The sequence below is a fragment of the Nicotiana attenuata genome, chromosome 11 (genome assembly GCF_001879085.1).
Source record: "Nicotiana attenuata strain UT chromosome 11, NIATTr2, whole genome shotgun sequence".
Lineage (NCBI taxonomy): Eukaryota > Viridiplantae > Streptophyta > Magnoliopsida > Solanales > Solanaceae > Nicotiana > Nicotiana attenuata.
Window position 1 is genome coordinate 6,666,680 of NC_031999.1, and position 72,089 is coordinate 6,738,768.

Genomic DNA, 72,089 nt, shown 5'->3' on the forward strand with positions numbered 1-72,089 from the left:
AATCGATGGGCAGGCCCCTATTGGGCAACCTCTGATCAGATGGTAAGTTAAATACCGAGCCTACTGTGGCCGAGCGCCTATGAGCGAGCCCAATTGGCCGAGATATAGAGCCTAGTATGGAAGAGCGCCTATGAGCGAGCCTACTATGGCAGAGCAGTTATCTATGTACCGAGCCTTATAGGGACGGGCAACTATTTTACTTACTATATTGAGAGAGTTGAGTTAGTATCAACAGGTAAGCATATGTTCAGATTAGCAGTTCAGTTTCAGCTTTCAGTATATTGCCTTACATACTCGGTACATTATTTTGTACTGACGTCCCTTTCTGGGAGCACTGCATTTCATGCGTGCAGGTTCAGACAGGCAGACGGGTAGACCTCCTTAGTAGGTGTTTCCCGAATTTAGCTTTATCGATACGCTCCCCGTCCTTCGGAGTTGTCGGGTCTAGAAATTTTGTGTACATCTTGTGTATAAATGTAGATAGGTTATGGGAAAGTCGGGGCCCTGTTCTGATCATAGTACATCTTTGTAGACATATTCTTTAAGTTAGTGCAGTATGTTGGGCTTGTAGGCCCTGTACGTATATTTCGTTGGCTTGTCAGTTATAGTTGTTATGACGGCCTTGCCGGCCCAACTTTATATTGACATTTAGTCAGCGTTAGTCTCTATTCAGTTTTATATTTTGCTTCGCAACATTATCTTGTAATGTGGCCCATGGCCAGAGTATGACATTACATTTTTGGAGCCTCTTAGTCGCAAGTGGTACGCAAGGATAGGTAAGGCACCGGGTTTCGGTTTCACCCACAGGCTCGGAGCGTGACAAACTATTAACGAAAATAACCAGCTAAATCCACAGGAGGCAGGAACTCCACCTATCCCTTCACCATAAAAATCTCTTCGACAGTCCTGAGAAGGGACACATGAAAGATCAACATCACACACGAACGATCATCAAGGGGACGAGCAAACTGTCGAACAGGATGAGTTAAAACAATTTATCGTAGAACACGTGAACAGCGCTCCCCAAGCCTTTGTTAGGGGATTGCCAACTGCTCCGCCAACTCCTCCTCCAAACAATACCGCAACCATAGAAAACCCACGCTCGGGGCTTGCCACTTCAGGAAGCGGATGAACTCCCAATAAATCTCGTGATGAAAGGTCAGGTACACCAAATAATTCTAATTTACAAATTTTGGTACTAAATTTGTAGATACAGCTGAAAGAGAAAAATGATCGCATAAAACAAACACCTGGCATACCACCCATGATTAAAGGAGTAGATATTGATAAATATTCACAACAGCCTTGGAAGCCGAGTGCAGCACCTTCGCCGATTCCTAAGAAGTTTAAAATGCCTAATATTCCGAAATATGATGGAACAACTAACCCGCGAGATCATGTAACAACGTTTACAACTAATGTGAAGGCAACGATTTAACCAAGCAAGAAATCGAAGCAAGTTTGGTCAAAAAATTTGGTGAAATGCTCACGAAAGGAGCATTAACGTGGTATTCTCTCCTACCTAAAAGCTCTATTGATTCTTTTGCTGATCCTGTAGATTCATTTATAAAAGCACATTCGGGGGCTTAAAAAGTTAAAAAAACGATGGAAGATATCTTTAAGGTAAAACAAGGAAACACAGAACTACTCATAGAGTTTGTGGATAGATTCCAACGGGAGATGATGATGTTACCACGAGTACCTGAGAATTGGTGGCCATGGCGTTTGCAAGCAATCTAAATGAGAAAAGTTCAGAAGCTACGAGGAGACTGAAGGAAAGTTTGCGAGAATTTCCAGCAACAACTTGGAATGACGTGTATAGCAGATACAGCATGAAGTTACGGATAGAGGAAGACACAGTTGCACAGCCAAGGGTTGATGAAAGAGTAGGGTCAAGACGCTTAAAATCAGAAAAAAGACCGAGAAAAATAAGGACGAGCCTTATATGGGTCCTGCAGGTCGGTATTCTCGGTCCAAACAAGAAAACTTACGATACGAATCGAGGTTAAGGCAAAAAGATGCAGGTTCTTCATCCAGATTCAAAAAGGAACGGGATGCGCAAGGAGACAATTCCAACACACATGCGAGAATCGGAGACTACAGTTTTAATGTCAGTACCTCCGAGTTGGTGGTTGTTTTAAGAGGTATGGGAGATAAGGTACGGTGGCCTAAAGAAATGAGGTCAGACTCGAGCAAAAGAAATCTAGATTATTGGTGTGAATTTCACAATGATCATGGCCATAGAATAGCATATTGCAGGTTACTACAAGGAGAGGTTGAGCATTTATTGAAGCAAGGTTATCTAACTGACCTCTTCAGCGAGAAAGGTAGCAATCATATATGAAGAATAGACAAGAACCCTCAAAACTCCCATCTCCAGAAAGAACGGTCAACATAATAACCGGGGGAGACGAGGTCAATGATGTGACTTATATAGTGGAAAAGAAGATATCAAAAGTTACACTCACTCATGGGAAGCGAATACGTCAAACCTTTGAAGGAAACAGTATAACATTTGACGATGAAGATGCGGACGGCTTGATGATTCCTCACAATGACGCACTGGTAATATCCTTATTTGTATATGATACTAAGGTAAAACGAGTTTTGATTGACCTAGGTAGCTCCGTGAATATCATTTTACTAAGAGTGGTAGATGAATAGCAAGCTAACGTCAAGGTGATACCAAAGGCACGGACTTTGTATGGGTTTGATAATTCAAGTGTTATCACAAAAGAAGAGGTAGTGCTAGCTCTGTTTGCAGAAGGGGTTATCAAGGATACAAAGTTTCAAGTGATAAATGCAGACATGGCTTATAATATAATCCTGGGAAGACTATGAATTCATGATATGGATGTTGTACCGTCCACATTACATCAAGTTATCAAATTTCCTTCACAGTGGGGGATTCATCAAATCCGTGGAGATCAACAAGCTTCGAGGAGTATCAATTTGGTAGTTGCTACCAGCACGGTAAACAAAGTGAAAGGCAAGAAATAGCAGTTACAGAATTCAGTTGAGGATGTTGCAATACAAACCTCAACTTAAGGCAATCCGGTACAAGCTGGCATTGATTCGAGACCCGATGTTATTCAAGAGCCAGAAGAAAATAAAAATATTAAGACAACTACCGAAGAACTCGAAGAGGTGGTGCTATTTAAGCACTGGCTGAACAGAAAAGTTTACATCGGTGTAAACTTGAGCACAGAAATGAAAGGTAAAATTGAATTTTTAAAAGATAACTCAGATTGCTTTGCTTGGTCGCATTCAGATATGACAGGTATACCGCCAAAGATGATGACTCACAAACTGAACAAAGACCCATCATATCCACCTGTCAAGCAGAAGAAAAGGAAGCAAGGATCCTTCAAAAATCAGGTGATCCAGGATGAGGTAAAAAAACATTTAAAAATTGGGTCAATACAAGAGGTAAAATATCCTAACTGGCTAGCTAATACTATGGTCGTACCAAAAAAGAATGGGAAATGGCGAGTTTGTGTAGATTATACTGACTTAAATAAAGCTTGTCCTAAAGATTCATTCCCTTTGCCGCACATAGATCAACTAATTGATTATACCGCATGACATGAGTTGTTAAGCTTATTAGAAGCATATTCAGGATATAACTAGATAAATATGGACCCTATAGATGAAGAAAAAACTTCCTTTATCACAGACAGGGGGGACTTACTATTACAAAGTAATGCCTTTTGGTCTAAAAAATGCTGGAGCCACATACCAAAGATTGGTAACTAAAATGTTTCAAGAACATCTGGGAAAGACTATGGATGTCTACATTGATGATATGCTAGACAAATCGGCACAGGCGGGAGATCATTTCCAGCATTTGTCGGACACTTTTCAGATTCTCCGCACGTACAATATGAAGCTAAATCCAGAAAAATATTCTTTTGTCGTATATTCATGTAAGTTTTTAGGTTTTCTTGTTTCTAACAGGGAAATTGAAGTAAATCCTACACAAATCAAAGCTATTGAGGACATACCGGATGTGCTCACAAGCAAAAAGGAAGTGCGGAGGTTAATAGGAAGAATACCAACACTAGGGAGATTTATTTCAAAATCATCAGAAAAGAGTTTTAAATACTTTTTAGTATTGAAAAGAAGAATCAATTTGAATGGACTGATGAATGTCAACAAGCCCTCGAGGACTTAAAATATGTCAAATTCGTCTTTGCTAGCCAAATCGAAAAATGGGGAAATGCTGCTTATCTACCTTGCCGTGTCAGAAGTGGCGGTAAGGGCGGTACTTGTACGAGAAGATAAAGGTAAACAATCTCCAATATATTATGTTAGTAAATCTTTGTAAGCTGCTGAGACACGATACCCTCATCTAGAAAAACTTGCTTTAGCACTAATTATGGCATCTAGATAATTGAGACCTTATTTTTAATATCCTCCTATCTCTGTAATAACAACTTCCCCCCTGAGGAATATATTGCATAAGCAGGAACTATTTTGTAGGTTAGCTAAGTGGGAAATAAAACTTAGTGAGTATATATCATATACCAGCCCAGACCTGCTATAATCACAGGTTTTAGTAGATTTCATAGCATATTTTAGCACGAATTTAATTCCTGAAGTAGAAAAGGAATTACAGGTATTTACTAGATCTAATATGGGGATTTGGACTTTATATACTGACGGTTCCTCGAATGTAAAAGGAGCAGGTTTAGGTATTGTCCTAATTACACCATTAAGAGAAATCATAAGACAAGCAATACAATGTTATCCTATCACTAATAATGAAGCAGGGTACGAAGCTGTGATTCCAGGTCTGGAATTAACACGAGAACTTGGCATAGAACATACTGTAATCAAAAGTGATTCGCAGCTTGTAGTTAACCAAATGCAGGGGACTTACATAGCAAGAGAGGCATGAATGCAACAATACCTCGAAAAGGTATGGGAACTAGTTAGACAATTTCAATCGTGGAAGGTTGTTCAAATACCTAGGGAAGAGAACGCAGAGGCAGATGCGTTGGCCAATCTCGCATTTGTTACGGAAGTAACAAACGCAAAAAATGCTATTGTAATACATTTGTTTCATTCGGCACTCGATCAAGACAAGAAGGAGGTAAATTCTAATAATTTAACTTTGGATTGGAGGAAAAAGTTTGTCAATTTTTTGTAGTACGGAATCTTTCCCGAAGACAAGAAGAAGTCACAGGTACTTCGCCAAAAAGTTGCCCGGTATTTCCTAATTCATGAGAACTTATACCGAAAGATGTTCGGCGGACCTTTTGCACGGTGCCTTGGTCCTTCACAAACAGAATATGTAATGAGGGAAGTACACGAAGGGTACTATGGCAATCATGCTGGGGGAAGATCATTGGTGAAGACTTTAATAAGAGCGGGATACTATTGGCCAAAAATCAAAGAAGAAGAAGAAAATTTTGTAGCCAAGTGCGATAAATGTCAACGATATGCCAATAACATGCATCGCCCAACAGAATTGTTACATTCAGTTATCCCGCCATGGCCTTTCGTGAAGTGGGACATGGATATTGTAGGTCTGTTACCTCAAGCCAAAGGAAAGGTACAATATCTATTAGTTTTAACAGATTATTTTTCAAAATGGGTAGAAGCAGGAGCTTTCAAATAGGTGCGAGAAAAAGAAGTAAGGAACTTTAATTGGCGAAACAGTATTTGTCATTTTGGAGTACCAAAGGAAATCGTGTGTGACAATGGCCCACAATTCATAGGCACAAAAATCACAGAGTTCATTCAGAGTTGGTAGATTAAACGGATTACATCCTCGCCTAACCATCCCGTAGCTAATGGGCAAGTTGAATCAAAAAATAAAGTTATTATTAATAGATTGACGAAAAGATTAGAGGGTCAAAGGGAAATTGGCCAGAAGTGTTACCGTGAGTATTATGGGCTTATCGAACAACAGCAAAAACAAGTACGGGCGAGGCTCCATTTTCACTCGTCTATGGCACTAAAGACCTAATTCCAGTTGAAATAGGTGAACCAAGCATGAGATACACACATGCTACTAAGGAAGAAAATGAAGAAGAAATGCAGACAAGTCTGGATTTATTAGAGGAAAAGAGGGAAGCTGCGCTAATAAGGATGGCGACTCAAAAGCAGATGATTAAACGATATTACAACATGAAAGCAAATATGAGGTACTTCAAGATTGGGGACTTCGTCCTCAAAAAGGTGTTTCGGTCGACGAAAACGGCTAATGCGGGTAAGTTAAATCCAAATTGGGAAGGCCATTATAGGGTTCGAGGCATCACTGGAAAAGGGGCGTATGAGCTGGAAACCATGGATGGCAGCATACTACCATCACATTGGAACGTTGTTCATTTGAAGAAGTATTCTAGGCAAAGGAAGTACCCACGGTCAGGTATCACTCAGATATAATTTCATTTCGTGCTTTTGAATTTTACTAACAATTTTAGATGATAGGCAAAAAACTAGCCCGTACTAAATGATTATATTAGACCCGAAAGACACGCGGAATACTGAATTATTCTCGGTCTAGGTTACAACCTTTCTAACGGAAAAAGGGGTTAAGCAGTCATCATCTAAACATATACCTCCGAGTCCCGTGTGTATTCTCCTTTTCAGGGAATGCACCAAAAGGAAAGAACAATCCAGTGTTCAAGATCTCATACTTCAAAGCTCTAACACTGGGTGGACTATACATATAGGCAAAGAAGCTAAGAGTCAGGGAATGTTTTCTCGGTGCACGTTAAGCGAGTATTGCTAACGTGCACGAGCATCATGACAATTCCGCCACCAGTACTCTACCGTCGCCAGCGAGCTCAGTAACACCGGTCAATGCTATACCGGCACATGCAAAACCGCTCACGTTTGGAAGTTTTCTACCAGTACAATTTCAAACTATACGTGAAGAACCAGAAGAGGGAGAGAGAAATGAGAATCAACTCAACTTAGCTGGGAAACGAGCTGCGCGAAGAACAGGGGAAAAGGTTCCCCGCCGGCTTCAATTTTCTGATCTAGCTAAATCCACATCAAATATTCCAGTTGTACCATAAAAACTGGTGATAATGGAACAGGAAACCCAATCGATGGAGGAGAAAACTTACAAGAGGAATCGAAGTTCACAAATGGGTAAGGAGCTTACATACATACCTCCAGATCTGCATGGAGATACATTTGTAGTGACGATTGTTAATGAGGACATTAAGGAACAGTAGGAATATTGGGGCAGTTCACTCATAGGATATGTTCTGGGGGGATAATCCTTATTTCAAATCCATGGAGAATTATGTTGATAATGTTTGGGATTTTGTTAATAAACAAAAAGTTCTATATCATGATGATGGCTACTATATTTTCAGATTTGATTCAGTGGATGATAGGGATCGAGTCATGCAATTAGGTCCCTATACTTTCCATAATAAGCCATTCATATTGAAGAATTGGTCGACTGATTTTGTGTTTGATCCTGAGTGCCTAACTGTAATCCCACTGTGGGTAAGATTCCCAAGTTTACCAGTTGGATATTGGTCTACTGAAGTACTAAGAAAATTGGCTAGTATAGTGGGCAAGCCTATGTACACTGATTTGTTTACAACTGAGATGGATCGTATTTCCTATGCTAGAGTACTAGTAGAAGAAGATATCTCTCATCCCTTGCCAAGTGAAATTGAAATCCATACTTTAGCAGGGGTTATCCAACAAGGTATTGAGTATGACTGGAAACCAAAATATTGCACAGACTGTGCTAAGGTTGGGCATACTACTGAGGAATCCACACAGAGGAAGGCTCAATAGACAAATGAAGAGTTTGTTGAGCAGAAAAGGAAGAATAGAATGGGTAGAAGGAAAAGAAAGGTGGGGACTAAATGGGTGGCAAAAGATAAGAATAGCAATATAAATGAACCAACCATTATTTCTACACATACTTCTGAAGAAAGGGACAATGTAATAGACTCACAGGGGACAGAGGCTGCTTTGGATGAGAGTGAATTTATAGAATTAGCAGTAACAATAAGTAAAGATGGATGGCAAGGTAAAAGAGTGGCTGAGGGAGGATTGGAAGAGCAGGCACAAGCTAGTTGTTCTACTAGTCATATTGGTGTTGCTAACAGATTTGAGGTACTCACTCAAGGTTGTATCTCATCTGTTGCTGGGCAGGGTGGGCATGACCATCCCATACCCCCATGATTATAGGCACCTGGAACATTAGAGGGCTCAATAGGCCCTTTAAACAAAAGGAGATGACTCTCTTTCTGAAAAAGTATAAAGTAGAAATAATGGGGATAGTTGAGACACGAGTTAAAGAGAATAAATTTAGAAGAATTACATAAAAAATAGCGAAGGACTGGAGAGCACACTATAATTATGAACATTCTTATAATGGTCGTATTTGGCTATTGTGGAAACCTCATATTCAGCTCCAAAAACTGGAAGTAGATGCTCAATTCATTCACTGTGAAGTGGAAGACCCAAACAGTCATAAAAGATTGATGCTCACTGTGATTTATGCATATAATGAACTGATGCCAAGACAACAGTTATGGGATAAGCTTGCTGTCTTACGAGCTAACATTACAACTGAGTGGCTTATTAATGGTGACTTCAACAATGTATTGCATGCAGATGATAGGATTGGAGCCCCTATAACACATGCAAAGCTACAAGGCTTTAAGGACTTAATAGATCGACTACAATTTACTCCCTTGAAGAGCACAGGGTGGTATTATACTTGGTGTAATAAGAGAGATTAAAATGCAAGAGTTTAAAGTAAGATAGACTAGGCATTTGGGAATTATAGTTGGCTGATGAGCTATGGCCCTATTGAAGAAGAGTTCTTGAATCCTGGAGTTTCTTACCACTCACCTATACTGCTGAATTGTAACTTTGGAATGACACAACAACACCTGCATCCTAGACCATTCAAATTGTATCATACAGTACTTCACCACCCTGACTTTCCAAGGATAGTGAAAGAAGTATGGAAACAGGGTTTTGGAGATATAGGGCAGTCAAGAACTTGGAAAAAACTCAAGAGGCTAAAGGAGGCATTGAGGGAGTTAAATGCTTACATGGCATCTTACCAACAAAAATTGAACCAAGCCAAGCAGAAATTGGAATTAGCTCAACATCAACTTTCCCTTCAACCACTAAGCCAAGAGCATATAGAGTAGGAGAGAGGAGCTTTGCTGGAAGTGGAAAAGTGGAGTAATGTAGAGGAACAAGTTCTAAGGCAGAAGTCCAAAGCTACTTGGATACAATATGGAGATGCAAATACAAAGTACTTCCATGCCCAATGGATGATGCGCACAACTGCTAACATAATTATTTCTGTTCAAAATGATGCAGGTATCAGAATCATAGAACCTAAACAAGTGGAAGATCAATTTCTTGAATTTTTCAAGAAGTTGATGGGGGATTCATCACATATTCTTCCTTGTCCAAATGCTGAGGTGATCAAGAGAGGAGCCTGTCTCTCAAGACAACAACAGTTGGAGCTGATCAAAACTATCACAGTGGAGGAAATAGTTAAGGCTATCAAGAGTATGCCAACTGATAAAGCACCAGGGGTTAATGGAGCCCAATTGAATTTTTCAATCAACAATGGGAGGAGGTAAAAGAGGATGTGATTAATGATGTGCTGGACTTCTTCCAAATAGGAAAGTTACATAAGGCTATCAATTGTACTGCTATCACTCTAATTCTAAAAGTCACTAACCCCACCCAGGTTAAGGACTTCAGACCTATAGTATGTTGTACAACACTTTATAAGATCATCACTAAAGTTATCACTGGTAGTGGTACATGTGTGTTTTGCTGATGATTTACTGATGTTTTGCAGAGTAGATTTGCCTCCTATCAGGCTGCTTCAACAAGCTTTTATGAAGTTTTCAAAAGCCTCAGGTCTTCAAGCTAATCCAGACAAGAGCTCCATTTATCTTGCTGGTATTTCTGATAGTACGAAAGAGGATATTTTGCAGGAATTGGGATACAATGAAGGCACACTATCATTCAAGTATCTGGGAGTGCCATTAGCATCAAGGAAGCTGACAAATCAACAATGTTGGCCACTGGTAGAGAGAATTATTGCAAGGATCAAGTGCTGGACATCAAAACTGTTGTCATATTCTGGAAGGCTTCATATTATTAAATCAGTAATCTTTGGAGTACAGTCTTAAAGGGCACAAGTGTTATTATTGCCAAAGAAGATAGTAAAAATGATTGAAGCCATATGCAGAACTTACTTATGGATAGGTCAGGCAGAAATCTCTAGGAGAGCATTGGTAGCTTAGGACAGAATTTGTTTGCCACAAACAATGATGGGTATAAATGTTATAAATCTGTGTAACTGGAACAAAGCAGCAGTGGATGTGAGCAAATGATTTTTGTCCGACCCAAAATACTCCTACAGAATCTCACAGTAGGTTTTTGTAGGTCATTTCAATTTTATAAAATTTTTAGGAATATTAGTTCAAGTGTTTGCATTTTTTATTTGCATTTTTGCATGTATTAAAGCATAGAAAATACCCCAAAAAATATCAAAATTCCCTGCATTGCATATTAGGTTGTGTGTTCGTATTTTAGGATTAATTTGGTTAACTAATTATTGTTAAAATAAAAATCACAAAAAATATCATTCATTTACATTTTTAGCTTTAAAATGTTAAGTTAGTAATTTTCTCTTCTTTAATTTAGGATTAGCTAATTTTCTAAATTTTATAAATAGATAATTAGTTTAATTTTGCAAATTAGATGAATTTAGGATTTTATTTAGGATTTTAATTGATTAAAGAAAAAGAAAAACAACAAAGAGAAAAAAAATTGGAAAAAAAAAGGGTTAACTTGGTCTTGAAATTGAGCAAAATCTATGCCCAACCCCATACCCAATACCCAAGTATACCCGGTCCAGCCCCCTTTGTTTAAAACGACGCCGTTTAGTCACACTCCATCTCATCCGTTCATTCAATCTAATCTAACGGTCTGCAACTTAACACCCCCATCCCTTATAACTGTCCAAACGCCCCCCCAAACCCCTCAGACCCCCCACATTCCTCTTCATCGTCCCTAACCTAAACCTAGCCACCCTCAAACGCTCCCAATCCCACACGGCCTAAACCCTGGCCGCCGCCCGCCGCCCGCCGAAAATCGTTTCACGGCGGCGGCCGGTCTCCAAACCACTCCAAAATTATACCCTACAATCCTCATCCCCCCTTCTTCCCAAATATCCATCATTGGTTTTCACTAAATCCTACCCAAATTCCACCTCTTTAAGATCTGGTGACATGCAAAAATCTAAGTCCCACGCCTTCAAGTTTCCAAAGACGATTTGGCCTGAAAATGGTGTTAATTGTTTGTTCTCAACAAGAACATTCGATTAACACTTATTTCGGTTTAAATCGGCGAAGGCTGGAGTTCTGCATGAGCCAACTGCCCGTCCGCCTAGTATATGTATCTCTGCTCCTCTTTTCCTCTTTCTATTCCCTTGTTCTTTTTCTTCTTCTTTTCCTTCCTCATCCTCTCTCCTTCTTTACTCTGTTTTATTTTACTTTCCTTTTCTTTGACCAAAAAATGAAGAAGTTTAGGTAGCCTTAATCTATGGATTGTTAGGTTTTTCCCATGCTTAGTCAGTATGTTTTAGGGTTCATTAATCTATGTATTTTGCCTCAAAATCATCAATTTGCCAATTGTTCGATTAGGTTGTTAATTTGGTTTAGCTCATGTTTAATTCGTAAAGTAGTTTAGTTTATTATTACTTTTAGTTATCTTTGCTATTTTGATTTGTTAGTATGCTTAAAATTGCTTAATCAGTTAAACTTTTAAATAGTTTGGTTTAATTAATGCCTAATTAGCCTAGGTTTAGTTTTTATTCAGTCGTCTTGTGTTGTCATCATCTAAACTGTTAATCTGAAGAGCCTTGTGGAGTTCATCATGAACTAGGCTCGTTTTAGGGTTTAGGTTTATTTTTGATGTTTAGATGTTTAAAATTCAACCACTGTCTAGCTTTGATTTGTCCATTAACATTGTCCTGCTTGTTTTTGTTTGCCTTAGTTTGTAAATCAGTAGACATTTCTAGGGGTCAATTGAACAAAAGGAAAACTTAAGAGGTTTGTTTGAAGGGTGGGTAAATATAAATAGGATAAAGACTATGTTGGAAGGTTCTAGAATAGGGGGCACCTGGCCTCATTTGGTCAGCACAAAATGCTGAAGCCAATGAGGGACAGCCAGTTGTCCAAGTTTGTTAAAAGATGCCTTTGTGGCTGAAGGGAATAATTCCCTGATTCTTTTTCAGCACATGGCATTTTGAATGCCTATAAATAGAGTCTCTCTTCACTCATTTTAGGCTCAGAGATTTCGAAACCTTAAAAAACACTAAGAGAATATTAGCTACTCTATTTTCTTCTGATCTTCTGATCTTTTTGAGCAAAAACTTAGAAATTTTCTCTAGGATTTTTTTGGGTTCTAGAGCTGAGTATGGGTTGGCAGTGAAGCTGTTGATTACTGCTGCTTTCCCTCATTGCTGTAACCAGTAGTTGGTTTCACCCTTGTGTTTTACACCCTTGTTTGGGTTTTTTTGCTGTTATTTCTGCTTATAGGTATGTAAACCCCCACCTACTCTATGCTATTTTGACTTAATGCAATGAAAAGATGATCTTCTTTCTGTTATACTTGTGTTTTATTACTAAATATTAGCATGTTTAGTTTCTGGTTCAGTTATGCTATTCTTGAGTGAAGTTTGTAGTAGTTTGAATGGTAGAAAGAGCTTGATTTATGTTAGTAATATGAACTTGTAAGCATGACTTAATTTCTGGGGTTTTGAATGGTTGTTGGCTCTTGTTGTTTGTCACTGTAAATTCGTGAATCAACTCTTTGAAATAGCATTGAAAGAAGTTATTGGCATGTCTTTCCTCTGAGTTTTCCTTGTGTTGAAATAATGAAAGTTATAGTCACTTGAATCCTAACTGTTGTTTCATTTGTTTTCAATTGTGATAAGTTTGATGCAGATTCGCAATCTAGCTCTGTAGCTACCCTTCCAAATGCAAGTACTATTTTTCTTTGAACTACAAAATCACATGGGCTGGAGCAAATTGCCTAGAAGATCAGAAGATAATTAGGACTGCTGAGTTATTATTAGGGCCGTGTAAATTTATTATCCATTTTGTATAACTTGATTTAATTACTCTTGGGTATGATTAGTCAGTATTTGATGTCCAGGATTTATGTAATTGTTATCAAGTATATTAAATAGGGTCAGTCGGCCATAATAGCAAATTGGGCCAAGTGTGGGCCTAAATGGGTGGCCTAGTCAGGAACACCTCTAGTGTGGTTCTGGACTCTTTCCTCGTGTGCTGGGCTCAATTTCAGGGCCCAAACAGTGCCAGCATTTTTGTTTCTTTAAGATTGTGATCAAATGGTTTATTGGGCCTTCTGCGGGCCCAGTTCACCCTAGAATAATCGGAATCGCCATGCCTACCTAATTTGCTTCAGCAATTTCATCTATTAAACTTTCTGCTTAGTGTAATAAAAATGAACTTCTAGTACTGAAGGTATAGTTGTGCAATGCTGGGCCTAGTATTTGGCCCACTCGAAATTGTGTGGCCGTTTGCCTTTGTCCTCGCTCCTGGGCTCGATTTTGAGCCCAGTTTTCTTCTTTCCCTTTAAAAAAAAGTCTTTAGATAATATTGGGCTTAATGCTGTCCCAGATTTCTCTTAAATAATTAAAGGCTCAGCATATTATTTTTATTTACTTACAATTAGTAGTTTTAGATTGAACTTTAACTTAGTTTAAAACATGAATATCTGTAGCTTGCTTTAGGCACGTTTAATATACCATCGTGGTTGTGTACACGTTCGTGTGACATAATCATGATCTCAAAAATAAAATCGAAGTATGTGTTCACGCAACTTCGACTAAACTTTCTTAATAATAATGAAGCGTTTAATTTTGGACACGTACGCGTGACATGATTTTTGACGCGCCAAACAAATGGGTACACGTACACGTGACCTGTTTTAAGATAATTTCTAAATTAAAAGAGGTAAATGCACATAGATTCTAAAATAAGTACTTAGACAATTTAATTAAGTCAAGCATGATTAAAACGACCGTGCTAAAACCACGAAACCCGGGAATGCCTAACACCTTCTCCCGGGTTAATAGAATTCCTTACCCGGATTTCTGTATTTTGCAGACTGTATAATAGAGTCAAACTTCCTCGACTCGGGATTTTAAACTGGTGACTTGGGATGTCATAAATTATCCCAAGTGGCGACTCTGAATTTAATATAAATAATCCTGTTTCGATTGTCACTTAAATTGGAAAAACTCCTTATACCCCTTTTCGGGTAGAAAAAGGAGGTGTGACAGCTCTGGCGACTCTGCTGGGGATCGAACCCAGAATCTCTGGTTCAGGGTTCAAGAATTCGAGCTTTTAATATGATTTTAATTGGCTTTATTTATTGTTAATATTACTGTATTTTCTGAACCTAATGTGCTAATTGTTGTTTACCTGCCATTTCAATATTGCTTGAATTTTATTAAAATGCCTTCTTACGCCACCCTTCTGAGTCTTATAAAATATGGTGCACACGTACGCGTGGCCCACTTTCTGTTAGATGTCATGCCAATTAGAATGGGGCTTGGGTCAGCAATAAGGCCAGGTAGACTTTCGTGCTCCCGGTACGTTGCCCCCACCTCGGCTCGAGCTGTCTGCTCGGGTAAGCCAGGTCTAGAACACAGCCCCAGGTTTAAACCTAGAATAACATAACCTCATGCCGGATCCCTAGTAGGAACGCTTGTTTGCATCACGTGCATTTGACTTAGGGGACTCAACACAGGGGTTGGGTCCATCTAGGACAGGTGTACCCAAAATAACAGACCATCCTGATGCATCTTACATGCTATGTGAAACATTCATTTGTTTCGGCATGCATGCTGACCTGCTACGAAAAGAAAATTAGGGGAAAAACCAAGAGTGATGTAGGACAGAAATAAAACCCGGTTCTGAAAACCCCGATATTTGAAAATATCCGAAACTCTGCCGAAATGTTTTTAAAAAAAAATTGGTTTTAAAAAAAAAAGAAGAAAAGAAAAAGGAAAAAAAGAGTCATTTCAAAACAAGTCATTCATGTTTTTTTTAATTATGTCAGAATAGACCGAACTACGCAAGTCTGATTCTCACCGGAAGTGAGATACGTAGGCCACCTACATAGGGTTCGGCCTCTTTTTTTTTGCAAAATTAACCAAATAAAATAAAGTGTAGTCAGGGCTCTAGTCAAAAGAATAAGCCGACCAAGCTTCGGTTATGACTTAAGACGTTCTTCCCGAGATAGCCTTAGAATATTTTTCAATTGTCGAAGGGCTATTTTCGTAGAGAACGAGTAAGTCTGCCAGTGAGGGGTCATTTTCTAAAGTTTCTTCCCCCGGCCTCAAAATTTACTTGGAATTGTGAAGGGACCACATTTACAAAAAAAATCGCTTTTATGTAGAGGGGAAAGGGCCATTTTTCCTTTGATTTTTTTTATTTATTCCTTTGGGAGTTAAGAACTGTTTTCGCAAAAAGGGTCCACCAGAGTCAACCCTAACCTTAACCATCCGCAGGTACCAAGATGAAAATTGTCCAGAACCCGGCACTATTGGTCATAGAACAGGCTCAGTTGCAGTTGCGTATGTGGTGGTATGATTTGGATGAAGATGGTCAGGATTGGGTGAAAGAACAGTTGGTTGCCTTTACAGATATTATGGAATTCAAACCACGGGAGGATTTAATCAAGGCCTTGGTAACCTTTTGGGATCCTGTGCACAATGTTTTTTGTTTCTCGGATTTTAAGCTCACCCCTACTCTGGAGGAAATAGCTGGATACATTCACTTTGGCCGAGATTTAAGAAAAAAATAGCTTATATTCCCGAGGGCTCCCTCTGTGCACAAATTCTTTGATCTTCTTAATATCAGCAAACAAATAAAGAAGGCTCATGTGAACAAAGGATGTTGTTCCTTTCAATTTTTGTATTCCAGATTTAGGCATTCAGTCGGGTTCGAAACACACGAAAAAGGATTGAACAACAAACAAGACAAGAGCATTTGGCAAATTCATCGTAGGTTCGCTTTTAGAGTGGCGTTCTTGGGAATCATAGTCTTTCCGAATGTAAAGGGGATGATAGATACCCACATGGCCAGAGTTGCCACTAATTACTAATTATTCAGCATCTTTAAGAATTAATTAGGAATTAGTGGTTTTATAAAAATGGGAAAAGCACAAAAAAAATAATTTATTTTCACACTTTTAATTTTAGCTTTGAGATTTGGTAGTTTTCTTGTAAATTTGGTACTTAATTAGTTAGGGTAAATGTTATTTTGAGTTTTTAAAATAATTTAGTAGGCTAATTTTTAAAAATTAGTTTCAGATTTTTTTTTTTGAGAAAAAGAGAAAAGAAAGAAAATTGGAAAAAATGAAAAGCAAAAGAATAAGAAGTCAGTTTGGGCCAAATTTAATTAAAATTCCCAGGACCAAGCGTTTTACCTAGTACCCGCCCAAGCCTAGCCCAAAATTCGGTTCGTCTCCACTCGACTCCCAAACGACCCCGTTTAGTTAGCTGAATGATCTGGGCCATCGAGGCTACTTGATATAACGGCTGGGAAGTGGGGGTGGGTTTGATATAAAGATGTCGGAACCTCCCCTAACTCCCCCAAACTCATCTCTCTCATTCATCCTCACTTCAGAGACACCCATGAAACCCTAGCAGCCGCCCCCCTTTTCCACCGCTTTAGGGTGGCGGTGCCTACTCTAATCCCACCCAAATTAACACCAATCAACCACCACACTCTCCTCTTTCCAAATCCCAGACCAGTTTCCCTAAAACATGCCTCGAGCTCGTTGAATCTTAAGTTGAAGATAAGACCTAAAAGATGTCAAACTCCAAAATCGGTAGATTTGGTGACGATTAAGACCAAAACGGACCTTGGTCATGTGTTTTCATCTGAGAACACATGATTGAGGTCCCTTTCGGTCAAAATCGAGAGTTTGAGGAAGAACTCCAAGGCTTGGCCAGTCCGTTTAGGTATCTTTGCATTTTTGTTGGTTCTTTTCTTGTATTTTTCTGTTTTTTTAAAGTCATCCTTCTTCATCTCGTTTCTGTGTTTGTGTTTCTGCTTCTTCATGCTCTGCCTGTTGTCAACGTTATTCATGCACGATTTGTTTGATAATCAGCATAATTGTGTTGTTGTTTATTTGGAATTAGTTAAATCATTCTCATTTTCTGTTTTTTTAGTTTTGGTCTTTGGTTTAAAGTTCCCGTGTTTCTTTCTCTGGGTTAATTTTAGGTCTGTTTTTTTTAAGAATGGTGAGTCCTTGATTGATTTCAATTGATGCCTAAAATCAGAAGGCCCAAGTGGGATTTATTCGAATGGGTTTCGAGCCCAGGGTTGTGCCAATCTACTGGGTCAAAATTGACCCGTATGTGGTTGGAGGGGTAATAATAGGGTTCTAAAAGGGTAACTTGGGTAATTCATCTAGGGAATCTGAGTGTAACAGCTTGAGGAAGCTTCTAGGAAGCTGGGAGTAGGGGCTAACGTGAATTTCTGAGTTTTAAGCTAAGGTTGTCTAAGCAAAAATGAAAATTTAAAGAGTGTCTAAGTGCAAATCTGTTTCTCATTAGGTTTCCCTAAGTGCCTTGCCTATAAAGGCATCAAGGCTTTCCATTCAAGGGAGATTTCAAGAGATAGAAAATACAGAAAAACTTAAACGACTGCTTTTTCTCTAAAAAATTTCTGAAACAACCTTGAATTCCTGCTATTTTTAGAAAAATTACTAAAAGTTATGCTCATATTTTTGTTCTTCCGGTCCTGAATATATAGCTCAAACCATTGAAAGTTCATGGTTTGCATTTTTGGGTTAAAATGGCTGGAGTTTTGGTACTATAGAGTCTGGTTTGGATTTTCTGCGGTTCCTACTGTTCCATTGCTGATTTAAGGATTGATTTTGAATCATTCGGGTCCTGGTTATTGAAGTCTGGGCTTTGGTTGCTGTTACTGTTGAACTGCTAATTTCTGCTACTGTTGTTTCCTTCTAGTTTCAGACTAGATTTCTGAGCTCTTTTGCTTTCATTCAGGTACACTTCTGTATTCTACCCCCATCTGAAGCTTGAATTGACGAGTGAAATAAAAAAACAGAGTTCAAAACTTTTTTTTTCTAGTTACTTTTATGAGTTCAGTTCTATATCTTCGGTTGTATGGTGTTTCACAGCTCTAGTCCATTGCTTTCTTAGTTAATTTCTGCTTTGACTTTTGAGATTTGTTTTGTTTCTTGTATTAATTTGGGACTGTATAAGACTTGAGGAACAACTTGTTAATTGAATTAGGTATCAGGTCATATATTCAAACATGACGAAACTTGTAATGAGAATGGTATCGGGTCCTGTCAGTTATGTAGTTCATTTAAGTTTTGGTGGAATATTAGTTGTGTCGGGTTGATTATGTACTCATATGATGGTTTGGCTGGATGTTGAATTTCGTGGGTGTTGAAATTGTGTTTAAGGGGAAAGAAATGATCCAAAGTATTCAAATGCTAGAAGCAAGTATCAGTTTGTTTTGGTGCTGATTGTGAGCATGTTTGATTTAGATTGGTTGGGTTCAATTCAGAATGTTCAATTAATGGGTTAAAATCCAAAAGCATCAGTTTATTTTGGTATTAATTATGAGCGTGTTTAAGTCAGATTTGTTGTTTGCAAACTCATGATAATTAGTTGATAGTTAAAATTCAGAAAGAAGAATCAGTTTCATTTCATGTTACACATAGTTCTTAATTGAATTGCAATGAGGGTTGTTTCTTAGATTTGGGCTTAGTATTAGCCCAATTAATGAAATCAAGGCTGGCCAGGTTTACTTTGTGACATTCACTTTGCTAACAAAATTGGGATCACATTGGCTCTTGCGTAATTTGATGTTCTGCGTGCTTGGAGACTCGATCTCGAGTCCAGCACTTGCTGATGCTCATTCTTCAAAACTTGGGCTCACGTTGGGCCTGAGTTAAAGACCAGCCGCTTTTTATATATAGGGCCATGTATTCTAGCCCAATATTCTATTCTCATTATTTTATGGATTCGCCCGTTATTCGGCATTGGTTGATAGGTTTTAACTTGGGTCAAACGTTTAGCCTAAAAATTAGTGACAATTTTTCTTGTTCTTTTAATTAATTAGTGGAGGTGAGCCAGATTAGACAATACAAATAGCTTATGGCCCTCCAAAGTTTAATTTTGAATTTCCCTTAAAATTGGATTTGAGGTGCGCCGTGCCAAACATAATCTTAAAATGAATGGCCCTCACTTAATTAGTATTTTAATCCTTAGAATTCGAGGCGCGCCATTTAGCGAATTTTCTATGGCCCTCGCAAAGTTAAAAACGCGTAGTTGCTTTAGGCCCGTAATCTTAAATTTACCTTCCTAAACTCGGGTGTGCATTTCATGGGACCCAAATCCAAATCTCAACAATGTTGAATAAAATGTTTTTCGAATTGCGGGTGCATTTCATGTGGCGTAGTCCAAAGACATGTTTTAGACGACGTTGAAATCATCCTTAAAATAATTAAAAGCGGTTTAAAGTTAAAATACACATAGGTTTAAAAATGTTCTAAAATCAGATAATTGGGCCAATTATAACAGTTGAGTGACCGTGCTAGAACCACGGAACTCGGGAATGCCTAACACCTTCTCCCGGGTTAACAGAATTTCTTACTCGGATTTCTGTGTTCGTGGACTGTAAACAGAGTCAATCTTTCTTCGATTCGGGATTTGAACCGTGACTTGGGACACCGTAAAATTATCCCAAGTGGCGACTCGGAATTGTTTAATAAAATGATCCTGTTTCGATTATCACTTTAAGTTGGAAAAAACTCCCTTATACCCTTTTGCGGGGGTGTAGGTAAAAAGGAGGTGTGACAGCACAAATCCTCACTACAAAGAAGGATCACACACTTGCTCCTTTAGTGTTGGAAGACATTTGTCGGGCATTGACATTGTGTAGATCCGGGGCTCAATTTTTCGAAGGCTGTAATGTTCTTCTACAAATGTGGTTGATCGAGCATCTCCGCCATCATCCCAAATTCATGAGCTATGGTTCAAGCAAAGATAACTTCATCAAGAGTTATGAGGAAAGGGTGAAAGACTATAATGCTTCAGAAGGGTTTGGAGCCTGGATCTCCCACTTGAGAACTCTAAAAGCAAGTCAGGTCGAGTGGACTATAGGATGGCTTCCGGTGACGGAAATCATACACATGACGGCCACAAAGGGCTACCTAATGTTGATGGGTTTGAGGAGCGTCCAGCCATACGCCTCGCAGAGGGTTTTAAGAAAGTTGGGGAAATATCAGGTGGTGCTCGAAGATGGAGACCTAACCACCCAGGTCATTGAGCTACATCTAGAAGCTACATTGCCCTAAGCTTTAGTCCAGCAGGATTGGAATGGTTGCCGATATCTGAAAAGTGGCACCTAGGTACCAGATGTTGCAAAGGGGGAAGTGGATCCAGATTATGCAGTGTGGTTTGAGAAAAAGTCTTGTGCAAGTAATGAGTCAGAACCCAAACTAGAGCCCGAGAGACCCGCAAAGATACCGTATGACCAGGCTTTTGATGACAAAGTCCGGGAAAGGTTGGCCTGGGGTGAGAAGGAGAAAAAGTATCAAACCGCCATTCACACTCTGGAAGAGAAATTAAGAAACGTTGAGTTCAATAATGATCTACAAGTGCAAGAAGCTGAAGGAGAAAGGAGGAGGTTGGTCCAAGAAAATGAAGCCCTCCGAGCTCAAATTCAGAGGATGAAGATCGCCGCTGAAAATCCGGCCAGAAGTAGACAAGATGAGAAACTCATAAATAGTCTTAGATGGAAGGTGTGTGATTACGGGGCTGACTTAGAAAAGGCCGAAGAGGAATTGGCTAAAACCCGAGCAAGGTTAGCACAGAATGCAGAAGGGCGGGCAAAGTTTGTTCAACGACTAAAGGAAAGATATGACAAAGAGGTTACGTTGCTGAAGAAGAAGCTGACTACCCTAGAAAATGAGATAGCCCAGCAAACGAAGAATTTCAAATCAGAAAGGGAGCATTGCTATGCACTGATTAGCCAACTGGAGGAAAGTATGCAACACTTACAGGACCAAAACAATGCAGATACCCAAGTGTTGGAAGCTCGGGTACAGCAAATAGGGCGTTTGCTTCAGGAGAAAGGTGTCATCAGAACGAGGGTTAAAGAAATAGTCGACTATGTCGCGATGAAGTGTCACGAATGTGAGGACATGACTAGGTCGATGTTTGTTTTCTTCCGTGATGACATTCGTTCGCCAGGTAATGGCCGACTTGGACCGTCTTCCGCAGGATATTACACAAAGGCCTGTGCAAAGACCGGATGATGTTCCACAGGCTCCCAGGGCACCGGTGAAAGCTCTTATGTACTCATGACTTTCTGTTGGTTTCAAGTCTATAGTTCATTAGTTGAGTCTGTTAGTTTTTAATGTCTAGTCTATTTTTCCTATTTAGAGTCTGTATGTCAGAGTCATTGTAACAGAAAATCCAAAAAGTTTTTATTTTAATGGAATATTGAAAACCCCAAAATTTTTCTTTTTTCTTCTATTTCACGCTCATCCCCTGAACTACGTAATGATCTGATTCATGCGGCGTCATGATACGTAGGCAATCCCTATATGATTCGATCATAACCCTAAAATGGAAGGAGAGGAAAGAAACTGAGTGAGAAGTGAGAGTGGCAAAACAAGAGAGGAAAAAAAGTGCAAAAATAAAAAGAGGAGCAATAAGAACCAAGTAAAGAAAGGCAGGAATGAAAAGGAAAGTGAAAAGAGTTAGTTAAATCCGGGATGAAGCATGCAACTGTTCAAATGCATAATAGAAGCGGTTAACTGTTTAGGTGCATTTCATCCCAAACGTGCGGTTTCCTATCCGTTAAACTCTTAAACACTAACAAGTTTGCAGTTATTGTTGAGAACGGGAAGGTGGTTAGTTTGTTTGGAATTCTGGTAAGTCACCCGTATAACACCAAGTCTAAACACAAGGCAATTATGGCTAGACAAGAATTGGACGCAAGTGTTATTGACTCTCCAAAAGAGATGGAGAAATCTGCGTCTGGTTTGAAAGAAGAGGTATATAAGTTGAAGCACCAAATGGCCGAAATGTACCAGGCATGGATAAAGGGGCATCCTCCACCGTCATACCCCGCCAACCCTGCTTTCATCCAACAACTAGCTCAGTCTCAAGAGCCCACCATTGTTGATTTATCCCCACAACACGCACCAAGCTTCACCCCTTACCATTACTATCCTGGCACCTCTTCCCAAACCATCCAAGCTCCACCAGCCAAAGCAACCACCCACCCTGCTCCGCCGGCTGCCCTTATCTTTGTAGCACCTCCACCAGCTACCCTCCGTCGATCTTCCAGTGAGTCGGCATTCTAAGCCCAAGATAACAAATACTATGCCCCAGAGCCTACCTTCAAAGTCCCAGATCATTACTCTTACACTCCTCACTTTGAACTTCCTGCCAAAACTGAGAAGCCACCCAAAAACACATAGCAAGAGGAGATATTTAGGAAGGTAAAGAGTTTGGAGCAATCACTGAGAAATATGCAAGGGTTAGGTGGCCAGGTGAGTGTGGCATATAAAGATCTGTGTTTGTTTCCTGATGTCCAGCTACCTGCCGGATTCAAAATGCCCATGTTTGACTTATACGACGGGCATGGAGACCCCGTAGCCCACTTAAGAGGATTTTGCAGCAAAATGAGGGGTGTTGGCAGGAAGGATAAACTGTTAATGGCATATTTTAGTCAGTGTTTGAGTGGTGCATCATTGGAGTGGTACAATCGCCAGGACAACAACAGGTGGTACACCTGGGATAACTTGGCTCAGGCTTTCGCTCGACATTTCCAATGCAACGTAGAGATTGTCCCAGATCGCCTGTCCTTGACTAAGATAGAGAAAAATCCCAGTGAGAGTTTCAGGGAGTATAGTTTTCGTTGGAGAGAACAGGAAGCACAAGTCAACCCTCCAATGGAGGAAGCTGAAATGGTGGTGTATTTTCTTCAAGCTTGGAGCCTACTTATTTTGGTCATCTGATCTCGGCCATAGACAAGTCTTTTAATGAAGTGGTGAAAATGGGAGGAATGGTAGAGGAAGGGCTCAAATCCAGCAAGATCATGAGTTACTCTGCCATCAAAGCAACTACACAAGCAATCCAGAATAGTACCGGGGGTGTGTTAGGGAAGAAGAAGAAAGAAGATGTTGCTATGGTCGCCTCAAGCTCGTGGCATGGCCTAAGGGGTTCACCACACCATTATTCCCAGCCTTGACCCCAACCTCAAACTGACACCCAAACCCCATATAATCCACCCCAATACTATTACCCACCACAAAACCCTCAATATTGCGTCAGACCACCCCAATACCACGTCCACCACGCACAGTCATATGCTCAACCCCCTCCTTACCCGCAATGGCGTGCACCAGTTCCACAAAATCCTTATCCTCCTCCACAAACATATCGAAACCCTACTGGTCTAAGCTTTCAACCCAGGCCGGAGTACCAAAATAAAAGGCAGCAGCAGAAAAAAACTTTCACCCCGCTTGGGGAGTCTTATACCAGTCTGTTTCAGAGGTTGAGGCAGTTGGATGTTCTGAGGCCAATTGAGTCAAAATTACCAAACCCCCCTCCAAAGAACCTGGATTATTCCCTCAGATGTGCATCTTGTTCTGACGCTCCGGGGCACCATATAGAAAAATGTTGGCATTTGAAGAACGCCATTTAGGAGCTCATCGATACAAATCAAATTGTGGTCCAAAGTCCGGAAACTCCGAACATCAATCAAAATCCATTACCGGCCCATGCTGAAACGCACATGATTGAGATAGTGTATAAGGATGAGGAGCCCGAGAAGCCTTCGAAGTCTGTCATGATGATCTATGCCAGTGAAAGTAGTTGAGTCAAAACTCTAGTTGTTACAAATGCAACATCTCCAACAGTTGAGGGGCTGACAGACAAGTTGAGCCTGCCCAATGTTAATCCGCCTGTATTAGTTGTGAAAGGGTCCCTAGAGGATGTTGAAGCAAAGCAAGGAAAGCCGAAGGTGGTAGTGTCGGGGGCAGCAGGCAAGCCTGTCATAATCATAGAAGGAGCTCGTACCGACCCTATAGTTATCAAACTTATGACTCAGCTGCCAATAAATAACACCAAGGCTGTTCCATGGAATTAAAAGCAAGTGATAGTAATCTATAAAGGAAAAGAAGTGGAAGAGGAAATCAATGAAACCCGGGAGTTGACTCGTTCGGGGAGATGCTTTATCCCAGAATTAAGAAAAGTTAAGACACTCAAAGATAATCCCATTCTAGTAAAGAAGCCAGTCACCGAAGAGGAGGCGGAAGAATTCTTGAGAAAAATGAAAGTGCAGGATTACTCCATCGTAGAACAGTTGAGGAAGACACCCGCTCAGATTTCTCTTCTATCATTATTGATACATTCGGATGAGCACTGTCGGGCCCTCATGAAGATCCTGAATGAAGCCCATGTCCCTGACAAGATTACAGTGAACCATTTGGAGAAGATTGCCAACAAGATATTCAAGACAAACAGAATCACCTTCTCAGATGATGAGTTGCCTTTAGAGGGTACATAACATAATCGAGCTCTTTATCTCACAGTGAAATGCGAAGATTCTGTGGTCACAAGGGTGCTAGTTGACAATGGTTCCAGTGCAAACATTTGCCCTCTCTCCACTCTGCACAAGTTGAACATTGATACTGAAAGGATCCACAAGAACATTATATGTGTCCGAGGTTTCGATTGAGGAGGTAAAGATTCTGTTGGCAATATCGTGCTCGAACGGACAATAGGACCAGTTGAATTTGCCATGGAATTCCAAGTACTAGATGTGGCCGTTTCTTACAATCTACTGTTGGGCAGGCCCTGGATACATGTTGCCAAAGCAGTACCTTCTTCCCTGCACCAGATGGTAAAGTTCGAGTGGGACAGACAGGAGATCGTCGTGCATGGTGATGAGAACCTGGGTGCTTACAATGATACTTCCGTCCCATTTATTGAAGCCGAAGATGATAAGGGGCCTTAGGTATACCAAGTTTCCAAAACAGTGCCAGTTGAGAAGGTTCCAGAGGGGGAATGTATTCCAGGTCAAAAGTTAACCTCTGCATCTGTCATGGTGGCATCTGAAATGCTGAAGAATGGTTTTGTACCGGGCAAAGGTCTGGGCGCATCCTTACAAGGTATCGTGCAGCCAGTGTCTCTACCTGAAAATTTGGGTACGTTTGGTCTAGGATTCAAGCCCACAGGGGACGATGTGAAAAGAGCTAAAAGGTCGAGAAAGAAGGCATGGTCACTGCCGAAGCCTATCCCACGCCTCTCCAGGTCCTTCGTCAAGCCAGGGGTCGTGAAGCGCCCAGTGTCAGCAATCCCAAAGCTTGCGGTCAACGCTGATGAAGAATTAATTGAAAGGTTCCAAAGGTTATTTTATGAGGTGAACATGGTGGAAATTGGAGAAGGTTCTAGCAAAGTGGATGTGCAGTTCGTCGGGCCAAAAATGAAGATTAACAATTGGAAGGCTACTCCTCTCCCTACTCGGAAGGAGTTTTGGTAGTTTGCTTTGTTTTCCTTTCTGTTATCTGGGTTATTCCAGGGTTGTAATCCAGATTTTTATTTTTCTCTTGTGATGTACAAACCCTTCTATCCTTTATTTTCAATGAAATGCAATTTCCCTTTTCCATTACTCCTGATAGTGTCATTTTTGTTTTTCTTTGTACAGTTCTTTTTATGATGGTTTCAATGACATGACATGCATGAGGAATTTTTGGTCAAGTCTTAAAAGTCAATCTAACTCTGAAATAATAATCCAAGAAGTAGAGTGTGATGATGAAACAAAATACGATGAGGAGGAGGCATCTGAGGAAATTAGTAAAGAACTAAATGACTTTGAAGAGAAACCGAAGCCTAATTTGAATGAAACTGAAGCAATCAATTTAGGAGATCCAGATAATGTCATAGAAACCAAGATAAGTGTACACCTGGAACCACAAATCAAGGAAGAAATAATCAAAGCACTATTTGAATATAAAGATATTTTTGTGTGGTCATATGATGACATGCCGGATTTGAGTACTGACCTGGTAGTTCACAAATTTCCAATTGATCCACCATTCCCTCCCGTCAAGCAGAAGTTAAGGAAGTTAAAAACTGACATGAGTGTGAAGATCAAAGAAGAAGTCACAAAGCAGCTTGATGTGAAGGTCATTCGAGTCACGCGGTATCCCACATGGTTAGCTAATGTTGTGCATGTGCCAAAGAAAGATGGTAAGACCAGGGTGTGTGTTGATTATCGCGATCTCAACAAAGCAAGTCTGAAGGATAACTTCCCGTTGCCAAATATCCGTATTTTGATTGATAACTGTGCCAAGCATGAGATTGGGTCTTTTGTGGATTGCAATGCGAGGTATCATCAGATCTTAATGGATGAGGAAGATGCTGAAAAAAAAACATTCATCACGCCATGGGGAACATATTGTTACCGGGTAATGCATTTGGTTTGAAAAATGCTTGGGCAACTTACATGAGGGCAATGACTACTATATTTCATGACATGATACATAAGGAGATTGAGGTCTACGTAGATGATGTGATCATAAAATCCAGGAGGCAGTCAGACCATGTCGGAGACTTGAGAAAGTTTTTCCAGAGGCTCCGCAGGTACAATCTTAAGCTCAACCATACAAAGTGTGCATTTGGTGTGCCATCTGGGAAATTGTTGGGATTAATAGTCAGTCGGCGAGGTATTGAGTTGGATCCGTAGATTAAGGCCATCCAGGAATTGCCACTGCCAAAGAACAAGACTGAGGTGATGAGTTTTAAACTACATCAGCAGGTTTATCGCTCAACTCACGACAACCTGTGAGCCCATCTTTAAGCATCTAAAGAAAGATGTCGCAGTCAAATGGACCGACGAGTGTTAGGAAGCATTCGACAAGATCAAGAGGTACTTGTCAAACCCACCTGTGCTAGTCCCGCCGGAACCCGGGAGGCCTTTAATTCTTTATTTGACAGTCCTGGATAATTCGTTTGGTTGTGTGTTGGGACAACATGATATCACTGGCAAGAAGGAGCAGGCCATTTATTATCTCAGCAAGAAGTTCACTTATTATGAGGTCAAGTATACTCTCCTTAAAAGGACGTGTTGCGCCTTCACGTGGGTGGCACAAAAGTTGAAGCATTATTTGTCGTCCTACACTACTTATCTCATTTCTCGCATGGATCCTCCAAAGTATATCTTTCAGAAGCCTATGCGCACAGGAAGACTTGCAAAGTGGCAGATTAAGCTCACAGAGTTTGATATCATCTATGTGACTCGGACTGCGATGAAAGCCCAAGCTTTGGCCGATCATTTGGCCGAAAACCCTGTGGATGAAGAATATGAGCCATTGAAGACCTACTTTCCTGATGAAGAGGTGATGCATATTGACGAGACTGAGCATGATGAAAAGCCAGGTTGGAAAGTTTTCTTTGATGGAGCCGCTAACATGAAAGGTGTTGGAATAGGAGATGTGCTCATTTCTGAAACAGGGCACCATACCCTGTCACAACCCAGCTTTGTTTCTATTGTACCAACAACATGGCTGAGTATGAAGCGTGCATTTTGGGTTTGAGGTTAGCTGTAGACATGGGAGTCCAGGAAGTACTGGTTTTGGGAGATTCAAATCTATTGGTGCACCAAATTCAGGGAGAATGGGAGACTCGAGATTTGAAGCTCATACCATATTGGCAATGTTTGCATGACCTTTGTCAACGATTCAGATCATTAGAGTTCGGGCATATTCCTAGGATCCATAATGAAGTTGTCGATGCCTTGTCTACTCTGGTGTCGATGTTACTGTCACGCCCCAAAACCAAGGGGCGCGACCGGCGCTCGACCGGGTAGCCCCAGTCAAGCGGACTTGGGTGCCTTTCCTAACCCACGTGCTACCCCATGATTTCAATACCCATTATTCAAGTGAAATAGCCGTTTATGATTAAACACATTCCTACGAAATATACATAACATACATGCTTACTTTACGTGGTCACCCAGTTTTACTGCCCATATACAAAATACATAAGTACATAACCCACGTTTCCTGTCTACGGAGCCTCTAAGGATACAAAAGAGTTTTACAATACTTATCGGTAACAAGGCTCTGACTATACCTTACACAAATACCAAAAATAAGACTCCGGGAAGAAAAGCGGCATGAGCCACGCACGGCCCCGAAAGGAAAGGGGCTCACCAATACAGCTGACGGAAAGTGAAGGAGTGCTACTGTCGGTGAACCGGAGTATCGGCTATAGATCCACCTACAATCATAACACGAATGTAGCGCCCCCGGCAAAAGGGACGTCAGTACATTTGAATTGTACTGGTATGTATGAACAAACTTTACCCCAAGTAAAATCAAGCAATACACAAGTAACGAACAGTAATAGAATCAACAATCAAATGCACATGAAAGGAACAACCAAAGCCAAAGAAGTTTCACAATCTCTCCTTTTCCCCTTTCAACATTATTTCATCACATCAATGATTTCACAACTTTCACATATGTTCATTTCAATAGTGATTTCGATCACTTTTCCACCCTTATTACCTCGGTCACCCTTATTACCTCGGCCACCCTTATCACCACAACCCACACCTTACTACTTCGTGTTGCGGCGCGCAACCCGATCCCACCGGACAATCACATTTCACACAACAACAACAACAATTCACAAAAAAATTTCATAACAATCAATACCATTTCCATCATATACAACAGCCCGTATACAATTTAAGTCACAACGATAATTGACAACGACAAGTCACATATGATATTACCACAGTTGTTTCAATTGCATCAATTACGATTTCTTTCCATCATTTGTTACACAGCTCTTACCACATAAACACATTCACACACACACACACACTTGGTTTGTTGCCATTTACTTACACCATTATATCGGGAGACTTAACCAACAATGTTCAAGGCATATTAATCACAAGAATTCACAAATAGTCCACATAGGTAACACATACCAAATACTCGTACACCAAACAAGGTGACTTTACAAAGGTTAAAGTTAGCATACATACCTGGAGTCGAACTTTCCTTTTTAACTTCTACTTTCAATTCACCAAACAGCCTAGTACCGTCAATCTAGTTCACAAGTTAACACATTACAATTGAAGTTCACAAATATATCTTAGAATTGAAGTTCACAAATACAACCTGAACTTATTTAGGTGATCAACCGCTCCTTTTGCAAATCTATACTCCTACCCACTTCCTCTTACTAGACTTTAGATATTAAAGAACATGCATGTATGGTTCAACTTATATTTTTCAAGAATCAATGCATGAGAATCCCCCTTTTTGTTTAAATCTGAAAACCAATAAAAAGGGTTGGGGATTTTACCTGCAAGAACGAAGATGAAGACATTGCTTGAAATTTCCCGGCACGGGTGACTTTGAAGAATCAAATTGATACAGGTAGGACTTTCTCTCTCAAGAAATTTCTCTTCCCTCTCCCTAGTTTTTCTCAGAAAATGTGTTAAAATGAAGGGTTGGGGTGTTTTATTGAAGAAGGGGTCGGGTTTAAAATTTAGAAAAATAGGAGCCCCAAGTCAGGTATGCGATCGCAAAGAGGAAATGCGGTCCGCAGATTGGACCGCAAAAGTGCTCCAAAACTTTAAACATTCTGTTTGGGTTTGCGGCAGAAATGCGGTCCGCATACCCGTTCTGCGGTCGCATAATGCACCGCATAACTGCCCTTTACAAAATACCAAGATGATTATGTGACGACTATGCGGTCTGCATATCAGTTATGCGATCGCATAATGGACCGCATTTTGACCTCAAATTTGACTAACACACTGACTCACTTTGCGATAGAAATGTGGTCCGCATACTTGATTTGCGACCGCATTCTGGACCGCATAATAGCTCTGGAAAACTTTTATTCTTGATTTTTTAAATGCTTAGATCAGTACAAAAGGGTCTGAACCGCGGCGAGCTTACACATTCCTAATGCATACTCGGAACTGGGCACTACGAGCTACTAGGTTTTGAGTACAAATTTTCACGGGGCCTTACCGTTACACCATCCAGATAAGCCTTATATTGACCCTCTGCACATTCAAGTTCGTGATCAGCATGCTTATTGTAACGTGGTGGAAGAGGAACTTGATGGTGAACCTTGGTTCCACGATATCATGGAGTACATCAAGTCGGGGGTATACCCGGTACAGGCCACATGTGATCAGAAGAGAACGACTGGACGCCTGGCTAGTGGATTTTTCTTAAGTGGAGATGTTTTGTACAAAAGAACTCCAGATCTTGGACTGCTGAGGTGTGTAAATACTAAACAAGCCACGACCATCATGACCAAGGTGCATTCCGGAGTTTGCGGGCCACATATGAGTGGAAATGTTTTGGCAAAGAAAATTCTTCGAGCAGGTTATTATTGGCTCACCATAGAACGAGATTGTATCAGTTTCGTGCGCAAATATCATTAATGTCAGGTACACGGTGATCTGATTCATTCTCCGCCATCGGAGTTACATACAATGTTCGCACCTCGGCCCTTTATTGCTTGGGGTATGGATGTCATTGGACCAATTGAGCCGGCAGCATCAAATGGTCATAGGTTTATTCTGGTGGCCATTGATTATTTCACAAAGTGGGTCGAAGCTGTAACTTTCAAATCGGTGACCAAGAAAGCAGTGGTGAATTTTGTTCATTCAAATCTCATATGTCGGTTCGGAATCCCCAAGGTAATCATCTTAGATAATGTTGCAAATCTCAACAGCCATCTGATGAAAGAGGTATGCCAACAGTTCAAGATTATGCATCAAAATTCCACCCCATATCTCCCCAAAGCAAATGAAGCTGTTGAGGCGGCCAACAAGAACATAAAGAAGATACTTCGAAAAATGGTACAAGGTTCTAGGTAGTGGCATGAGAAGTTGCCTTTTGCGTTGTTGGGTTATCGCACTACTGTTTGCACTTCACTAGGTGCAACTCCTTATTCGCTGGTGTATGGGACTGAAGCGATTATACCCGCGGAGGTTGAGATTCCATCCCTTCGGATTGTCGCTGAAGCTGAAATTGATAATGATGAGTGGGTCAAAACCCGATTGGAGCAGTTAAGTCTGATTGATGAGAAAAGACTGGTGGCAATATGTCATGGTCAGTTGTATCAAAAGAGAATGGCAAGAGTATACAACAAGAAGGCGCGTCCCTGGAAATTTGAAGTGGGTCAGCAGGTATTGAAACGCATCCTGCCACATCAAGCTGAAGCTAAAGGTAAGTTCGCCCCAAACTGGCAGGGGCCGTTCATTGTAACGAGAGTGTTGCCCAACGGCGCTTCGTAATTAACAGATATAGAAGGCAAATGTATAGATATGGCTGTTAATTTTGATACAGTCAAGAATATTATGTATGATTTCTTTGGTTTGTCGTCAATTGCGTTGTTTGTATTTGGCATTTTTCAAAGATTGGAATGACGAAGGCATTTTATTCTGCTATCCAAACACTTTATCCTTTGTTACCCCTTTTGAGACTTATTTATTTTCTTTCATACCCCTCTTTTGGAATCGGCAGTAGGCTCTAAAGATAGAGAAAAGGAAGAAAAGAAGGAAAAAGAAAAAGAGAAAGAAAAAAGGGAAAAGATGAAAAAAGGAAAAAGAAAAAGATAAAAAAAAGCAAAAGAAAAGTAACAAAACGAAGCAACTTTTATGTCTTGAACTACGTTCGACCTTATTACTTTTAAGGATACGTGATAGCCTCACGGTTCGGTCCCATCAAAATAAAAGTCCAAACTTCCCCAGACTCAAAGAAACTGGAGCAGAAGATGTGGTGTTGCGAAAGATCCGATTCCAAAAGTTGTAATTTTGAACCCTGTTATCTAAAACTGTTTTTGAGCCGTTATGATATCCTTTCTTTCTAACCCTATCCAAAAGCCTACATTACAGTCCAAAGAAAGACCTTCCGACAAATTTTCGAGTAATGCCAAGTCAAGCGAGGTAGAGGTATGATTCACATCATGGGTAACACTTTTGTTCATAGGCACAAGGAAAATAAATAAATGAGAGAGTCCTATTGGTGAAAACCCTCACGAGCACCGTAGGGCGATGGAAAGCTGAGAGAAATTAAAATGAGAGAGTCTTATTGGTAAAAAACCTCGCGGGCACCATAAGGCGACGGTGAGTTGAGAGATGAACAAATGAGAGAGGTTTGTTGGTGAAAACCCATCAGGGCACCACACCGAATAAGGTTAGTGACTTTGCAGAGAGATTGAATTATAGGGATCCCAGGCATAAAGTATGAAGACTGAAAGGTGATTGGTTGAATGGACTAGGCTGATTAATCCGAAATGCATGTGATGATCATTGGTGCCAGTTGCTTCACTCAGATAAGTTTCTTTTTCATTCTTCCTCAAATAGCCATCTTGTTTTAAAATTTTCTTCTTTATCCCTAAATTCACGGAGTCACTTCATTTCATTTTCTTTTGGGTCTACTTCTCTAAGTCTTTCTCAATGATAGTCTTGTTAAACAAGCAAGAAAGGATTTCAAAGCCTATTACCGACTTTCAATTGAACAAAGCAAAAGTTTGGCCGGAGCACATCACAAATGGTGTGATTCAGAATAAGCAACAAGGTTTTATAGGGAGTTCAAGTGGTCAATTGGCTCACGAATTTTGAGAAGTACGATGTTTCAAAAATTGGCAAGATAGAGTTGTTAAATAACAGGCTGAGTGCAAGTTACTCGGATCATTTAGGGTTCTGTGGTTGAGGTCCGGTCAGAAAGTCAGATAATTCTTTGCTAGCCCAAGGCAGCTAATCAGAACAAAGCATGGCAGTGGAAAGGCCACCTTCAGCAAGAATGCCGCAAACTAACCACCATATTTCAAACTGATAAGATTTTCTTTGATTGAAACAGGGGCAGGAAATTTCGTGTTTTGGAGGAACCCTCCATGAGGAAAGCATGTGCCAGACAGGTTCGGCCGTAAGTTTTCAGGCCCCTCTTGGATAATGGAATTTAGTTTTAAGTTTTTAACACCTTCATAGATAATGAGACGGCGCAAGTTTTACCTTTAGGAAATAGGATTTAGCTTTCAAGTTTCCATTCTTGAGATGAGATTTAATTCTAATTTTTAGGACCCTCCTGGATAATGGGATGCAGTTTTAAAGTTGTCAGGACCCTCCTGGATAATGGAATTTAGTTTTAAGTTTTTAAGACCTTCATTAGATAGTGAGATTTAGCGTAAGTTTTACCTTTAGGAAGTAGAATTGAGCTTTGAAGTTTTCACTGTTAAGATGAGATTTAATTTTAATTCTCAGGGCCCTCCTGGATAATGGGATTTAACGTTAAATTCTTTGGGTTTTGTTTTAGATAATAGGATTCGATTAACACTCACAGATGTTCCAGTACCAAACTGGGGGAGAAAAGTTTCATTTGTTTTGTCTGTTTTATTGTAATGGCACGCGCCCACCTGGAGAATAAGGGAATTCATTTCAAGTTTCGGCATCAGGCGCCCACCTGGAGAACAAGGGAATTCATATCAAGTTTCGGCATTAGGCGCCCACCTGGAGAACAAGGGAATTCATTTCATGTTCAAGCATCAGGCACCCACCTGGAGAATAAGGGAATTCATTTCAAGTTTCGGCATCAAGCGCCCACCTGGAGAACAAGGGAATTCATTTCAAGTTCAAGCATCGGGCACCCACCTAGAGAACAAGGGAATTCATTTCAAGTTTCGGCATCAGGCGCCCACCCGGAGAACAAGGGAATTCATTTCAAGTTTCAACATCAGGCGCCCACCTGGAGAACAAGGGAATTCATTTCAAGTTTCGGCATCAGGCGCCCACCTGGAGAACAAGGGAATTCATTTCAAGTTTCAACATCAGGCGCCCACCTGGAGAACAAGGGAATTCATTTCAAGTTTCGGCATCAAGCGCCCACCTGGAGAACAAGGGAATTCATTTCAAGTTCATGCATCAGGCGCCCACCTGGAGAACAAGGGAATTCATTTCAAGTTCAAGCATCAGGCACCCACCTAGAGAACAAGGGAATCCATTTCAAGTTTCCGCATCAGGCGCTCACCTGGAGAACAAGGGAATCCATTTCAAGTTTCGGCATCAGGCGCTCACCTGGAGAACAAGGGAATTCATTTCAAGTTCAAGCATCAGGCGCCCACCTGGAGAACAAGGGAATTCATTTCAAGTTCAAGCATCGGGCGCCCACCTGGAGAACAAGGGAATTCATTACCTGGAGAACAAGATAATTGATTTCAAATATTAAAGCGCCCGCCTGGGGAAACGAGGAAACACATTTCAGAGTTAAGCCCAAGACAACAGCAAGAACTCGCCTGAAGAATGGGGTCAATGCAAGTTAGAAGTAACAGAAGCTCACCTCGAGAACGCAAGTCAACAGTTCAAGATGCGCGGCAGAACTACAGAAGTTCCAAGAGCAAAATTGAAGCCATATAGATAGTAATTTTGTAATTCATAGATCATAGATTTTCCTAGCTTCTTTTCATTTTGATTTTGGTGTAATAAGGAGTTCAGTAAGCAGCAGCAGTGAAATCACTGCTTTCTGGTAGTCCCAGCTACCAAACTTCCAGAACTACACTAACCTAATTCCTTTATAGCTAAGGATATGTAGGCAACCTTGGAAGCAAGGTTCGGTCAGACTTTTTAAAAATACTTCCTATGGAGTTTCCAAACAGGCAAAAATCGCTCGTATTTGCTCACTTTATCTTTGCCCGAAAACTCTACGTGTTTCCGAGCAAAGAGGGGAAGCTGTGAGCACGTGATTTTTGTCCGACCCAAAATACTCCTACAGAATCTCACAACAGGTTTTTGTAGGTCATTTCAATTTATAAATTTTATAGGAATATTTGTTCAAGTGTTTGAATTTTTTATTTGCATTTTTGCATGTATTAAAGCATAGAAAATACCCCGAAAATAAAACAAAATTCCCTGCATTGCATATTAGGTTGTGTGTTCGTATTTTAGGATTAATTTGGTTAATTAATTATTATTAAGATGGAAATCACAAAAAATATCATTCATTTACATTTTTAGCTTTAAAATGTTAAGTTAGTAATTTTCTCTTCTTTAATTTAGGATTAGATAATTTTTGTAAATATTATAAACAGATAATTAGTTTAATTTTGCAAATTAGATGAATTTAGGATTTTAATTGATGGAAGAAAAAGAAAAGAAAATGAAGAAAAAGAAAAACAACAAAGAGAAAAGAAATTGGAAAAAAGGGTTAACTTGGTCTTGAAATTGGGCCAAATCCGCCCAAACCTAGACCAATACCCCAAGTGTACCCGGTCCAGCCCCCTTTGTTTAAAACGACGCCATTTGGTCAAACTCCATCTCATCCTTTCATTCAATCTAATCTAACGGTCTTTAACTTAACACCCCATCCCTTATAACTGTCCAAACGCCCCCCCCCCCAACCCCTCAGACCCCCCACATTCCTCTTCATCGTCCCTAACCTAAACCATCCGCCCTCAAACGCTCCCAATCCCACACGGCCTAAACCCTTGCTGCCGCCTGCAGAAAATTATTTCACGGCGGCGGCCGGTCTCCAAACTACTCTAAAATTACACCCTGCAATCCTCATCCCCCCTTCTTCCCAAATCCATCATTGGTTTTCACTAATCCCACCCAAATCCCACCAATTTCAGACCTGGTGACATACAAAAACCTAAGTCCCATGCCTTCAAGTTTCCAAAGACGATTTGGCCTGAAACTGGTGTTAATCGTTTGTTCTCAACAAGAACATTCGATTAACACTTATTTCGGTTTAAATCGAAGAAAGCCGGAGTTCTGCCTGAGCCAACTTCCCGTCCGCCTAGAATAGGTATCTCTGCTCCTCTTTTCCTCTTTCTATTCTCTTGTTCTTTTTCTTCTTCTTTTCCTTCCTCTTCTTCTCTCCTTCTTTACTCTGTTTTCTTTTATTTGCTTTTTCTTTGACCAAAAAATGAAGAAGTTTAGGTAGCCTTAATCTATGGATTGTTAGGTTTTTTCCATGCTTAGTCAGTAGGTTTTAGGGTTCATTAATCTATGTATTTAACCTCAGAATCATAAGTTTGCCAATTGTTCGATTAGGTTGTTAATTTGGTTTAGCTCATGTTTAATTCGTAAAGTAGTTTAGTTTTTATTAAGTTTAGTTATCTTTGTTGTTTTGATTTATTAGTATGCTTAAAATTGCTTAATCAGTTTAACTTTTAAATAGTTTGGTTTAATTATTGCCTAATTAGCCTAGGTTTAGTTTTTATTCAGTCGTCTTGTGTTGTCATCATCTAAATTGTTAATCTGAAGAGCCTTGTGGAGTTCATCATGAACTGGCCTCGTTTTAGGGTTTGGGTTTATTTTTGATGTTCATATGTTTAAAATTCAACCACTGTCTAGCTTTGATTTGTCCATTAACATTGGCATGCTTGTTTTTGTTTGCCTTAGTTTGTAAATCGGTAGACATTTCTAGGGGTCAATTGAACAAAAGGAAAACTTAAGGGGTTTGTTTGAAGGGTGGGTAAATATAAATAGGATAAAGACCATGTTGGAAGGTTCTAGAATAGGGGGCACCTGGCCTCATTTGGTCAGCACAAAATGCTGAAGCCAATGAGGGACAGCCAGATGTCCAAGTTTGTTAAAAGATGCCTTTGTGGCTGAAGGGAATAATTCCCTAATTCTTTTTCAGCACATGGCATTTTGAATGCCTATAAATAGAGTCTCTCTTCACTCATTTTAGGCTCAGAGATATCGAAACCTAAAAAAACACTAAGAGAATATCAACTACTCTGTTTTCTTCTGATCTTTTGATCTTCTTGAGCAAAAACTTAAAAATTTTCTCTAGGATTTTTCTGGGTTCTAGAGCTGAGTATGGCCTGATAGTGAAGCTGTTGATTACTGCTGCTTTCCCTCATTGCTGTACCCAGTAGCTGATTCCACCCTTGTATTTTATACCCTTGATTGGTTTTTTTTGCTGTTATTTTTCCTGCTTATAGGTATGTAAACCCCCACATATTCTATGCTATTTTGACTTAATGCAATGAAAAGATGATCTTACTTAAGTTATACTTGTGTTTTATTACTAAATGTAAGCATGTTTAGTTTCTGGTTCGGTTATGCTATTCTTCAGTGAAGTTTGTAGTAGTTTGAATGGTAGAAAGAGCTTGATTTAAGTTAGTAATATGAACTTGTAAGCATGACTTAATTTCTGGGGTTTTGAATGGTTGTTGGCTCTTGTTGTTTGTCACTGTAAATTTGTGAATCGGCTCTTTGAAATAGCATTGAAAAAAGTTATTGGCATGTCTTTCCTCTGAGTTTTCCTTGTGTTGAAATCATGCAAGTTATAGTCACTTGAATCCTAACTATTGTTTCATTTGTTTTCAATTGTGATAAGTTTGATGCAGATTTGCAAGCTAGCTCTGTAGCTATCCTTGCAAATGCAAATACTTTTTTTCTTTGAATTACAAAATCACATGTGCTGGAGCAAATTGCCTTGAAGATTAGAATGTTTTATGAAGCCTCACTCATAATTAGGATTGCTGAGGTATTATTAGGGCTGTGTAAATTTATTATCCATTTTGTATAACTTGATTTAATTACTCTTGGGTATGATTAGTCAGTATTTAATGTCCAGGATTTATGTAATTGTTATCAAGTATATTCAATAGGGTCGATCGGCTATAATAGCAAATTGGGCCAAGTGTGGGCCTAAATGGGTGGCCTGGTCAGGAACACCTCTAGTGTGGTTCTGGACCCTTTCCTTGTGTGCTGGGCTCAATTTTAGGGCCCAAACAGTGCTAGCATTTTTTTTTCTTTAAATGATTGTGATCAAATGGTTTATTGAGCCTTCTGCGGGCCAAGTTCACCCTAGAATAATCAGAATCGCCATGCCTACCTAATTTGCTTCAGCAATTTCATCTATTAAACTTTCTGCTTAGTGTAATAAAAATGACTTCTAGTACTGAAGGTATAGTTGTACAAAACTGGGCCTGGTATTTGCCCCACTCGAAACTGTGTGGCCGTTTGCCTTTGTCCTCGCTCCTGGGCTCGATTTTGAGCCCAGTTTTCTTATTTCCTTTTTTTTTTTTAAATCTTTAGATAATATTGGGCTTAATGTTGGCCCAGATTTCTCTTAAATAATTAAAGGCTCAGCATATTATTTTTATTTACTTACAGTTAGTAGTTTTAGATTGAACTTTAACTTAGTTTAAAACATGAATATATGTAGCTTGCTTTAGGCACGTTTAATATACCATCGTGGTTGTGTACACGTTCGCGTGACATAATCATGATCTTATAAACAAAATCGGGTTATGTGTTTGCGCAACTTCGACTAAACTTTATTAATAATAATGAAGCGTTATTAATTGTGGACACGTACGCGTGACATGATTTTTGACGCGCCAAACAAATGGGTACACGTACGCGTGACTTGTTTTAAGATAATTTCTAAATTAAAAGAGGTAAATGCACATAGATTCTAAAGTAAGTAATTAGACAATTTAATTAAGCCAAGTATGATTAAAGCGACTGTGCTAAAACTACGGAACCCAAGAATGCCTAACACCTTCTCCCGGGTTAACAGAATTCCTTACCCGAATTTCTATGTTTTGCAGACTGTATAATAGAGTAAAACTTCCTCGACTCGAGATTTTAAACCGGTGACTTGGGACACCATAAATTATCCCAAGTGGCGACTCTGAATTTAATATAAATAATCCCATTTCGATTGTCACTTAAATTGGAAAAACTCCCTTATACCCCTTTTCGGGTAGAAAAAGGAGGTGTGACAGTGGAAAAATATCTATGGGCAATCACCAAGAAAAAAGATTGTCTATGGATTAGATGGATCCATTCTTACTACATAAAGAACAAGATCATTGATACCAAGCACATACCCAAGAATGCAGCTTGGGTAGTGAGGAAAGCTATTGAGCTTAGGAAGTTTATATTGGAATTACCTACCTTGCAAGGAGACCCACTTTTAAGACTGACAGCGCTACAGAGCACAGATGGGAGATTCAGTATGAAGAAGTTATACAAGATGCAGACTCCTCAGGGCCAGAAGGTGTACTGGAAGTGTCTGACTTTGCAACCTCATATACACCCTCGACATAAGTTCAATTTATGGTTGGCCATCCAAGGGAGATTATCTACTGTTGAAAGACTACAGAAGATGGGTATCCAAGTTCATTCATCTTGTGTTTTCTGTGGACTGGCAGATGAACATTTTGAACACCTCTTCTTCGACTGCTCATACACGAAGACTATATGGCAAAGACTATTAAATTGGCTGGGGTATCCGAGGCAGATAAGAACATGGACAGAGGAACTACAATGGGTGACTACCTATGCTAGGCAGAAGAAGGGAATAGGAACTATTATTGCAGTTGTTTTTGGAATGCTTATATATCTCTTATGGAGAGATAGGAACATGATCAGATTTCAAAATGGACGATCTTCATCAGAGGGTATATGTCAATAAATTGCAAGCTATATTCATATAAAGGGCAATACTCATTTCAGCTGGCAGAAGCTAAGAGTCAAAACACAAGCCAAAGAGTCAAAAATTAAGCATGAATCAAAAACCTTAAAGCAACCTTGAGAAGGTGTGAACTCGCAAGAAGGACAAGATACGCTCCAAGTTCCTACGAGTTTTTAGTAAGGCCAAAAATTAGTCACCGGATAACAAACTCGATTTTCTATTAGTTACGGGATAATAAATGCGATTTTGTATCTGAAAAGCTACAAAGAAAGAAGTTGTGAAAGTAATGTACGAATAATAGAGAAAATCATATACGAAATTTATTTGAAAGTTCAAAGCCTGAAACTTCTTCAAATTGTTTCCTTTGCTATTTCATCTTTCATATATTTACACCAAAATGAAGATGAGATGTCTTCTTCATCAGTGTCGCTTATATAAAAGGGCCCTCTTTTATACAAGTTTGTGTTTATCAAAATCACAGAATTTCTAAATACAATTTCAAATATCAAAGAACAAAATAAAGGCTCAGATATCAAAATAAAAGGTGAAAGTAACCGAAGCTGACATATTAAACTTTGGAAAAAACAGAGGTACTTGTTTGTCATGAAACCCCAAAACAAGATAGGGGTAAACCAAAAAACAACCTTGCAAAAAAGAAAATAAACTTCCCAAAAGTTGAACAAACATGAAAGCAAGAAAAAACTAAGGGGCATCATCTGCGGGAGCATCATTAACGTGATATGCGTCACATCGGTTCTGAAGGAGACATGATTGTATTCGAAAAACGGCGGCAGAGAATTCCCGCCATAAAAACTTTCCACTTCCCGAATATTCGGTAGAGAATATTCAAAAAGTGGGGAGACTATTTGTATTAGTGGTAAAACGGTGTTACACATGGAATATTGGAATGTTGACATAGAATGACACGTGGAACAGTGATATAGCAACAAGTGGCATCCTCAATTAAAAGAATTAATTGGGAGAAGAAGGCACGGGGAGAAACACCCACGAGGCAGTACAGAGAAGAGAACCGAGCCTAACAGTTGACAAAGAAGAGATGAGGATGGAATGAATAAAGAACAAAAGAAAGGAAAGATACATGAACCAGAAGTAAATAAGGAAGGAGAATCGGAATAGTTATATGATATTTATAGCTATAAATACGACAGTTATAGATATCCGAGATAATGGGCAATCAATATCATTAATGCCCATAATAAACCCAAATTACGTGGGAAAACTGTTACAATTGTACATTCCTATATAAGGACACAAATTTTTATTTGTAAAGACAGGTCTCAAGTACTATTGAAATATACTTTTTACTTTACTGCTTTCTCGAAATTCTCTGTCTTGGTTTTACAATTTGACCATCAATTAGTTCATTTGCCATACTAATCATTTTCTTTAAATATCATTGTGAAAGTAAAGTAAAACTTGGTTATCAGTAACCCGTTTTCTTCTAAATTTAGACTTTGATCAAGGAACATATTTTTTATGGTTAAACAATATACACTAAGATACTAATTCTATTATTATATGCATATAGTACTAATTATTTATTATTTTATTTAAATTTAATATTTTTATTTTAAAATAAATACGATGTTCTCATATTCATTTTCTACAAAAATAAATGATATTAATTATCCACAATTTAAATTAAGATAAAATAACTTAATAATAAGATCACATGTATTCATATTTAAATATTTTAATCTTAATAAATAAATAAATGGGGTCTTATTCTCCCGCTTAGGTATTACTGTCCTAATTAATTATATGTTTTTTTTGGAGAAATTATAAGGTTCTTTTGGTCAGTCGGTGACTGAAATTTGATGCTGTTAAGATTATACTGTAAATATAATTAACACTGTACTTCCTTTTCCCTTTCCAGTAGTTAGTTATAGTTAGTTAGTATTGTTCATTACGGTTGTTAGTTAGAAGGTAGTTGAAGGTCGGCTAGTTGGTTACTTAGTTGATTAGATGTTGATTAGCTGTCATTAGCTAGATTGTTTGTATATATACTCTCATCTAGTGCATAATGAAACAGATTTCTCTCTTCACTCATCTGAGAATTCTTTCTTCCTCTCAAGGTTCGATCATCTGGAAGCCTGTAGTTGCTTCCGCCATTGTAGGTTGTGAAGCTCATTGAGCTTGTGTATCTTCAAACTTGATATGGTATCAGAGCGAGTGCTCTTTTGAGAAGACGATCCACTGAAATCATAGATCGCAGTTCATCAATTTCTTCACGATCGAAGCTAGGGCTCTCATTTGAACTCATTCAATCGAGAATCTCTGTATCCTCATTTTCTCAGTCAATCAACCTTCTCTATCATTCAATCCTGATCTCGCACTAAAGCAGTCATGGAGGTAGGTGATGCAGGTGCTACGAATACGGTAACATCGGAAATTCAATCGACGATCGATGTGAGTAGTCCACTCTATATTCATCCCTCTGATAGCCCTGGGCTAGTTTTGGTCCCAGTGCCTTTTGATGGTTTAGGATATCGATCATGGAGGAGAGGTGTATTGAGATCCCTCTCTATTAAAAACAAATTAGGCTTTATCACTGGAGAATGTGTAAAACCTAATTCAAATTCAGCAAGTTTTAGGCAGTGGGAGAGGTGCGATGATATGGTAACCTCATGGATTTTAAATTCACTTGCAAAAGAAATTGCAGACAGTGTGGAATATGTGAACACTTCAGTTGAGCTATGGAGAGAGCTTGAAGATCGTTATGATCAAACAAATGGAGCAAAGTTATACCAAATCCAAAAAGAGATTAATGACTTGAGTCAGGGAGTACTCGACATAACTGGATATTACACTAAAATGAAGAAGTTGTGGGAAGAATTGACAAATCTGAGTGCTAAATCAGTGTGCAATTGTCAGTGCACTTGTGGTGCAAAAGAGAACATGAACAAGGTTGAGCAGGACAGGAGACTCATACAGTTCCTAATGGGTTTGAATGAAGTATACACTGTAATTTGAGGAAGCATTTTGATGATGAATCCATTGCCATCTTTTGCCCTTCTAGTGCAAGAGGAAAAACAAAGAGAGTTTCGACTAAGGAACCAGTTGAACTTTGAGTCCAGTGCAATGAACACCAGCATTACAACTCCAAGATCATTTAAGACAAAATTCTCAGTGAACAACAGACCTAGGCCCTTTTGTGACTTCTGCAAGAAACAAGGTCATACCAAGGAGAAGAGCTTCAAGCTTCATGGGTATCCACAACAGTTCAATCGACAAGGAACTCAAAATTATAACTCAAACAACTATAATAAGCATCCTAAGAACAATAGAGGAAGAAACATTACAGCAAATGTTGTGGCTGGTACACAAACCATGACATCAAATACAATTTCAAACCAAGGAGAAGATTTAGAGAACCAAGGAGGTAATAACAACCAAAGTGTAAGCCTTTCAAGGGAGCAATATGATCAAGTGGTTAGACTTCTGCAACACTTTCAGAATGATGGGGCAGAGAACAGCTCAAACGCAAGGCGAGCCAATGCAATAGTGAACTTTGCAGGAAATTTTGCAGGTATTGTGACTTGTACTTCTTCTATAGATTTTGACAAACTGTCGTGCAAATGCTTTCAAGTTAAGGCTGATTTATGGATTTTGGACTCAGGAGCCTCACACCACATGACCTTTAACAAAACACACTTACAGAACATAGTCACTTTACCCTATCCTTTACTTGTGAAATTGCCAAATGGCTACAAAGTCAAGGTCACAGAAATAGGAACTGTGACTCTTACACCCAAAATAGTCCTATACAAAGTTTTGTTTGTCCCAACCTTCAAATACAACCTCATCTCCATTAGCTCTTTGACAGCACACCTCAAATGTTTAGCTTTCTTTTCTAACACATGTTGTTTTCTGCAGGCCCCTTCTCTGAAGAGGCCTCTGGAGATTGGTAAAGTCCATGATGGATTGTACCTTCTCTGCTCAGACTGTCTGAATAAAGGAAATTTTGCAGCAAAGAAGGATGCAGATCTTGCTACTGCAACACCGTGTTTTTCTCATTCCTGTCAAGCTAGTTCATCTGTAAATACTCAATGTCTTTCCTTTACTCCACATCCCAGTTATATTATAAATACTGTGTCTCCACTTTCTACTGTAAATAGTTCTCATTGCAATAAAACATACTGGGATTGCAATTCTGAGTCTTTTTCAAATGATGTGAATGACATGAACATGTTATGGCATTATAGACTTGGTCATGTGCCTTTTGCAAAAATGAAAATGATACCCAACATCCCAGCAGACTTTGCACCAAGACAACCCTTCCTTTGTTCTATATGCCCTATGGCCAGACAAGCTAGACTCCCTTTTCCTCCAAAGACTACAAACACCTCTGCTACATTTGACCTCCTACACATAGATTTGTGGGGACCTTATCATGTACCTACTCATGACAATTTCAAGTATTTTCTCACCATAGTAGATGACTTTAGTAGATCCACTTGGACTCATCTACTCAGTTGCAAAAGTAATGCATTGCACACCCTCAAAAATTTCATATCCATGGTTGAAATACAATTTGCCACCAAAATAAAATGTGTCAGGTCAGACAATGGCTTGGAATTCACTAGTAATGAGGCCACTTCATTCTTTCAATCAAAAGGAATTGAACACCAAAGAACCTGCCCCTATACACCCCAACAAAATGGCATAGTAGAGAGAAAACACAAATACCTGTTGGAAACTGCTAGAGCTTTATTGTTCCAAGCTAGACTTCCATTGAGATACTGGGGAGAGTGTGTACTTACAACAATATTTCTCATCAATCGACTACCTATGTACCCGCGAAAAACAAGTGCCCTTTTGAACTGCTGCATGGAAAGAAACCAAACTACTCACACTTAAAAAGTTTTGGTTGCTTATGTTATCAACCTGTCCCTAAGCCTCACAGAGACAAATTTGAACCAAGAACTTCCCCACATGTCTTTATAGGATATCCTTTTGGTGTAAAGGGGTACAAGGTACTGAACCTAACTACTAAGAAAATCCATGTATCAAGAGATGTGATCTTTCATGAATCCATCTTCCCCTTCTCACTACCACCTGTACCAAACTCTCCTTCTCTCTTGCCTACTCCTGTCACATATCATGATCATCCTACTGACTGTAGTGCTTACCCAGTCCACAATCCTTTGACCTCTCAAATAAGTAACTCTACTGCACCATCACCTAACCACACCACACACATAAATACTCCTGTGTCACCTAGTCACACTGTACATTCACCTCCTACACTTACCACCACATCATCAGACTTAATAACCACCTCTAGGGTTAACCAACCCTCATCTTCTGTTGAGAGACCAATTCAAAGGGTGTCCAGCAGAGTATATAAGACCCCATCTTACTTGTCTGAATATGTCTATAACATGCCCAACCTAAAACAATCTCAGCATGCTGCAACCTCCCAGAACAACCCTTCCTTTTCCCTTAATGCTCTCATTAACCAAAACAACCATATTACTCCTCATGTCCTTAATACTGATAGTCAGCAGGTTGTGAGAAGCATTTGCAATGACAGGGAGCCCTCATCTTATGAGGAAGCAGCAGTCAATCCTGCCTGGCAACATGCCATGATTCAGGAATTTGAAGCACTTCATGCAAATAACACCTGGACTTTAGTCCCCTTGCCTGCTGGGAAACAAGCCATAGGCTGCAAGTGGGTTTTTTAAGGTAAAGCATAAAGCAGATGGGAGTGTGGAAAGATACAAAGCCAGATTAGTTGTGAAAGGCTATACACAAAAGGCTGGTATAGATTACACAGAAACCTTTTCTCCAGTGGTGAAGATGACCACTATTAGAGCTCTAATTGCTACTGCAGCTAAGAAGAACTGGGAGCTATTTCAATTGGATGTGAACAATGCTTTCGTTCATGGAGATTTACATGAAGAGGTATATATGAAGCTACCCCAAGGACTTGCAGTCTCCTCTCCTGATCTAGTTTGTAAATTGAACAAATCTCTCTATGGCCTAAATCAAGCTAGCAGACAATGGTATGCTAAACTTGCTGATGCTCTATATTCCAGGGGCTACACTCACTCCATGCACGATTATTCTCTCTTTTACAAGAGATCATCTGACAGTGTGGTCTTTGTGGGGGTCTATGTAGATGATGTTTTTCTCACTGGCAATGATCTTACTGAAATCCACCTGCTCAAAACATTCCTGCATGACAGATTCAAAATCAAAGATTTAGGCGAATTGTACTACTTCTTGGGACTTAAAGTACTCTACAGAAAAGGTGGAATCTTAATCTCACAAAGGAAGTTTACTCTTGATCTCCTCAAAGACTATGACTGTCTCCATGCTACAAGTTTGTCTTCTCCACTTGATCCTACAATTAAGTTAAAAGCTAAAGAAGGAGTACCTCTATCTGATCCCACTCTCTACAGACAGCTAGTTGGGAAGTTAAACTTCCTCACAAATACTAGATTGGACATAGCCTATGGGGTCCAGCATCTAAGCCAATATATGCAGGACCCTAGAGAACCTCATCTTCAGGCAGCATACCATATGCTCAGATATTTACTCAAGGATCCCACCTTAGGTCTCTTTATGTCCAATGATGATGATTTCTCAGAGAAAGCCTATTGTGATTCTGATTGGGCTGCATGCCCTGACTCTTGGAGGTCTGTATCAGGATACCTTGTCCTTTTGGGTAACAGCCCTATCAGTTGGAAGTCTAAGAAGCAAGAAACCATCTACCTTTCTTCCGTAGAAGCAGAGTACAGATCCATTAGAAAGGTCGTTGGTGAACTTGTCTGGCTCCATCGTGTACTCACAGAATTGACAGTCCCTCCCGCTCTTCCTATTCTTGTATTTTGTGACAGCCAATCTACTCTCCACATTGCTAGGAACCCAATCTTTCATGAACGTACCAAACACATTGAGGTTGATTGCCACTTCGTCAGGACAAAACTCAATGATGGCCTCATCCTGCTTTACCATGTTCGAACTGATGATAACCTGGCTGACATTCTCACCAAATCTCTTACTGGGATCAAGCACTCCACTGTCTTGGGCAAGTTGGCTGTGTGTTCTACACCTCCAACTTGAGGGGGGGTGTTAAGATTATACTGTAAATATAATTAACACTGTACTTCCTTTTCTTTCCAGTAGTTAGTTATAGTTAGTTAGTACTGTTCATTCCGATTGTTAGTTAGAAGGCAGTTGAAGGTCGGCTAGTTGGTTACTTAGTTGATTAGCTGTCATTAGCTAGATTGTTTGTATATATACTCTCAGCTAGTGCATAATGAAACAGATTTCTCTCTTCACTCATCTGAGAATTCCTTCTTCCTCTCAAGCTTCGATCATCTGGAAGCCTGTAGTTGCTTCCGCCATTGTAGGTTGTGAAGCTCATTGAGCTCGTGTATCTTCAAACTTGATAGATGCTACTGAAAATTTTTACAAGTAGCGAAATATCTTAACTATTACTTAATATATATTCACATGACAAATTGGCTTTATAAGCATAGTACCCGCAGAAAACGAATATGAAGAAGAGGTCTCAACATGTTATACTTCCGCTTTCAATCCTAGTCATTCCTAGTTTAGAGTGACCAAGTGGTCCAACATGTTCACATGACAAACTGCGTTTGTACATATCCAATTATACACCACTCTTTTTCTCTTTGGGTACCACAGAAAGGCATATGTTATTAGTAGTATGTAATTAATCTGATTATTGTTCGTCACATCTGCAGTCAGCCTTGCAATATATACAGCACACAATAATAATGAAATAATATCTTTAACCCCTCACAATAACGTGTTAGCTAGCTCATATATATCACGTTCTCCTTGCGTCCATTACTCCATTTCACTACAAAACAGCCAACCCTCCACTTGTCTTAAAGGTTACGAGGCCTCTTCTTGGCCACTATATATATTAGTTCCTTGCCCCACTCCTTTCTCCAATTGTTATATCTTTGTGTTAGTGGCAAGTTGCCAACTCTTTCAGTCCTCGTACTTCCGTCGCTTTTCATAGACTTTTTCAGTATAATTGCTGTGTGGCTACACGGATTTTTAAAGATTTTGTTGGGTTGTGGGGTGTGTTGTGTATGTATAATATAGTCTAAGGATTTCAGTATTGTCTTATCATCGTACTCCTGCCCGATATTTGGATAGTCAGAAACCTTGGTGTCCGTGAACTGAATAAGTAAGAAATGAAATTTCCAGGAGATTGGCCAGAACCTATAGTTCGTGTCCAATCATTATCCGATAGTGGCATCACCACAATTCCCAACAAATATGTCAAACCCCCAACAGATAGGCCATCGTTAAATACTTCTTACAAGAATATTGGTGTTAACATTCCAACTATTGATCTTCAGGGACTCTTTACTGCTGACGGAAACATTAATAATGCCCAAAAATCCTCAATTTATGAACAAATTTCAGAGGCTAGTCGACACTGGGGTTTTTTTCAGGTTGTGAACCATGGTGTTCCCCCTGAGCTTATGGACAAAGCTCGACAAGTGTGGCGAGAATTCTTTCACCAGCCTATGGAAGTTAAACAAATTTATGCAAATACGCCTAAGACTTACGAGGGCTACGGCAGCCGCCTTGGAGTTGAAAAAGATGCAATTCTTGATTGGAGTGATTATTATTATCTTCACTATCTTCCTTCCTCCTTGAAGGACCATCACAAGTGTCCTGCCCTCCCTCTTTCCCTCAGGTACGTATTGCCAATTATACACACTGATATAGTAGGCTATGTTCTTCGTCCAAAAATACTGCCGCGCATTTGTTCAATTTGTTGAATTATCCAAAAATGCACTATTTTTGGAGCATTTGACATGCATCCGACGGTATTTTTTAAAAGTCCGAGCAACATAGATAGCAAGTTAGTTACCATTTTTAACAAATTTCTGGCTACGTGTAATTGGCTTATAAAAGTAAATAATATGATTGTTTAAATATCTTTTACGTTATTAGAGCATAGAACTTAAACTTCAATATTAAACAAATTTCCTCAAAAAATGCAGGGAAGTGGTCGAAGAATATTCAGAACAAGTTGTGAACTTTTGTGGGTGTTTAATGAAGATTTTATCAGCAAATCTTGGGTTAAGAGAAGATGTTTTGCAAAATGCGTTTGGAGGAGAAGATATAGGAGCATGTCTAAGGGTGAATTTTTACCCAAAATGTCCACAACCGGACTTGACCTTAGGCCTTTCCCCACATTCGGATCCAGGTGGCTTGACCATTCTCCTGCCGGACCAGGACGTCGCCGGCCTTCAGGTCCGCCGCAACGGCGATTGGATCACTGTAAAGCCAGCTTCACATGCTTTCATTGTCAATATAGGTGATCAGATTCAGGTGAACACATATTGTCTTAGCTGCTCATCTTTAAATTCTCTGGTTTTTGTCTAGTATAGTTTGAATGTAAATTATCTTCAAATTGTGTTTTAGTACGGCGGAAATCATGATTTCGTATTTTGCTAAATTACTTCACAAAAAGAATTGATGCATACTATTTCGATGAAATTTTTAAGTTTTGAAGATTAATATTTAAGTGTTAGTTGGATCAAACTTATAATATGACGTTACAAATTAATCTAATTGTATTAGCAAATAATGTTTTCTCATTTTTCCCTTTGATAGAAAAATATTGATGAACTACTGGTTCGTCTTGGTGTTCGTTGACTCTATTATACTGTCAAACTTCTCTATATATTTTTTGGCTTCTATAGTAACGTGCTGTTATAGAGAACATATATTATAACATAATGTTAAAATCGATTCCGAAAAAATTTGACTTTTATAGTAAATGGTTGTTCAATAGGGATGTTATTATAGACAATTCTGACTGTACTCTCCCACCAGTGCTATAAAAATGATTAAAGCATTCACCTTCAAGTTACTCCCTATTATAACTTTCTCAAAAAAAAAATCATTTATCTGAAAATGACTTATGTTATACCAATAACACATACATGTTTATTTTTGTTTATTATTAGTAGTAGTTTCTATTTGTAAGTTATCTTTAAAAATAGTGTTTGGCTGCAAATTGACGAAAATAGTCACATGGGAGGGAGAGAAAATAGCCTCCCCACGTAGGGGCGGATACGAGTGCCGGGTTCAATTGAACCCAGTACTTTTGATATGACGCATAAATTTATTTGTAAAAATCTATTAAAATTATAAAAAGTAGTTGATATGAACATGTAAACATTAAATATAAGATGGGTTCAATGCAAAAAATATTAAAGGTTGAACTCATAGAGTTTAAATCCTAGATCTACCTCTATCCCACATCACTTGCTATGTGTAAATACAAAGGTTTAAGAAGCTAAATTTCAATGAATAGGTCTTAATTATAATTCTCAACTGTTTCCAAAGCGCATGTTAAGAAGAAAAACAATAAACATAAACTATGTATTTGCCAAATAAACGTCACAGCTTGTTATTTGACATATGACATTTAACCACGTTCATTTAATTTGGTCTTTCTATCAAAGTGTTGCCCGGTACGTGCATTATTCTCTATATAGAAATGCGTAAGTAATTATAACTTCCCCTATATATAAAACTGAGAATTAGCAAGTTACCACCTTCCGAAGAAAAGGGTTTTAGCACATGCAACACTAAATAAAAATGACCTATATTCTCTAATCATTCTTTTAATGACTTGTTTTCACAATTTTACGCAACTTTAATATTGCAACTTCGCTACGTACATTTTACACTTTTCTGAAAATTCTTGATTCACACATATTGTTTGCGAATATTTCTGAAAACAATTAACAGTATCGACTATCGACATAACGTAGTTGTTACAAAAGTTACAATCCTGTCATTAATACCAATGTTCCAATAAGGCCAAGGTGTAAGAAAACATGTGATATTTAAGTTTTTCTCATTTAGCAAATAAAATGAAATGTACCAATAATAGAATGTTTCTTTACTTACATTTGTTCTTGTAATCTTCATTTCACAAATTCCCATATTGGGCAAACACCGTAGGACCTATTGAATGAATCTTCGTTACATTTCTATCAGATTATTTATGCCTCAAATGACAGAGATATATACTTCATTTTGTTGATTGAATTTTCAAAATATAGACGTAAGACCTGAAAATTACATATGTAGCACATTTTGACGACAAAATTAAGGCAAAATTAATTAAAGTTTTGAAGTCATGACCAATGAATCTGTTTGTTTATAATGTAGGTATTAAGCAATGGTATTTACAAGAGTGTTGAGCATAGAGTGATGGTGAATTCAGCAGAAGAGCGTGTTTCTCTCGCCTTGTTTTACAATCCTAGAAGTGATTTGATGATAGAACCAGCAAAGGAGGTGGTGACGCCGGAGAATCCTCCATTGTATCCGCCAATGACCTTTGATGACTATAGACTCTACATAAGGACTAAAGGACCTCAAGGAAAATCACAGTTACGCCAATCCAACAAATCCCCAACATGACAAATAAAGTTTTTTTTACATTTATATCTAACCTCCGTGTAAAAAGTTATTGGGTTCAGTTGCCACTGTTTGCAAGGCTGGCTTTGATTCATAATTTTGTCACTTCAATTTGAATTGAGGATTGACTGGGTCGCGAGGATTTCGTATATACATGAACGAAACTGCATTCTCCATTTTTTTTTTTGTTGCTTAAAGTTCATTTATTGAAAGCATATTGTTTACCTCGAAAATACGAGTAACAATTAAACTTGATTTGTGGTTTTAAAGATACGTGATTTAGTTCAATACTAATTAATAACCAAGAAATTTGAAGTATAAATGGAAGAAATAAGTAAAACCAAACCAGAATGTAGGCCAGTCTCGACCTCGAGCTAAAGTGACCTCGAGGTAAATCAAGAACAGTAAAGCAAGAACAATAAAGCTATAGGACAATTCTGATGAACAATGAGCGAGAAAGTACGAGAGTATATTCTTTGCCAATGATTGATGATCCTTACAAATGATTGGGGTCCCCTTTATATAATAGGGAAACCCTAAATAAGGTACATTTCTATTTACAGTAAAGAATCTTATTAGGACAGCTGTCTAACCGCCTAGTACGGATTCATGCAAATCAATTTTGGGATTTACGCCACGATCTTGGGGACGTGGCAGGAATCTTTCTCATTCTGTTGCAAGGCCACAACGGCATTATCTCGAAGCCGGCCACGTGCGGTCTCGATATTCATCAGTCACCTTTGTAGGCATCTATATTTTATTGGATTAAATCATAAAATTATTTGGGCTATATTTTAAATTCAAGATATATTGGTCCAAATAAATATTATAGGTTAATATATAAATGAATTAATTATATAAGTCCAACATGTATGGATTAAATAAATAAGTCTTAATCCACTGGGCTAGCCCATTTAATTGGGCTAAAGTGATGAGCCTACTTCATTAAGCCCAAGATGACATCTTCCTAGAGGCCCAGTTTGGTGCCACGTGTCAAGTGACGTGGCGCGCCAAGTCAAACGGAAGAGCCAATAGTATCATGCCACGTGTTGAAATGACAAGGCATGTCAAGTCACACTAAAAGGCCAATGAAATATCGCCACGTGTGCAAGTGACATGTTCTGGCCAATCAAATGCGGCCATGTCACACTTCAATTTGATTGGTCGAAAAGAGTTTGTTCTTATCACAACTCCTCCCTTCCACAACTATAAATAGGGGTCTTCACAACTCAGAAAGGGGACCAGAAGTTATAACAAGAAGCAAGAAAGAGCTCGTGGATCAAACGCTGCAAATTCCTCTACAAGTTTCAAGCTTCAAGTTCAAGCTCATGAAATCAAGTTCAAGCTCAAGAACGAAGAACGAATCAAGGTCAAGTTCAAGCAATCAAGCTCAAGCTCAAGAACAAGATCATCGTTCGTGGAAACAAATATAGATTCAAGATCAAGCTCAAAGGCCCTTGGATTTATTTACTATTGGAAAGAAGAATCAGAGGATTCATAGAGATTGTAACACTCAAATATTCGAAATAAAATACTACGATTGTTGCGATATTTTCGGTCTTGATTTTATTTTCTCGTCCGCAATTTATTGTCTACAAATTCTAGCACGCCCAGTGGGACCAGTTCTCCCTTCATCTCTTCCTTCTGCAAATCGAAACTACAAGCTTCAAAATTTTCTATTGTGATGATCGGGTACTTCAAGTCTCGTCTTCAAGTTTCGCCAAGGCTACACCCCGACAAACCTTGAAGTAGGGGGCATTTGTAGACATCGAAACCTTAATGGATCGAGTTAAATCCTAAGTTCAAGATACTACAAGACCTCTTGAAATTCTAGGAGTCTGTCAGTGTTGCTTAGAGGCTACTCTACCAAAACTCTAGGTCACTCTTATAAAAAGGGTTACATAATCCTTTAAAAAATAATCTCAAAAATGGAGATCATCTCAGAAATCCCATAAACTCACGGGATATTTACAAAGAGATCAAAATATGGCCGGATAATTCTTGATAATCAAATAATTCAATAAGATCCACAACATACTTCATGGATATCAAATAAATCCAAGGAAGTCTTCATCATCCTACGTTCGAGAAACACGCTGCTCCAGCCCTCGAATCACGGAGATAATCAGGAGAGAATAATCAAGGGAGAAACAGAATTGTACCTGCATCATTTTATCAATAAAGCTATATTTCTTCATATTTATATTGTGGATGCAACTTATTTTTGTTTCACAAATAAATTTGTTGCAAACAATTGGCACGCCCAGTGGGACAATCTCTACCTCTCATCTCAACTTTTCAATCACCAAAGTTCAAGAACATTGAAATGGCTTCAAAGAAAATTAACTCCGTTTCAACTTCCACCAAGGCTGCTAACTCCAGGTTCTATGCTGATGTGGAAAGCATCCTCGATGTCACCTTTGGAAGCTTCGGACCAGTTACGAGGAGCAAAGCAAGCTCTTTAGGACAACAAGCACCCCAAGTGCTGTCCGCATCAACCCCTGTTTTCGGATCTTCATCCTCAAAAGGAGCAAGATCTGCCACAAACGCATCTGAAGGAGGAAGCGATGTTGCTGAAAAGATCAAGAAAACTCTTGCTCTGCTTGACCTCTCCGGCTCCAAGCACTCTGCTGTGAAGGAAGATGATGATGCTTCAAGTGATGGATCCTCCCCACTTACACCACATAGCGTGAGCCAATCAAGGATCAATCTGTGTGATAATCCATGCTACTCTCCGTCATCCACGACAATCATGCAAGCCATGGTGACAAACACTTCATCCATGGAGGAGCAGTTTGCAAACTTGACGGAAGCAATCGCTGGCTTGACCAAATGCATGCAAAATCAAGAATCTACCCATGCACCCGGCAAGCTTCCAGAAGTTCTAGAGAGTGAGTCTCCCCCAAGACAAACAGCATCCACTAAGGCTATCCCTGTCTCATCTGAAGGGATGATTCCAATCGATCAACTGAAAGGAGTTCATCGAAGGAACCATTAAGAACAAATATGAAGTTGCCGCCAAATCCTCCCTTACATATGCAAAGCCGTACACTGCAAGGGTTGATATGTTGAAGATGCCTGCTGGCTATCAACCTCCGAAGTTTCAACAGTTTGATGGTAAAGGTAACCCGAAGCAACATGTTGCGCACTTCGTGGAGACGTGCAACAATGCTGGGACTTATGGAGATTACCTCATCAAGCAGTTTGTCCGCTCTCAAAAAGGAAACGCTTTTGACTGGTACACGGACCTCGAGGCTAGATCTATTGACAGTTGGGATCAACTAGAGCAAGAATTCCTCAATCGCTTTTATAGCACAAGACGCACGGTGAGTATGATAGTGATTACAAATACTCGTCAATGAAAGGGGGAACCAGTTATCGACTTTATCAATCATTGGAGGAATGCAAGCCTCAACTGCAAAGACAGGCTTAGTGAAGCTTCAGGCATAGAGATGTGCATCCAAGGCATGCATTGGGGATTGCGCTACATCTTGCAAGGTATCAAGCCTAGCACATTTGAAGAACTTGCAACTCGTGCCCATGACATGGAATTGAGCATGGCCTCCGCTGGAAATGAAAGGCTGCCCATCTATGAACCTCACAAAGCGAATAACAAGCAAGAAGTCAGGAAGTGGGGCAAGTTCGTACCCAAGTCTGAAAGCAAAGAAGCTGTGAATGTCAATACGTCACCTATGAAGTTCACGATGAAGGTGAGCAAGAAGCAGAGTATGAAATCCACTTCTTTTCAAGACAAGCCAAGTGGAAAGTTGACTCTAAAAGAGATGCAGGAGAAAGAGTACCCATTCCTGGATTTTGATGTGCCAGCCATTTTCGAAGAACTCCTCGAGTTAAATCTCATTGAGCTTCCGGAGATGAAGCGACCAAATGAAGCTGGGAAATAAATGACCCAAACTACTGCAAATATCACCGACTTGTAAGCCACCCTCTGGATAAGTGCTTTGTCTTCAAGGACAAAGTCATGGACTTGGCTCGCGAAAAGAAGATCGTGCTGGAAGATGAGAAAGCAAGCGCAAACCAAGTCTCTATCACCTTCGGCTCATTTAGTCCGGATGAATTATGCGGTATTAAAGAAAGTAAAAATGAAGAATTACTGGAGAACAACAAAGTTGAAGACGATCAACCTGAGGATGATGAAGGTTGGACGTTGGTGACTCGTCGTAGGCGCCACAAAAGGAGCCCACGAAAAGAATAAGTAGAACAACCAACAAGGAAGATGATGGTAAAAAGACCAATGAAAAAGAATCCAGTTAAGCGTTTGAAGAAAGCAAAAGTGGAGATGCAACACCCTCAAAAGCCACGACATACAGTTACTTTGGAGGATTTCTTGCCATCTTGGTTCCGCACGATGATTTCCTGTGATCGTATTGAGGCCTCTTGTTTCCATGCTGACAAAGGGGAAGAAAAGAGTGATGACCTATCATTGGCACCATCTTCGGAAAAGCCCATCGAGTCCACTCCTCAAGAAGTTAATGCTTGTGAGGAAAAGGTCACTTTCACAAATGACGATCTTTTGCTAGGTGAAACTCCTCATAACCGCCCATTGTACCTGGTTAGCTATATGCGCGATGAAAGGGTAAATCGGATTTTGGTTGATGGAGGATCCTCAGTGAACATTTTTCCAATCCACATTGTGAAAGAACTTGGTATTCCTATGAACGAACTCTCAGAAAGTCGTGTGATGATCTAAGAATTCAACCAAGGGGGGCAAAGAGCCATAGGCGCGATCAGGCTGGGAATCACTATTGAAGATATGCAATCAAGTTCATGGCTGCATGTGATCGACGCGAAGACTTCATACAATGTTTTGCTTGGGAGGCCTTGGATACATGAGAATAAAGTAGTTCCGTCTACCTACCATCAATATCTTAAAATACTACGAGGGTGAAGTCGAGAAGACGATAGTTGCTGATGATGAGCCATTCACCGAGGCTGAGTCACACTTCGCCGATGCAAAGTTCTACTTGAAGAACCGCGTTGTGAAGGAGCTGAAAGCTGATGATAGCATGAAAAGCAAGAATAAAGAGCCCTCAACTAAAAGAGAAAAGGTGACTACTGGTGAAGCCAAAGCTGTTAGTAAGGAGGTACAACCCAATGTGAATAAATCTTATAGAGGGAATATTACGTCTTATGGCAAGAAAGTAAGTCCGGCGTTCCAATATGTCCCTAAAAGGAAGAAAGAAGAAAGTGAACCATCTAATCTCCAAGCTAACATGATAAAGGAGTTAACTCTTCCGGTTAAACGAATTGAGGCAGTAAAGTCGCCCTCAATGCCGCTTGCAGGGTTTGTAGCCCAAAATCATTTGCAGAATGTGGCACTCCCTACAAAGAGAACAGATGAAGGTTTTGACCCTAACGCTTACAAGCTATTTGCAAAAGCTGGATAAAATCCCAATGAGCCGTCAAAGTTAGGGAAGCTCCCATCAGAAGCTGCAACGAGGCAACCACGTGAAGGTTTGGGATACAAGCAACCATCACCAGTGCGCATCTCAATAAGAAGGGCGAGCAGCAATTATATCACTGTAGAAGATGGATCAGCCGCTTCTAACAAGCCTTCTGTCTTTGATCGACTTGGAAAATCACCTGCGAGGACCTCCGTGTTTGAAAGATTGGGTCCACTAAAGAAGGGGAAAAAGTTCCGGAGAAATTTTCAAAGCATAAGAACACCCGCTTCACCGAAAATCCAGGAGATCTCTAAGGATTTCCAAAGTTTGGTTCCTTCTAGAATGAGGCGACAAACAAAACTTGTGGTTTCATGTAAAGAAGTACTGAAGGTAAAGCCATATACTGTGGTCTATACTGAGAAACGTGATGAAGACGAAGAAAGTGTGGGTTCTTCGTATCATGTTACTGTACAAGTCGAGAATGACATTCCATCTTCAATGGAAGATAATGCAGAATTGGAGGATGTTTCGGCGTGTTATCACATATCCTTCAATGATGGGGACCCTCAAGAAGATGAAGATGCAAAAGATGCTCCATCTGAACTTGAAGAAGGAGTGAATACGACAGTTGATGCCTTAAAAGAAGTTAACCTTGGCACCGATGAAGAACCAAGACCCACCTACCTAAGTGCTTTACTAGAAGCTGATGAAGAGAGCGCTTATATTGAGTTACTCAAAAAGTTCTGGGATGTCTTTGCTTGGAGTTACAAAGAGATGCCTGGCTTGGACCCGAAAGTAGCAGTCCATCACCTTGCAGTCAAAAATGGTGCTCGCCCTGTTAAACAAGCTCAAAGGCGTTTTAGGCCGGACTTGGTTCCCCTGATTGAAACTGAAGTTAACAAACTCATTGAAGCTGGATTTATTCGGGAAGTTAAATACCCAACATGGGTTTCAAGTATTGTCCCTGTAAGGAAGAAGAATGGCCAGATTCGAGTATGCATTGACTTCAGGGACCTCAATAATGCGTGTCCCAAAGATGAATTCCTACTTCCTATTCCAGAGCTGATGATCGATGCTACTACTGGTTACGAGGAAATGTCTTTCATGGACGGTTCGTCGGTCTATAACCAAATTCGCATGGCACCAAAAGATGAAGAGCTTACTGCGTTTCGCACTCCCAAGGGTATTTATTGCTACAAGGTAATGCCTTTTGGCTTGAAGAATGCTGGTGCTACTTACCAAAGGGCTATGCAGAATATTTTGACGATCTTCTCCACAAGAATGTCGAATGCTATATTGACCACTTGGTGGTGAAATCAAGAGAGAAGGGCGACCACATGAAAGACTTGAGGATGGTATTTGAATTGCTCCGGAGGTACCAACTTAGGATGAATCCGTTGAAATGTGCCTTTGGAGTTACTTCTGGAAAGTTCCTTGGTTTCATTGTCCGACATCGAGGGATCGAAATCGATCAAGCCAAAGTGGATGCCATTTTGAAAATGCCTGAACCTCGAGATATCCATGAATTGAAAAGTCTACAAGGAAAGATAACATACCTTAGAAGATTCATATCAAACCTGGCTGGGAGGTGCCAACCATTTAGTCACCTCATGAAGAAAGACGTTCCTTTCAAGTGGGATCAAGCTTGTAGCAATGCCTTCGAAAGTATCAAAACCTACTTGATGAAGCCTCCACTTTTAGCAGCTCCTATACCAGGAAAGCCATTGATACTATACATTGCGGCGCAGGAAAGGTCTGTTGGAGCACTGTTAGCCCAAGAAAATAGTGAGGGGAAAGAAAACTCTCTTTACTACTTGAGCAGGATGATGACACCTAACGAGTTGAATTATTCGCCAATTGAAAAGTTGTGTTTAACGCTAGTCTTCTCAATTCAAAAGTTAAAGCACTACTTTCAAGCTCATGTTGTCCGTCTTGTTTCTAAAACAAATCCCATCAAGTTCGTGATGTCAAAACCTGTTCTTAGTGATCGACTAGCGAGATGGTACCTCCAATTTCAACAATTCGAGATTTTGTACATCCCTCAAAAGGTTGTAAAAGGACAAGCATTGGCAGACTTCTTGGCAGATCATCCGATACCTGATGACTGGGAGCTAACTGATGAACTACCTGATGAGGACGCAATGGTCGTTGAAGTTCAACCTCCATGGAAGATGTACTTTGATGGTGCTGCGCATCGTGGGGGAGCTGGGGCTGGCATAGTATTTGTCACTCCCCAAGGTGAAGTCTTGCCCTACTCCTTCACCTTGACACAACTCTGTTCCAACAATGTTGCTGAGTATCAAGCATTAATACTTGGGCTTGAAATGGCCATTGATATGAAGCAATTGCAATTGCAAGTCTTTGGTGACTCCCAGTTAGTGGTCAATCAGCTTTTGGGTAGTTACGAGGTTAAGAAGCCTGAACTACGCCCATATCATGATTACGCTAAAAAGTTGATGGGGTGGCTCGGTGATGTGACCATTCAGCATGTGCCAAGGAAAGAAAATAAGAAGGCTGATGCTTTAGCTGCTCTAGCTTCATCATTAGCCCTGCCTGACCAAGTGCAATTACCGTATGCCAAAAATGGGTAGTACCGCCCCCAAATGAGGCTTAAGGTGAAGAAAGTGAACTCAAGCATCTTGTTGTTGTTTCTGAAGTTGAGAAAGAAGAATGGCGACAACCCATTATCGACTACTTATGCTATGGGATACTTCCAGAAAATCCGAGGAGAAGGACTGAAATCCGTCGTCGTGCACCTCGCTTCCTTTACTACAAGGATACTCTATACAGAAGGTCGTTCGAGGGAGTACTCTTGCGATGCCTAGGAGAAGAAGAAGCTCTCCAAGCTTTGCAAGAGGCGCATTCTGGGGTATGTGGGTCACACCAGTCCGGACCAAAGCTCCACTTCCATATAAAAAGGATGGGATATTATTGGCCCACGATGGTAAAAGATTGCTTGGACTACGCTCGAAGATGCAAGGCTTGTCAATTCCATGCGAATTTTATTCATCAACCTCCTGAAGTGTTGCACCCGACTGTTGCATCCTGGCCATTTGACGCTTGGGGATTGGATGTTGTTGGACCACTGCCAAAGTCCTCTGGTGGGCACCTATACATATTGGCTGCAACTGACTACTTCTTAAAATGGGCTGAAGCTATTGCTCTTAAAGAAGTAAAGAAGGAAAATGTCGCAAGTTTCATCCGAGTAAACATTATTTATCGATTTGGCATTCCTCGTTACATAATAACGGATAATGGAAAGCCATACGACAATAGGCTGATGAACAAGATTTGTGATCTCTTTGGCTTCAAGCAACGTAACTCTTCGATGTACAATGCTGCCGCCAATGGTCTAGCTGAGGCATTCAACAAGACTCTATGCAACTTGTTAAAGAAAGTCGTCTCCAAATCCAAACGAGATTGGAATGACCGTATGGAAGAAGCTCTATGGGCATATAGGACGACTCAGCGCACGCCAACACAGGCGACTCCTTATTCACTCGTTTATGGAGTCGAAGCCGTCTTGCCACTTGAGCGTCAAATACCTTCGTTACGACTGGCTATTCAAGAAGGGATAACTGATGAAGAAAATGCTCGACTTCGATTAGCAGAGTTGAAAGCTCTTGATGAAAAGAGATTGGAAGCTCAACAGAGTCTTGAATGTTATCAAGCTCGATTGTCTCGCGCCTTCAATAAAAGAGTTCGTCCGAGATCCTTTCAAGTAGGAGATCAAGTCCTTGCCGTACGAAGACCCATAATTACTTCCCATAAACCTGTAGGGAAGTTCACTTCAAAATGGGATGGGCCATATGTCGTACAAGAAGCTTATTCAAGTGGGGCTTACAAGCTGGTTGATGCAGATGGTATGAGAATCGACCCTATCAACGGCAAGTTTTTGAAGAAGTATCATCCATGAAGTTGCAAGTCATGATGCTCCTCGACGTACGAGCCTAAACTGTAAGTCATGATGCTCCTCGACATACAAGCCTAAACTGCAAGTCATGACGCTCCTTGACACACGAGCCTAAACCGCATGTTGCTACACTCCTGGCCCGCAAGAGTATAAACTGTGTACGGCCCAAAAAAAAAAGTCTGCTAGGTTGAAAATCTCGAAAGAGGCGGCCTAGGCAAAAGTTAGGACGTAAAAAAAAAAGAGTCCGCTAGGTTGAAAACTTCGAAAGAGGCAGCCTAGGCAAAAGTTAGGACATAAAAAAAAATCACCCAGTCTGAACTACGGTATGACTTGATCCTCTTCACCGGGGTACGTAGGCAGCTTAGAGTTTCATTCTAAGTTCAGTCGCATAAGTTCAAAAGATACATATTGCCCCAATTGTTGTTCGAATGAAGTATGAAGGAACGCAAGATCAAGCTGAAATGTCATCCCCCCGTTGAACTTTGATCTCATTTGATTTAAAGGGGTAAACCCTCCTTGGTAAATTGATATCTTCAATGGGCCGATTTTAGAAGCGTGTCAAGTATTTGCATTGAAGTCCAGGGATTCTCTATGTCTTCAGGTTCGCCAAACCTTCAAGTTTGTTGGTCTCCAAGTCCGCCCTCTGCCTAAAAAAAGGGGGGGAAGAGAAGCGAGGCGTCAAAAGGAAATACAAGTATAAGGAAATGATTGCTTGGCGCAACGTTTCAAATTCACTGAGATTTGAACCCCAAGATATTTGTGAGAATATGGCTCTTAAATTTTGATTTATGGTAAGTAATACGTCTTCCGATCTCGAGGCTTCCATATCAAGATACAAAATATTTGGTGAAGTCGCGCAAATCTAAAATTTTCAGCGTGGTGGAACCTAAAGTTGATTTCAAAATATTATCTGGGACGATTCTGAAGTTATTTGATTGAGAATTTTGGATATGTTCTAGATATTGAAGTCTAGTTTTCAAGAAATCAAACGGTTCGTAATTTCAACATTCCTACACCAAGATATGATTTTTTTAGTGAGAATGCGCAAATCTGGAATTGATAGCGAGGTGCAATATAAAGTTGGTTTCACAATATTATTTGGGACGATTCTGAAGTTGTTTGATTTAGAAATTTGGAAATGCTCTAGATCTTGAAGTCTAATTTTCTTGAAATCAAACGGTTTGCAATTTCGATATTTTTACACCGAGATATGAATTTTTTGGTGAGACTGCGCAAATCTGAAATTTTCAACGTGGTGGAATCTAAAGTTGGTTCCAAAATATTATCTGGGGCGATTCTGAAGGTGTTTGATTCTGAATTTTGGATATATTTTAGATATTGAAGTCTAATTTCCGAAAAATCAAATGGTTCATTATTTGGACTCTCCCACGACACGATATGAATCTTTAGTTACAAGTGCGTAAAGTAGAAAATTATGCAACTAAGATAAATGTTGGGTAATGTAAAGCAAACGAGAAGCAATCTTATCTAAAATGAAATAAATATCCACTAGGTCAACCTAATATAAAGATAAAAGGGGAGATAATGCTAACAGCCTAATCTAAACAAAATTTGTAGTTGATCAATTCTTGACAGCTAGTCTCCAGATTCTTCTTCTTCTCCTCCAAATTGGCCGAATCAGCAACAGTCAACAAATTTACGTTGTCATATGAAGAGACATCGGTCTCGGCAGTTGAAATTTTTTCCTGAATCTCTTCAAGCTCCTTTTGAGTCGCTTCCATAACACCTTCAAGGTTCTCCCTCTCTTGTTGTAATGTCTGCAACTTCTTCACGACTCTCTTCAATTTCTTTTCACTAGAGGAAACTTTCTTGGCTTTCTCACTTGCTTTAAGTTTGAACGATTCGAGACGCTCTTTAGCTTTGGAAATCAGCTCTAGCTTCTCATCTTCACTCGTCTTATCAGCCATATTGGATTGCTCTTGGTCATATGATGCGGCAAGTTCAAAAAGAGAATTCAGTAAATCTTCTAATGGAGAAAAATCCAGAATATTTGTCTTCTTCATATCCTCGAAAATCTCAATGATTTGCTCCCTATAAGATGAGAGCAATTCCGGACGAGTTCTGGAGAGCCTATTGCAAATATCCTCCCAAAGTCCCAAAATGAATTCCTTCTTGCGATTGAAAATAATGCTTATTCCTTCAAATATGGATACCGCCGTATTTGTCATTGGTGAAATGCGAGTTATCTCATTTGGAGTTTGTCTTTTTAGGGATTCGTCATGAGAAAGAGATGACGCCTTTGACGATGACTTCACTTTACACGTAGGCCCTCCAATAGATTCATCACTCACTTGCGGCTTTTCGCATGGGGATACCATCGGATGCCCAATGGTGTTTAACTGCATAAAGAAAAGGCAAAGAAAGTAAGTAATTTATAAGTGAAGCCACTCTGAAAAAAAAAGGGAATGAGCGAGGTGATTGTATTTTACCTCTTTGTTACAAGCTGTATGCATTCTTGAGGGACTATCAACACTTTGAACCTCTACGATCTCTACTGGGTTAGGCCGTTTTCTGTTCCAATTTTGGTCTTCATTGGTACTCTGGCTTGTGTAATGAGGAACACGCGTGTTAAATGGAAGAATTAGAGGGTGTTTCTCTATAGCTGTTGAAGTGCACACCACTTCTTTCAAAGCTGCCTTTGAGGATTTAAGCTTCCTTTTTTTAGGTTGCGTAACTACTTTTGGGATTGGACTTGATATTTTTTTAACTTTTGAGAGCGCCTTTCCAACACCTTGATCTTCACCTCCTAAAGGAGTTGTAGACTTTAGCCCAACATTGTCTACCAAAGCTTGTAAGTTATTCTCGAGAAACTTCCCATGCGCTTTCTCCCACCAAGACATATAATTAGTGGAGAAAGGCTTCTCCATAGGATCTCCCGCTGGGGGAAAAACCGCACGTGACATAGATCGATACAGTGTGCAAATCCTCCAAAATCTGATTCCTTCATCTAGAGAGGTGTTACGGATATCGTTCTCCAAAAAGCCGGGGATGTTCTGGTAAAATCCAAATTGACGCAAACCGATACGGGCTATATGGCTCGATGATGAATGAGTTACCATACCTCAAAGGGAGGTAATTAAAACGTAAGCTCATGAAGTAATTTGGTTCCAACTCTTGAGGGGCATCGTTATCCACGTAATAATAAGGACGGGAATTGGTTACCATTGTTGGTTCCCAAACTATATCCTCCCCATTGTGGATGCGTTTTCTTCCATCCTTCTCGTCAAAGTACCTTGCAGCCCCCTCTCCTGAGTATGCCACCATCAAAGGGACAGACGGACCCTTAGCAAGTGGATAGTGGGTTTTGAAGTAATGTGCAAGCCAGCCGTAAACATAATGAATGGGAAAAGAAACTTTGACCTGATCGAGTTGGGAAGAACGCGAAATCTTATTCAAACCGTGATAAATACTCGCCAAAACTGGGACTGCAAGGCTAATCTTTCGCCCGCCTGCCATCATGCTTGCCATCTTAAAAGTCTCAGGACGAATGGAGTTTTCTACCTTGGGGAACACAAAGGCACATAGCCAAATTGATAAAGAATGCCACTACATATGTTTCATCTTTCTTGTCAGACCTCACCCTAAGCTTAGAGAATATAGTTTCTTGATCACTCGACCACCTCGTCGTCTCGGGAATAACTCCGTTAGGATTATGTGTTGACTTAAGGCGTGCAAATTTCTTTTCCTTTCGCAACGGGGCAGGTCTATATATTAAAGTTTTTTTATACCAAAAACTTGTCCACTTGCCGAAGGAGACCTTTTGGGTAGCACCCGTACCTTCCTTAAGATGATGAAATGCGGCAAATAAATACTCGCAAGATTGAGGAATAAATCTGAGTTGTTTTTCATTCAAACCGATGAGTTCTCTTGTCTCAGGTACCACTTCTTCGTACGGAGAACCTGCAATGGGCAAACCCCCAAGGATATGTAAGTCCCAAAGAGATATAGATAGCTCCCCAGCTGATGTAAGAAGTGTGTTCGTCTTGGGGCACCAACCCTCACAAAATGCTTGCAAAATGTTCGAGTTTCGATCATAAGTGAAAAGTGAGGCATAGACAGCATCGTAAATCTTTGTTGTACTCAGAGTTTGTTGGCTTCCACCAAGTACGTCTTCAGCCCATTCCCAATATCCTGGGATATGACGATACTCGCCCTCGATTGTTGTTGTGTTTCCCCAATGTACTTCGCCTTGAATTATGCGACTTCCTAAGTTTGGAAAGGTGCTAGCAATATTTACATGGCGATGGATTGGCGCTTGGAGAGACCACATCTTGGATAATGGATTAGAAGTCGACTTGTGCTCCAAGGTCCAGTTCTCTACATGAAGGGAGTTCCTTAGAGGAGGCCATAAGGCTGCATATCGGCCGGCTTGTGAGGTGTGAACCAAAAGCTTGGTTTGTTCTATGCCATCTTCAGTCTCGATGATGAGATATCTAAATTTTGAGGAAGGTGAGGTATAGTCCCTGAAATTTGCCATCTGTTCATGCTAAAAAAAAAAGAGAAAGAAAAGAGGGGTCATCAAAGTCCAAATCAAGAATATTAGAATGCGTACAAAAGTCTAAATGGATGAAATTCTCTCCGGTAGTCGGGCCACATTGAGAGTAATCTCTCCAAGAATCGGGCCATTTTGAGAGTAATCTCTCCAAGAATCGGGCCACATTGAGAGTAATCTCTCCAAGAATCGGGCCACATTGAGAGTAATCTCTCCAAGAATCGAGCCATTTTGAGAGTAATCTCTCCAAGAATCGGGCCAACTATTGAGAGTAAATCTCTCCAAGATCGGGCCATAAAGTAATCTCTCCGATAGTCGGGCAAGGATGAGTACTCATCCCCTCACACCCTAGATGATTTTCTTCATGCGTGGATAATCTTGTTCAACAAGAAACATATCTTTCTTGTTTGACCTACAAAACAAAAAAAAAAAATAAAGGCAACAAAGGAAAAAGCATAAGAGAAGGAAGAAATTACCTTCACGTTAATGCCTCCGAATGTTCAAAAGTAAACTCAATACGGCCTTGCAAACACTGCGATTGATGGTTGCGAGAGGGGATATAGTGCTATATATAGTTAATGAATGATGATTGTCCAGTGAAATTATGTCGATGTGGGATAGGAAAATTCAATGACCGGTTGACGCTAGCCTTCTCCGAATTGAACTCAATTTGGACAGAAAGAAGAGTCACTGTGCAGATATGATTCCTTTCCATGTTTTTCTCATGTAGTATTTGTCTCCTTATTGGAGATGACAAAGGTGTGAGTTTGTGCCACATGGTTAACTCACGTGTATGTGTTTTCTGTTACTTCATCTTGGAAAAGGTGATCATATACATTGCAATTAAAGCTCAATTGTTACGAGCAAATTTCCTTGGAATTTGAGGTTGGAAGTTACGTGAATTTAATATTGTTACGTAAATCTTTCTAAAGAAAGTGAAAGATTTCTCAAGTCTGGTAGCTTTGGAAAATTTAAGAAACAAATTACGTTTCAAACTCAAGGGCTTAAACTATTTAGTGTTTACTTCAAGACTTTGTCTTTGAAGTTCTAACATGCCTACACTCCAGCAAATCTTGAAGTAAGGGGCATTTGTAGGCATTTATATTTTATTGGATTAAATCATAAAATTATTTGGATTATATTTTAAATTCAAGATATATTGGTCCAAATAAATATTATAGGTTAATATATAAATGAATTAATTATATAAGTCCAACATGTATGGATTAAATAAATAAGTCTTAATCCATTGGGCTAGCCCATTTAATTGGGCTAAAGTGATGAGCCCACTTCATTAAGCCCAAGATGACATCTTCCTAGAGGCCCAGTTTGGTGCCACGTGTCAAATGACGTGGCGCGCCAAGTCAAACGGAAGAGCCAATAGTATCATGCCACGTGTTGAAATGACAAGGCATGCCAAGTCACACTAAAAGGCCAATGAAATCGCGCCACGTGTGCAAGTGACATGTTCTAGCCAATCAAATGCGGTCATGTCACACTTCAATTTGATTGGTCGGAAAGAGTTTGTTCTTACCACAACTCCTCCCTTCCACAACTATAAATAGGGGTCTTCACAACTCAGAAAGGGGACCAGAAGTTATAACAAGAAGCAAGAAAGAGCTCGTGGATCAAACGCTGCAAATTCCTCTACAAGTTTCAAGCTTCAAGTTCAAGCTCAAGAAATCAAGTTCAAGCTCAAGAACGAAGAACGAATCAAGGTCAAGTTCAAGCAATCAAGCTCAAGCTCAAGAACAAGATCATCGTCCGTGGAAACAAATATAGATTCAAGATCAAGCTCAAAGGCCCTTGAATTTATTTACTATTGGAAAGAAGAATCAGAGGATTCATAGAGATTGTAACACTCAAATATTCGAAATAAAATACTATGATTGTTGCGATATTTTCGGTCTTGATTTTATTTTCTCGTCCGCAATTTATTGTCTACAACCTTAATCTCTGATCTTCGAACTCTGGCATCGGCCTCGAACCCAGTGTACTTTGGACCGATTCTTGAAGTGGTTCCTCGAGCCCACTAAAATCGAGCATCCTTGATTCTGACCATATACAGATAGTCCCCGCGTTTCTTAAAATAAGATGATAAGAAACGACTTGATCCTCAATGCTCCGATGCCTCGATCATGGTGTCTATCTCGTGACTGAAGCGATTGAAAGGTCGCTACTACACAGTTCCCAGTGTCATTAATTGGAGGCGGCTGATGGTCGGCCGTTGGTTTCCCCAAACCGTTCAAGTGGCCTCTATAAATAGGCCTGTGAGCACGTGTTTTTTGCCGGACGGAAAATATTCCTACAAATTCAAAAAATAGGTTTTTTTTTCCAATTATTTTAATTTTTATAGAATTTTTAGGAATTTTTTGTTAATTGTTGCTTGCATTTAGTTGCATATTAACATTTTAAAATCCTGAGAAAAACACCAAAAATGTCTAAAATATTTCATGCATAGCATTTTAGGTTTGAATTGCATTTAGGATTTAATTACATAAGTTTATTGCATTATTAAACAAAAATCAAAAAAAATTATTGGCCATTTTTACATTTTTAGCTTTTAGTTGCAAATTAGTAATTTTCTTTCATTAGTTTTAAGTTAATTAATTATTTATATGTTAAAAATAAACAATTAATGTAATTTTACAAATTAGATTTTGGTTTAGGATGTTTAATTAAATTTAGTAAGCTAAAAATTCAAGAAAAAGAGAAAGAGAAAGCTTGTTTAATTCGGATTGGGCCACAACTATTTTCAGTGGCCCAATTGCCCCAAAATTAACCTCAAATTGGCCCTTAGCCCAACATCCTTTCCCTTTAACAAAACCCAGAACCGGACTGACCCCGTTGACCCGCCCCAATTCATTTTTTTATGACAGCCACCCAAACACCCTGATCCAATGGCCCATATCTTTTCCCCCACATAAATATAAGCCACATTTTCCCCCTCCAATCCCCTAACCTAATGGCGCCCTCTCCATCTTCAACAAAAGAAAATTGGACGCCCCATTCTTCAGGGGAAAAACTTGAACAACCATTTTCTTCTTCATCTCCACCAGCTAGCAGCCGCAACACCACCCCTAAGATGAGAGCCGCCAACTTGATCTCTAACAAAAACAGCCACCATTTCTAGACAAATAATCGATACACACATAGATAGAGTCAAAAAGGAGGAAACGGAGCTTTCATCACAAAAAGAATTAAAATAGAGAGGAGATATTCAAAATGAGGGAAAACAATTTTTGTCAATTTCTAACATCTCTTCATAACCATTGATTCCACTCAAAAATCATGTAAACCACAAAATTATGTTGTCATTCTTCTACTCAATAATCACTGTCCAAGCACCTTAAATTCACCGAAAGATCCGGTGGCTCAACCACCTAGTTTCATTCGTTAATCATTTATTTCGGTTAAATCTTTTTGTCGTCAAACGGAAGGTTAGCTCAATCGTTCCTTGGTCGAGCTTCATCAAAGCTCTGGTGAAAGTTTGGTTAAGGCCGCTATTCGAAATTTTTCAGTCCAAGTTCCTGAAGCTATTTATTTGTTTCCGATCGGATTTTAATTGCCGGTATTCTGATTCTGCCGTCGGCATTTCTTGCGTGTATTGGTCAAAGGATATTTTTAATTAGAAAGGCTCATTAAAGTTTGTTGGTCGTCGAAAGTGCTAGTTCGAGTTTCCGTTGCCATTGAAGGTTTCTGGTCCATGTCTTTGTTGCCGATTTTCCGTCGAGGTCCGATGTACACTTCTGTTTGGGGTCTGTTCAGTGATCTAAATTCAAAGGAAAATTAATCTACTTGAGGTTCATCATTATCTTTTCCTTGTATTTATTGACTTTATCTTATCTGGTATTTGGGTGATAGATTGATGCGAATTTCATTCTCATTTGATATCTTGAACTTAAATTGTCTAATTTGGAAACAAAATTTTATTGCTTGGGTTAGTGGAGATTAACATGATTGTTCAGTAGTGCCACAATTTCACAAATGCTCATTGCCGGTGTATGCATTTTTTTTAGAATTCATGTTTAATTAGGTGTCCACTATGAAGGAAATTGAAATTGGAAGGAGTTTGTTTGAGAGAGCTGAAATTCATTGTCGATGCCGTATGGGTTTGAGTGAATTGAAAAGAAATTGAGCAATAATTGTTTTAAAGCCTACTTTGTCAGTTTAATCGGTAGAAACATGTTTAGGCTGACCACACTCGGGTAGGCAAATTGTAGATCGCTTCTTTTTATTTTGCCGAGGTAAGAGGTTATTCCCTTTAGTTTATATTCAGGGGAATGCCCCGTAGAGTTTGTATATATTATTATTATCCGGGGTATGCCCCGAAGTGAATGTAAGCGGAGGTCGAGGCTACACCGTGGAGTAAGTATAGTGTAGGTTAGCTTAGGATTTTAATTTTTTTTTTTAATTTTTCTTTTCTTAGGTGAGGACAACCTCGAGCCTTTTCTGTGCTTATTTTAGCTTTTTGTGTGTCTACCTCAATCTGAATATTTTAAAAGCCAACTAGATCAAGTACGCAACCGTGACTTTCACGGGACTCGGGGAATGCCTAACACCTTCTCCCCGAGTCAAATGAACCCCCTTACCTAGAACTCTGGTGCAGACTATGTTTAGAGTCAAAAATGTGTTTTGAAAGGAAAAATTGCTTTTGAACGGTGACCTGGCACACCGAAACCCAATGCTAGGTGGCGACTCTAGAAAAATTCTTTTCAACACAATTTTGTCACTGTTCATAATTGAAACCCTTTTGAGCTTTACAAATCTTTTAATATTTTTAAGAGGGTTTAGTGAGGTGAAAAAAAGGGGTGTGACAACTTTGGCGACTCCACTCGGGAGTTGCAGGTTCGAACTGGTACTTGATCTTGTTGGCTTTTAGGATATTCGATTGAGGTGTTTGTTTTCTTTATTTGCTTTGTTGATTTGGTTTGCTTGTCTTTTTTCCTGTATTGTTGGTTATTTGTTTATTGCTTTTTTCTTATGTGTTACTGCTTTTATAAATTGTCTATCCATTCGCGATAATTAAATCCATCGGCCATCCTAGTCTTCTATAAATACAACTACGATGCTTTCGGTGTTATGTCTTTTGCAGATCGTACACGACCTTTTGGAGTCCACGCCGTGTCTTTAGGGGATCGGTGGTGTGGGAGCGTGGAGTGACGGACAGCTAGAGCATGCCAGAAATCGACCACGTGGCCGACCCCGAACTTGCACTTGTTCTAGTGAAAACCCATAACTTAGGTCAACCTTAGGTCATTCTTAGTGCATCAATGTCATTTAGACCTAGCAGGGCTCCGGTCCAAAGCACCGCTCCTTCCCTTGGTAAGATGTGTGCCTTCCAGATTATGTCAAAATGGGCCCTTGGTCTTAAAAGACCATTTTAATCATCCCTGCGCTTTACATGTTTCATCTTTAAGGTAAATGGGTCATTTGACAGACCAATGATGGTTGAGGGTAAATGAAGAAAAGAAAGGGTGAAGTGTAAAGATGAAGCAAGTAGGGCCCAGTTATATTTTTCTTTCAACAACTTTTTCAATTGAAAAGGACATAAAAAATTGGAAATAATGAAAAATCCAAAAAGATTTTGTACTTTCCCATTGTTTTCCAAAAAAATATCAATCAAAAAAAAGAGAAAAAGAAAATCCAAAAAGATTTTACATGTTTCATCATTTTTCTGGAAAAAAAAAAGGCAAAAAGATATGTTTTCTTCAAATAAATATTTTTCTTAAATTCTCTCTCGTATCCAATCTTCCCGAACTACGCACTCTCGTCTTTCGGGGCGGGATACGTAGGCAGCCCACATAGGGTCCGGTCTTCTTAGTGAGTCTTAGGTTCTTGGCTTCGGGGGTCGTAGCCAAGTCTTGCATGTTTACCACATATGGCCACATCGGTCGTTTTTACAAAATAGGGCTATTTTCTCAAAGTGGTTTGTATATCCCATGTCTTAGAGCCCTAAGTCCACAACAAGGTGTCCTCTCAGTTTTAAGGCCCATTCCTGTTGAATTTGCATGTCTAGCCACTTTTGGCCACATCGGCCATGCTTGCAAAATGGGGTCATTTCGCGAAAGTGGTTCAGTGACCCATGTATTAGAATCTTGAATGCGCAACTAGGTGTAAATTACTTTAAGGCCCGTCCTTGTTGAATTTGCATCTCTAGCCGCGTTTGGCGATATCGGCCATTTTGCAAAATGGGTCATTTTTGTGAAGTAATTTCTAGGGCCATAATTATTGGGATTTTGAAGCCATATAAGCCTTGGTGAGGTTTCCATGTCTTTGAGGTCACCTTTGTTGAGTTTGCACTAATAGCCACCCTTGGCCACGTAGGACTTTTGCAAAAATAGCCCAATCATGTCTTGCATGTGTCTAATAGGAGGTGTTGTAGTCTCACATAGTGTCTCGAGTCACCAATCTATTTGGTCTTATTTTTCTCATTCAGGTATGGATCCATTTACCAGAGCTTAAGCATGACAGATACCCCAGGACCACTGCATTCAAGAGCTGCTTAAGGAGCATTTTTATGTTCTGAGTCTGTTTTTATATTTGTCTTTCACTTTATAGTCCTGTCCAGTAATATTGCGTCTTAGGTGATGTCAGAGACTATCATCGTCTAGTTGAGTTTGTCGAGTCTTTTGTTATCGTACTTACTATTTTGTATTTGAAAAACCAAAAAAAAATTATAAATGAAAAATCCAAAAAGATTTATGTTTTTTAGTTTGATTTGTCCATTACTTTTTCAGAACTAGGCTTGGTCTGATTCATGTGGAACATAATACGTAGGCAACCTACATAGGGTTCGATCAAATCATTATTAATAAAAAGGAAAAAAAAGGAAAAAAAGAGAATGAAGTTGTGGGACGTGAGGGGTGAGAGAAAGAAAATAGTGACAATTAGAAAGAAAAGAGAGGAAGGAAAATGAGCAAGCCAAGAAATGCTAGAAAAGAAAGAAAAGAGAAGATTGAAATCAACAAAATTGGGATGACGACATATGACCTTGTGACCCTCGAAGTCATTCTAGAACCGTTAATTGTTGCTAGGGGCATTGCACGCAATGTGATATTTCTATCTGATAAATGCCCTAACGCTAACATGTTGGCTTTGTTTTGCTCCTCTTTGGTACTTTCATTGTTATCATAACAAAAGTTGGTTAGTTTGTGGCATTCTGGCGAGTCATCCGTTCAACACAAGGTCAAAGAGCAAGGTAGCCATGGCCAGCAAAGACTTGGACACAGGTGTTGTCGATCCGCCTAAG

General features: G+C 39.7%; 3 protein-coding genes across 3 annotated transcripts; all 3 read left to right on the forward strand.

Moving 5' to 3' along the window:
• Positions 41,917-42,543, forward strand: LOC109234677. Its single transcript, XM_019400745.1, has one exon. It carries the CDS (start codon positions 41,917-41,919, stop codon positions 42,541-42,543), a length of 627 nt encoding a protein of 208 aa, XP_019256290.1.
• On the forward strand, positions 45,373-46,641 carry LOC109234678 (uncharacterized mitochondrial protein AtMg00810-like). Its single transcript, XM_019400746.1, has one exon. The coding sequence runs from the start codon at positions 45,373-45,375 to the stop codon at positions 46,639-46,641; it is 1,269 nt and encodes a 422-aa protein (XP_019256291.1).
• Positions 47,418-51,185, forward strand: LOC109234070 (flavonol synthase/flavanone 3-hydroxylase-like). The gene is made up of 3 exons (XM_019399917.1): positions 47,418-48,262; positions 48,573-48,903; positions 50,761-51,185. The coding sequence occupies exons 1-3, from the start codon at positions 47,751-47,753 to the stop codon at positions 51,010-51,012; spliced, it is 1,095 nt and encodes a 364-aa protein (XP_019255462.1). The 5' UTR covers positions 47,418-47,750; the 3' UTR covers positions 51,013-51,185.

Coding starts and splice junctions, on each gene's coding strand:
- LOC109234678 (XM_019400746.1), top strand. CDS start 45,373: ATGACCACTATTAGAGCTCTAATTGCTACTGCAGCTAAGAAGAACTGG.
- LOC109234070 (XM_019399917.1), top strand. CDS start 47,751: ATGAAATTTCCAGGAGATTGGCCAGAACCTATAGTTCGTGTCCAATCA. Junction 48,263..48,572: donor GCCCTCCCTCTTTCCCTCAG/GTACGTATTGCC, acceptor CAAAAAATGCAG/GGAAGTGGTCGAAGAATATT. Junction 48,904..50,760: donor ATATAGGTGATCAGATTCAG/GTGAACACATAT, acceptor TTTATAATGTAG/GTATTAAGCAATGGTATTTA.
- LOC109234677 (XM_019400745.1), top strand. CDS start 41,917: ATGGAGGTAGGTGATGCAGGTGCTACGAATACGGTAACATCGGAAATT.